This window comes from Microcaecilia unicolor, chromosome 4, assembly GCF_901765095.1.
Source record: "Microcaecilia unicolor chromosome 4, aMicUni1.1, whole genome shotgun sequence".
NCBI classification, from domain to species: domain Eukaryota; kingdom Metazoa; phylum Chordata; class Amphibia; order Gymnophiona; family Siphonopidae; genus Microcaecilia; species Microcaecilia unicolor.
In genome coordinates, this window is record NC_044034.1 from 32367950 (window position 1) to 32440038 (window position 72089).

Here is a 72089-nt window from a genome sequence, read left to right on the forward strand (position 1 = left end):
TGGTAGTCTCCTTGTTCTGTTACATTTGCTTCGATTTTGTTAGATCAAAAATGTTCAGGGTGGTGGGTCCCTCCTTGTGGAACATGCCCCACCCCCCTCCACACATACATTCTGACGCCTTGAGCACTCCTTAGAGAACTTTAGAGTTGGCCTTCAAACATTTCTTTTCCTGATGCTTTCCCATTACCCCTAGATTCTATATAGCGTGCCTAGAGATCCGTGCCCAAATCCAAGTGTATCCTGTAAAAACGCACACAACTTCATTGTCATAATAAGCCAATCAGTGTTGTTAACAGCACTTAAGCAATAATCAGTACTAATTGGCAATAAGTAGAATTTACACGCACAACTTGCTAAGCATATTCTGTAATGCACTGCGCCTAACTTCTAATGTAAAAAGAGGCAAAAAGGGGCATAGATATAGGCGGGGAAAAGGGTGTTTCAAGGGCATTCCGAAATTTACGCACTTAATTATAAAATATGGCTCAGTGAGCCTAAATCTATGCACCGAGATTTACTCCATGTTTCCATTGGTGTAAAGCGATGCGCATAGTTTTAGGTTCAAGTATATCAACTAAGCATATTCTATATATTGTGCCTAAATCTAGGTGCCACTTGGAAATGTTTTCCGCGTGGATTTTTCAGGTGCCATATATAGATTCACCCCTTAATGTTTTTGAGCATGTGGGATGTCGTGGTTGCATGGTGTGTGGTGCCTGATTTGCAGATGCTCTGTCATTCTATCTGTCCTGTCCTCAATCTGTAATTCCTTTCTACCTCTCCATCCCTCATAACTTTGCATTGCACAATTGGAAATCACTCTGAAAAAAATATTTTTTCTCTAACCCTTCAGGTTATCAATAGAAATCAAACCAAATAAAACATGGAAAAGAAAATAAGATGATACCTTTTTTATTGGACATAACTTAATACATTTCTTGATTAGCTTTCGAAGGTTGCCCTTCTTCCTCAGATCGGAAATAAGCAAATGTGCTAGCTGACAGTGTATATAAGTGAAAACATTCAAGCATTACTATGACAGTCTGACAGGGTGGGAGGAGGGGGGTGGGTAGGAAGTATGCATGGGGACATCAAAGCATATCATTGATATGTGGTATATATCATTCAGTGTAAAAAATGTAACGAAGGATGCTATATTGGAGAAACAGGCCAGATGCTTAAGACAAGATTCAATTTACATAGACATCCCACCCCTGTTGGTCAGCATTTTACAGGACCAGAACACTATACCAGTGACTTCACAGTGAGAACCCTGAAAGGTAACTTTAAAACCATACAAGAACGTAAGACCTTTGAAGTCAGAATGATTGAATATTTTAACACCCAACAGAAAGGACTTAACAAGGATCTGGGGTTCCTAGCCCATTATAAACCATAAAGCTGTATGTCTCTGTTGATCACCCTCCCCTCACCTATCCACACCCACCCTGTTAGAATATCAATGATATGCTTTGATGTCCCCATGCATACCTCCTACCCACCCCCATCCTCCCACCCTGTCAGACTGTCATAGTAATGCTTGAATGTTTTCACTTATATACACTGTCAGCTAGCACATTTGCTTATTTCCGATCTGAGGAAGAAGGGCAACCTTCGAAAGCTAATCAAGAAATGTATTAAGTTATGTCCAATAAAAAAGGTATCATCTTATTTTCTTTTCCATGTTTTATTTGGTTTGATTTCTATTGATAACCTTAAGAGTGGACTAACACGGCTACCACACTCCTCTACTTCTCTAACCCTGAAACCATTGACTACACCTCTGCCAACCCACGTCATGCCCAGATCCTACTCTTGTATTAAATGGTAAATGAGGTAATTTGACCACAATGGCTGCCATTTCAGCACAGGAGACCTTAGTGTGGTCTATGCTACCAGTGGCATAGCTACGTGGGGCCTGAGGGGGCCTGGGCCCCCTCAGATTTGGCCCTGGACCCCTCCCCCGGCATCACCAACCCTCCCCCATCGCCGTCGCCATTGCCGTCGAGTACCTGTGCTGGCGGGAGTCCCCAATCCCCGCCAGCCGAAGTTCTGTGTCTTCAGCCCGTCTCTGGGCCAGCGCGTTGCTGCAGACTGCAGCAGTTGATCTGATTCTGCAAGCGGGAAGCCGATTCTCTTTGCGTGGTATGAATCGTCCTGACGTCCTGCACGTGCAGGACGATTCATACCACGCAAAGAGAATCGGCTTCCCGCTTACAGAATCAGATCAGCTGCTGCAGCAGTCTGCAGCAACGCGCCAACCCAGAGACGGGCTGAAGAGTCTTCAGTGAAGACACAGAACTTCAGCTGGCGGGGATTGGGGTCCCCCGCCAGCACAGGTACTCGACGGCGATGGCGGCGGGGGAGGGTTGGCGACGCCAGGGGGGGGTCAAAAATGGCAGCGGGGGGGGGGGGTTCGGCGGGGGGGGGGATGTGCCCCCTCACCTTGGGCTCTGGCCCCCCCCTCCCGCCGAAGTCTGGCTACGCCCTGTGCAGTAAACGCTGTGTTAGTTGCTTAACATAGCTTAATAAATGGGTCCCTGTGTGTTACTACCCTGTTTCCCCGAAAGTAAGACATCCCCCGAAAATAAGACCTAGTAGAGGTTTTCCTGAATTGGTAGATATAAGGCCTCCCTCGAAAGTAAGACCTAGCAAATTTTTGTTTGAAAGCAGGGCCGCCGAGAGCCGGACAAGGCCACCCCCGGGCAGCCCCCCCACCCGAGGTCACCGGCCCCCCCCTCCACCCACCCTCCATCACTCCCGGAACTAACCTTAAACGCCTCCTTTCACCTTCGCAGCAAGTAGCAGCAGGGCAGACCTCTCCTTCCTTCCGTGCCCCACCCTCGCGAATGTTAAGTCAGGCGAGGGCGGGACACGGAAGGAAGGAGTGGCCTGCCCTGCTGCTGCTTGCTGCGAAGGTGAAAGGAGGCATTTAAGGTTAGTTCCGGGAGCGACGGAGGGCGGGCGGGCCAACCCCGATCCAACCCCGGCGGGCCAACCCCGATCCAACCCCGATGTTTCCCCAAAAAATAAGACAGCCCCTGAAAATAAGACCTAGCACATTTTTGGGGGCAAAAATTAATATAAGACAGTGTCTTATTTTCGGGGAAACACGGTAAGTAGCTGTTGTTTAAGACACGCTCAATAAGTTGCTAGATAGAACATTATATTATGACTGGGCCAGTCATGAAAACTTGAAATGTATTGCTATGAGGACAGTTGTAGATTACTCCATATGATGATTGGGAGTTTTCGTGACGTATTATTAGCGCTTTATACTGTGGTTTTTGTTTTTGTTTTTTTTTTGCATGATTGTAATGCTCCTTGAGCTGGTTCTTATACATGTAAAGGTGGAATTTAAAATTTAAATTTCAGGCTCAATATTCAGTCGGCAGTGATCAGCATTTTGCTGACTGCCACAGGCATATTAAACCCAGAAATTTAAAACTGGGTCATCTCCAGGCACGGGCACTGAATTTTCGAATGCATAGCTGGTTAAGTGGTGCGTTCGGCTCTTAACCGGCTATAGGTTACCACATAAAGATAGGACTAATTTTTATGCTCTCCTATTTATATGGTTAACCTGGCCGGTTAAGTGCTGAATATCAGCACTTAATCAGCCAAGTGCTCACTGCTTCCGGGGCACCCCTAAAATAGCCGGTTTTCAGTTTGGCACTAACCCCTGGATTCTATATGTGCCTAGAGATCCGCGTCCAAAGGGCAAACAAAGCACCAAGAGCCTTCAAAACCGGGACACAGTTCTTTTAATTCTAAAGCTTGAAAATCAGTCTTCACTTATATACCCAATACGGGCTGTGTTTCGGCGCACAACGCCTGCGTCAGGGGTCAACTGTGTGCTAATATAGAATGGATTTCATGTGCAGCAACAAAACTTGCTCCTATGCGTTTAACGATAGAATCACTCGGTACATTAATAACTAAATCGGTCCCTTCGTTGTTTGATTTCTTCATCAAAGAATAAAGGGACCGATTTAGTTCCTAGCGTGCCGGGTGATTCTCTCCTTAAGTGCATAGGAGGAATTTTACAGTTAAAATAACTCTGTCCCGTTTTTGAAGGCTCTTGGTGCTTTGGACTTTGGACCCTCTCTGTGTTGTTTTGTTAGAGATCCGTGTCGAAATCCATGGGGATTCTATAACACCATGTGTAACTTAATTGGCTTAAGAAGCTAATTACCGTTGATAACAGCACTTAATAAGCAATAATTTATTTATTTATTTATTTATTTTATTTGCTGCATTTGTATCTCACATTTTCCCCACCTATTTGCAGGCTCAACGTGGCTTACATTATGCCGCAATGGCGATCGCCATTAACGGAATGAGAAACACAGAGTAGTGCTGCTTAAAATATCAAATAAATTAGAAGTAAATAAGTAGATAATTCATATCAGGTGAGTGAGATCAAGGACAAGATATAACATTCAACAATAACAATGTAATTAAAGTGACCAGTTAAAATAATGAGATCTAATTGGCAATAATTAGAATTTACGTGCACAACTCGCTAAGCACATTGTAAGTCACATTGAGCCTAACCTCTAACACGTGCAGGCAAAAAGAGGCATGGTTATGGGGCAGGGAAATGTGCGTTTTGTGGACATTCTGAAATCTGCGCACATACTTATAGAATATGACCCTCTGCACCTAAATTACATGCCATGATTTACGCCACGTTTTAGGCACTGGGATATCAACTAAGCATATTCTATGTACCATGCCTAAATCTAGGCACCACTTAGTCTGAAATGTTTTCCGTGTGGATTTTTAAGCGTCACATTTAGAATCTGGCCCTAAACTGTTATTTTCAGCGGCACTTACTGGTTAAGGTCTCGCTTTCCTGCAGGGGATGGCTGGGTGGCGGGTGGCGCGCTTGCCGCGCAGCCATTTCGGGGGGGAACCCTTACCGCCACCCATTGAGGTGGCAGTGAGGGCTCCAGCGCTGGCCTGGCGGTAACCGGGCAGCGCGCAGCACTGCCTGATTGCTGTCGGGTACAGTCCGGCGCTACAGGAGTAAATACATTTTTGCAGCGCCGGAGGTGGCGATGCGGTAGGGGTGGGGGTGCCTCTGGGCTGCTGCGGTGGCCTGGCGGTGCTTCCATTATAGTGTTGGGCTTACTGTCACTTAGTAAAAGGAGCCCTAGATGTAAGAAAATGTACAAATGCCTATGACTAGATATGCTGATCTGTGCCCATATATTCAATAAATAATAATATTCTATAATAATGTAATCAAAATATAGAGGATAGAAGAGAAGGTATACAACCTTTAAAACAGGTTCTCCTATTATAAACCTAAGGCACAAACTTTGTACAAATGGCAAAAACGTTCAGCCTGCAGGAGGCAGTCCGCCTAAGTGCCACGATCAGCGCTGACCCCGAATACTCAATGCCGGGTCATTTCCGGTGACCGGCATTGGATATCTGGAGGGTTTTTTGGCTGGCTCAAAACTAAGCAGCTATGTCAACATCATTACTTTGTATTTGTTTACACCGGAGTCTGCAAACGCAGCTCCGGTACTATGTAAGCCACATTGAGCCTACAAATAGGTGGGAAAATGTGGGATACAAATGTAACAAATAAATAAGTAAATCACTTTGAATATATGACCCCTAAACTTTTAAATTAAAAAAGTTTCCTTCATTAGTTAATAACAACAATGTAATGAAACTCCTTCAAAGAATAATGTTTCAAGAACACACATCTAGGATTGCAAATGGACTAGGAATGATTTCCTTCTCAAGCGATCGCAGCTCCCTAAACTGAAGCGAAGAGGACGAATTCCCCTAGTCCACTTTGCGGTGCTCTTCTCTGTGGAAAATCATATAGACATGATAATTCTGTACCACACATGCTTCACAAATTCATCTCTTTTGGAAGACAGAGAAATTTCTCCAAATAAAAGACAGCATACCCCCAACCTCACCAAATTGAGGGAATGCAATTTGCATGAGTCTGGGGAATATAATCTTGTACAGATCTAAAGAGAGGTGTTCTTTCCTGACTATGGTGGGAAGGGATTTGGTCAACCAGGAGGAAAGAAAACTTTTCTATCATGATTCATGGTTTGCATTCCCTAAAGCTGTGAAGATTCAATTGTTTCTACATAATGAACATCCAAACCCTCTTGGAATTTTAAATACATGTTTTAAAATTTTGCAGTAAAATCTAGGAATATGTATAATACATAATTCTGTTGCAATGATGTACATTACTTACATACATTTTATAGTAATTTTATTATCTTTATATCAAGTGTTTTTCACTACAGGCTCACCTATGTAAAACATACTTACGTATGCAAATATATTCAAATATAAATGAGATTAATATACATGAATACAGTTTAACATGCGTGATACATAGCATAATTAGCCTTTCATAATCACTATAAACATGAGTTATGCTCATTAAACTTTTCCTGCTATTACACAGAAGAAGCTTGATTGCATAGAAGAAATCCAAGTTCTGAAAAGGGAAAATACAATCAATGTTCTGCAGGTGGTATGTGTTAGGCATAAAAACCATAGAAGGTTTCAGAAATAGACCAAATACATTAAGACCGTGTCCTTTTTAGAATAAATGATCAAGTGTAAACTACCACACACATATTTTACTATAGCCAGAAAAATGAGACACTTTCCTCCAGATTCTACATTTGGTGCCCAGAATTGCGCGTGCAAATTAATTAGCTAACACGCCAATTAACATCTATAATTCAGTGCTAGTTGGATATGTTGTGTCTTTTGGAAGGTATTGCAGTCCCCTCTGCTTCCTCTAGGTTTATTTCTCTCAGTGTTGCAGCCTTTTATACCTACTTTTATACCTACTCCTCACCGGCCTCCCACTCAGCCATCTAGCCCCCCTTCAGTCCATTCAGAACTGCCGCACGTCTTATCTTCCGCCTTAACCGATATACTCATATCAGCCCTCTCCTCAAGTCACTTCACTGGCTTCCGATCAGATACCGCTTACAGTTCAAGCTTCTCCTACTCACCTACAAATGCACTCGATCTGCAGCCCCTCCTTACCTCTCTACCCTCATCTCCCCTTACGTCCCTACCCGTAACCTCCGCTCTCAAGACAAATCCCTCCTTTCAGTACCCTTCTCCACCACCGCCAACTCTAGGCTTCGCCCTTTCTGCCTCGCCTCACCCCATGCTTGGAACAAACTCCCTGAGCCCATACGCCGGGCCCCCTCCCTACCCATCTTCAAATCATTGCTCAAAGCCCACCTCTTCAATGTCGCCTTAGGCACCTAATCACTACACCTCTTCTCAGGAAATCTCAACTACCCCAACTTGACATTTCGTCCTTTAGATTGTAAGCTCTTCTGAGCGGGGACCGTCCTTATTCGTTAATTTGTACAGCGCTGCGTAACCCTAGTAGCGCTCTAGAAATGTTAAGTAGTAGTAGTAGTATCCCGCGGGAGGCAGCTTTGAAGATTTATTGAGAATATTTTGATTCAGAGGCAACCCTCCCCCCTGGATTTCTTCAGCATTACTTTTAGAATTGGCGTCCTTAGTTATTGAAAAGAACTTTTTTTTTATTTAATGGTGTTTTCTACCAGCAAATTCATGGAGTAGCCATGGGGGTTACTTTAGCGCCATTTGTAACCACTGTTTATATGGCCCAGATTGAAGAACAGTATGTATATACTTCTTCATATTTTTCATCAATTAAAATGTGGAAACGTTATATGGGTGACGTGTTTATCATCTGGGATAGTACTAAAGAAGCTTTAGATGAATTATTCAGCTGACTGGGTTATTTGGATTTCCAGTAAGAGCTCTATAGGATATTTCCAACTAACATACAACAATGTGATCAAACTACAATATCCTTGAATTCTATCGATATTTTTAAAAAAAAATTTTAATCGAAGGAGAAAAAGCCTCAATTATAAGGGATTACTCCGTCGTTGGTGCACCAACATAAGGGAGGTCCCTCATATCATCATGGGCAAAAAACTCCTTACATAATATAAAGCTACTGCTCAAAATGTTTTCAAAAAATATATAATTGTAAACATACGGCTACTGCTCAATTGCGAATCTTGTGCACTTATCTTTTAAGTCTTTTGGACACCTTCCACGGCTCGACTTCGGCCTAAGTTTCGAATCCTTCCTCAGGGTCTGTGGTGTCTGACTCTAAAGATCTATCAAAGAAACATAAACATATATCAAAGTCGGGCCGTGGAAGGTGTCCAAAAGACTTAAAAGATAAGTGCACAAGATTCGCAATTGAGCAGTAGCCGTATGTTTACAATTATATATTTTTTGAAAACATTTTGAGCAGTAGCTTTATATTATGTAAGGAGTTTTTTGCCCATGATGATATGAGGGACCTCCCTTATGTTGGTGCACCAACGACGGAGTAATCCCTTATAACTGAAGCTTTTTCTCCTTCGATTAAAATTTTTTTAAAAAAATATCGATAGAATTCAAGGATATTGTAGTTGGGTTATTTGGATCCCAATCTAAAATTTTGTTTGACTTGTCATCAGAATTCTGTGAATTTTCTGGATATTCATATTGAGGTATGTAATGGTTCCATCTTCACTACACCACATCGGAAGAATACAGATCGTAATAATTATTTACATTTTAGTAACTTTCATCCTTATAGACTAAAATGTAATCTTCCTGTCATCAATGTTTACAATTACGAGGACTGTGTTCCTTGTTAGCAGAATTTAAACGTCAAGCAGATGTTTTAACAGCTAGATTTTTGGATTATCCCTTAGCTGTTATTTGAAAGGCTTATCTGAGAGCTCATTTTGCTCAATGTGAACTGCTTCTTAACTATAAAGAACAAGAGAAAGAAGAAACGTTAGTGTGTGTGCTTCCATATTCATCTTTAGCTGGGGCTATTGTGGGTTTTCATATTTCATTGGCATATTTTGCAAATAGAAGATGCCTTCAATGAGAAACCTATTATAGCGTTTCACCGATCCAAATTTATTGGCGTATTACTTTCTAAGAAATATCCTTATTTTTGTATCAGAACAAGTGTGTTCTCATGACACATGTGGACATTGCCAATGGTGTGATAGTTCTATGATTGGATCTGTATGGATTGATCCTCAATCTCAAAAATGTATTAAATCACATACAGCTTCAAATTGCTCTACTTCTGTGGTAGTGTACGTTATTCAATGCCCTTGTGATAGCATTTATGTGGGCAGGAGTAAGCGCCCCATCAAATTACGTTTGACAGAACATAAATCTAGGATTCTAACATGGAAAATTGAAGCTCCTTTGGTCCAACATTGGATACAAATGAATTACTGCATTACACATATATGTAGGAGAATTATTGATTATGTTACAGCTGGGTGGGTGGAAATTTAGAAAATTATCGTAATTATAGAGAACAATAATGGCTTTTTTTCTCTGGACTCAGGATTGAATCGAGGAATTGAATGGATGACAGTGGTCTAACTCTGATATTTGATTGGTGCTCGTTTTATCATGTGACCTTTGAAATTGTATATATAACTGTAAAAGAAATGCCACAGCCATCTTTGATGCACCGTTGGAATGCTCTTTAATTTCTCAGTGTATATATTATTGGATACTTGGAAACCTCGAAGAACTGTTTTTTTTTTTACTTTTTCTTTCTTTGTAGGAGACAGACCTTGGTACAGCCTAAGGGTGAAACATTAATTCATGTCAGTATGATGTGTCTCCTGAATGAATATTATTAAGAAAAAAGAGACAAAGAAGAATCTAAATAAAAATAAGTGATTTGATTGGGTATTCCTATTTATATCAAGGGATCAATGGCGATTACATATTCTCCCTAGTGTTATGGCTGTCTCTGCGAGAGGATTTAAATATGTGAGTCTGATGGATCCAATAATATTATATAGATCTTAATAAAACTATTGAAGACTGTTGTGGAGTCAGGTTCTCTATATGCTGGTTATTTTACCTCCCCCCAATTAATGACTTATTGTGCTAGATTGTATATCATTTGATATTCAGTGCTGGCACCCACATAGCTAAGTGGGCATGGCTAAGACTGCTTTTTCTACAGTCATATCTGCTTGCTTAACTATGTCGACACTGGCACTGAATAATTCCAGCACCTGCATAACTGCTGGCTCATCCCTGACTCTGCCCCTTAATGCCCCTGTACGGCCCAGTTTCAAAATGGTCAGTTAGTGCTAATATTCAGTGGCTGAACATTTGGCTGAAAGCTGGCCCTGAGCAGTTTAAGTGGGCATGAGTCTCTTCTGCACGCTTAAATTGCTTTGAATATCAACCCCAATGTGTTTATCCTTCGGTCCAGAAACAGTATGTTTAGTCTTGGAGAGGGAAGAAAACAAGTACTCTCAACTTGAGACTCATGATGGCTTAATTTATCTGAGCTCCACTGTGCTCCGCCATGGCTTCAAAGAGACTCCAAAGAGGCAAGGAATGCCCCTTTGGGCATGCCCCTTCAAGCACGTGCCTGCAGCCATGTGACATAAGCAATGCTCTTTTTTTATGTACCATTCCAATCGCTTTTTGATGACTTCACAGAGCACCAGCCTCTCAATTGCAGCACTCTCTGTCCTTGGTTGCACAGATGGAGTACTGCCAAGGTTCTTCTCACTTCAGACTTATGTATTCTCCTCTCATATGTCACAGACAATGTCCATTTTTTATGTAGAGTTCTGGCCCCTTCTTATGACATCATAGAGCACCAGTCTCTCAATTGTGGTATTCCCTGTCCTTAGTCATTTGAGGAATTACCACCAAGGTATGGTTCACATCAGGCTTAAATCTTTTCCTATCCAGGAATTGAATGTCTATTGATATTGGTGTAATATATAAACCTTCTTTGCAGGCAAAAGAAATAGATATTTAATTGAAGATATTCACAAAATTGCTAAGAAAGGGGAAGGGCTGACTCAGATGATTTCAGTTTGTTGGATGTTGATTGTTACATTCCAGCTGCGGAGGCATTTAGAAGCAGAGCGACCCCCAGATTCTTTACAGGTGAAGCACCTCTAGCAACTGTTGAAAGAATTCACAGGGAGGGAATGAAACTTGACCTGGTGCCTACTTCCTGTTCTGGGGCAGAGGGAGTAGGGAACCGGCGGAGCTGACTGCACCTGGGGGGGGGGGGTGCGCAACGGTGATCTGCCCCGGGTAGCAGATGACCAAGGAACATCACTGTAGTAGAGCTAACTGGGCACTGGCTTGAATATCAGCTAATGCCCTGGTTAACATCCAGGTGACCGTTGAGACCTGAATATTTAATGCCAGGAGGAGCACATTCCCCAGCATTGAATACCTGGGGTCAGTTCAACCCACAGGTTAAAAACATCATACTGTAACATGGGAAATGCCAATCCCTATGTCATTTTCAAAGGAAAGCAAAAGGAAATACCAATTCCTATGTCATTTTCAAAGGAAAGGAAAGGTGTTCTTGCCTCCAGGGCCGGTCTTAGGCCGAGGCGACCGCATAGGGCCTCGCGCTTAGTGGGACCCCGCGCGGCACACCTCAGTCAGCCTCCTCCCAGGCTTAGGCGCCCACACGACCCAGTTTCGATGCTCGTCCCAACTGCCCGCCCTCTTCTTGCCCCCAAGATCCCGTTCCTTTTTTTTCTTTTAAATTTACCTCCAGTCTGGCAGCACAGTGATAGCCAAAAACGATGGTTTATTAAGACCCTACACGGTCAAGAGGCCTTCTTCAGGGGTCTTCAAATTGGCAAACACAGATAATCCAATCAAAAGTGCTTATGTAATAAACCAATCTGGATGGAACTCAGGATAAGAGCTATAAAAAACTTCCTGAAAAGTTGTTCCTCCAGCCAGCAGCTGATTGCTTTTCTCCCTGCCAAAAACAAACGGAAAGATGTGGGCGAGCCCCCCCAAATCGAACGTACTCTGTCTCCACGCCCCCTGCGTGTAGGCGTGGACTGGAGGAGAAAGACGTGGGGTGGGGGCGGGGCTAGGGCGGGGCTAGGATGAGGCCCCACCAAATTGGTCTGCGTAGGGCCCCGCACTTGCTAAGACCGGCCCTGCTTGCCTCCATGACCTTACTTGAATATCAGAATCTGATCATCTGTAGTATGTTTCTTCCAGATTTCAGTGATCTCATGAAGGTGACTTACATATACCCTATCGCGGATGATGTGACATGAATGCTTAAAAAAAACTGATAATGTATTCAGAATGGGTTGCGATTCTAAATAGGGATTAAGCTTGGCACTCGCACAGCATCCACTTCTGTCACCCAATTCACCCACATACCTATCCAAAAAAAAACATTACAATACAGTACAATCTGTGGAATATATATTGGCCGCAGCTTTATTTAACTTCTTATAATCAGTATTTCAATAATTTTAAACAACGATTCATGTTTATACTTCCCCCACCCCCACCAGAGTGGTCATAACCCCCATCCCTAAAATCTTAAGGCTAATTGGTATTGACCTAACCTAATCCCCACTAAATGAAGTTCATTAACCTATATATATTGAAAGCGTGATTTGCAGTGTTGCCGTCCTGCCTTGGCTCAAAGTGGTATCACACTCAAACCTTTCCCCTGTTCAATCTTACATATCAATTCTTATAATTCTCCCTTTCAGTACACCTCCCCCACCCCTTTGGCCACTTGGTCAACTGTTCAACTACCCCAGTGCTGCGACAACCACTCACCCCCCCACCCCAAAATGCAGCCAAAACCAAACCACACACTGTCCCTGATCTCTGCCAACCACCCAAACAGGACGGAATGGGAGAGAAGAATTTTTCTTCCCACTCCAATGTCCCTCACTCTTCCGCTCCTAATCCTCCCACCCAACAACCCTATTGCCCGCCAAGATTTATTTCTCCTCCCTTTCAACTCCGAGCCAATCCTCTCCTTTTCACAGCTCCAGCTAACTTCTGTCTGCATGCCAACAATCATTCCTCCCAGGGCCAGTCAAACCCGGTAAGCAGGGTAAGTACCGCAGGGGGGCGCCTGCCTTTAAGGGTGCCGCAATACTGTGCCGCCCTTGGGGGTTTAAACCTTTTATTTACCTCCGTCCCAGCAGCCGCGTCATTTCAAAGCCTTGCTCGTCTCTAGCCTTCCCTCCCTTCGTGAATTTGTTCCCTCAGAGTCCCGCCTTCTGATGTCATTTCCTCTTTCCTCAAGGGCGGGACTCTGAGGGAACGAACTCACGAAGGGAGGGAAGACTAGACCCGGGCAAGGCTTTGAAATGACGTGGCCGCTGGGACGGAGGTAAATTAAAAAAGACTTAAACCATGCAGGGTGGCAGGAAGAAAAAGGGGGCTGTTGGGGGGAGAAGAGGGCGGAGATGCTAGACGGGGTGGGAGGCACCAACTGATAGTTTTCAGGGGGGCACCAGAGACCCTAGGACCGGCCCTGCTTTCCCCCAACTATCCCTCTGTTTCTTACTAGCATCATCCACTACCTTTCACTCATTACCCTCCCTTTCCCACCACTTTCCTACCCTGTGCCCTCCCTTTCGCACCATATTTAAAAAAAAAATTAATTTAATAACGTTAACCATGGTTGCTGCACCGCCAAGTTTATTAGCCCACCGCCTTAAAGGATATGGGTCCCCCCCCCCCCCCTTTTAGATGACTTCTAAGTGTTTCTGTGCTACATTTTGTAAAGCTAGGATGTGATTACATCTTTTGATTGCCAAATATTTTTTTTTTGTTTGAAACATTTTGTAGTCCATTATTTAGGTGAATAGAGATCATGTGGACATGATGTGATAGGATTACCTGCATCAAATCTATATAACCTCAGATGTACTGGATTTCCCACAGATTGAAGATAAGACATATTCATGGGATGCAGTAAATTCTGAGCTACTGTAGATGAGACGGCATCTTTTTAACTTGTCCCTCAGATTAATGAGAGAGTAGGGGGAAATGCAAAATAAATTTACTAATTCATCATCTAATACTTACACAAAGGAACATTAACTGCAATCAATACATAGCAGGAAAAAGAATGTCAAATTGGTCCCAATAATTAGAACAATTAAAGATGTTGTCTTAAAGGGAAAATAGAAAGGTTAACTAATTAAATTGTCTTAATGTGAGCAAATAATGAATAAAGCACCGCGGCTGTCCGTTGGGCTGGAACAAAGCACACACAATTACTGAGGAGGAAGATTTTCAGTTCAACGAATATTAAATGAAAATAAAAACAGAGATAAATGTGATATTAATGGAGGCAGTTAAATATAAACCTCTATATTCCTCGTCCTCCACCCTATATATAACCTTTGGGTGCATGACTAGGAACACAAACATATACTTATTTATTTAATATCGCAATTCCTCATGCAAGGAAGAAGAGGGTGGAAGAAACACTGTCAGGAACTCCAGGGAGAGAAAGCAGTAGAACCCAAGGAAGGGACAAAAAGACTTATTTTATTAATACAGCTTAATAAGGCATTTTATATTTGTTATAAGCAAAGCTTATAACATGTGCTACTGCAGTAACTATTTTCCAGGATATTGTGATGTGTGTTGAGAGGCTGACCAGACTCAGGTCTACTATAATGGCAAAGTTTCAGTTATGGGATAATGCAACTTCATTTAAAAATGTCAGTGTTTCCAAGGTGTCCATAAGTGTGCATGTAGTTCATGTTGACGCAGGACAGACTGTTTACTTAGAAATCCATCATCAAGTGCAATCTAAGGCATTATTTAATAGTGTACTAAGCTCTACTCACACCTATATGCCTAGTGCCCCCCCCCCCCCCCATGTCAACTCTACCCCTCCCCCCAAAAAAGTCAGGTCTGGCTATGCCTCTGACTCAGCCCGGTCCTATCTTTTAAACTCCAAGGTATTGGCTTCACCCCCCCCCCCCCCCCCTTCCAGGCTCACTTCCTCCCAGGCAGGGTTGCCGGGTTGAAAAAAGGTTTCCCCACACAAACGAGCCCAAAACCCGACCAAAACCCACACAAAGTTAAACCCCGCCCCTGATGTAATCAACCCCATCCCCGACGTAGCACAGACGTCACTAACCCGCCCCAATGTAGCTGCCAACGTCACTAACCCCGCCCCTGACATCGTTGACCCAGCCTCTGCGGGGCTTCCATTGGACCAAATTGGACCAATAGAAGCCCCAGAAAACCGCCCAATCACCACAACGCAGCTTTTTAAAAGCCGCCCAATTTCCCGCAGCCCGTAGCCAGCAAAAATTGCCCGCAACGGGCCGCAGAAAGCCTCCCAATTGGGCGGGAAAACCGCAGACATGGCAACCTTGCTCCCAGGGCAGGATCCGTGCTCTTAAGGTGGCCCAGGCTAGTTAGAGAGGGATTTTTCTTAAGGGTGAGGGGCGTCACAGCCATTTTGTTAGCAGATCACACTTACCCTATTCTTAAATATTGTTTGCAAAGTAGGAATAGCTTGTGCTATTGATGACACAATGAAGAAAATGATTTTTTTTTAAATAGTGTTTCACTTGGATCAATGCATGAAATGACATATGGAGGGGCATAATTGAACGACAACGTCTATCTCCATGGGCGTTTATCTCCGAGAACGGGTCCGTGAAGGGGCGGACCGAACTGTATTTTGGGAAAAAATAGACGTCCATGTTTTATTCGACAATGTGTGAGCTGGGCGTTTTTGTTTTTCAGCGATAATGGAAAATGAAAGCGCCCAGCTCAAAAACAAATAAATGCAAGGCATTTGTTCGTGGGAGGGGCCAGGATTCGTAGTGCACTGGTCCCCCTCACATGCCAGGACACCAACCGGGCACCCTAGGGGGCACTTTTACAAAAACAAAAAAAAAGGTAAAAGAGCTCCCAGGTGCATAGCACCCTTCCCTTGTGTGTTGAGCCCCCCAAATCCCCCTCAAAACCCACTGCCCACAAGTCTACACCATTATTATAGCCCTAAGGGGTGAAGGGGGGCACCTACATGTGGGTACAGTGGGTTTGGGGGGGTTGGACGACTAAGCATTAAGCAGCACAATTGTAACAGGTGGGGGGGGGGATGGGCCTGGGTCCACCTGCCTGAAGTCCACTGCACCCCCTAACAACTGCTCCAGGGACCTGCATACTGCTGCCAGGGAGGTGGGTATGACATTTGAGGGTGAAAATAAAAAGTTGTGAAACATCATTTTTTTGTGGTGGGAGGGGGTTAGTGACCACTGGGGGAGTCAGGGGAGGTCATCCCCGATTCCCTCTGGGGGTAATCTGGTCATTTAGGGCACTTTTTGGGGCCTTATTCGTGAAAAAACAGGGTCCAGGAAAACGCATACTTTTTTACCATTATCGGCGAAAGGCGCCCATCTCTGTTCGGGTGATAACCAAGCCCCAGTCCCGCCTTTACCACGCCTCAGACACGCCCCTGTCAACTTTGTAAGGTTCCGCGATGGAGTGCAGTTGAAAACGTCCAAGTTCGGCTTGCGATTATACCGCGTTATTTGTTTTTGTGAGATAAACGTCCATCTCCCGATTTAGGTCGGAACTTGGGCGTTTTTCTCGTCGATTATAAGCAGGATGGTATGTCATTTAAATTTCCTATAGCATTTCAAACAACTGCATATCCCTACCGCTTGATAACAGTGATCATAATATGATCGGTTTTGATATTGGCATTGAAGGAAGTGAAACTAGGAAATCAAGTACGCTAGCGTTTAACTATAGAAAAGGTGATTACGACAAAATGAGAAAAATGGTGAAAAAAAGACTGAAAGGAGCAGCTCGCAGAGTAAAAAACTTGCATCAGGCGTGGATGCTGTTTAAAAACACCATCCTGGAGGTTCAGGACAAATATATTCCACGTATTAGAAAAAAGGGAAAAAAGACTAAACGTCAGCCGGCGTGGCTAAACAGTAAGATAAAGGAAATCATTAGAGCCAAAAAACAATCCTTCAGAAAGTGGAGAAGAGAACCAACTGAAAGTAACAGGATAGATCATAAGGAATGCCAAGCCAAATGCAAAGCGGAGATAAGGAGGGCAAAAAAGGACTTTGAGAAGAAATTAGCGTTGGAAGCAAAAATACATAGTAAAAATTTTTTTAGATACATTAAAAGCAGGAAACCGGCCAAAGAGTCGGTTGGGCCGCTGGACGAAAATGGTGTTAAAGGGGCGATCAAGGAGGACAAAGCCGTAGCGGAGAAATTAAATGAATTCTTTGCTTCGGTCTTCACCGAGGAGGATTTGGGGGGGACACCGGTGCCAGAAAGAATATTTGAAGCGGGGGAGTCGGAGAAACTAAACAAATTCTCTGTAACCTTGGAGGATGTAATGGGTCAGTTCAGCAAGCTGAAGAGTAGTAAATCACCGGGACCTGATGGTATTCATCCCAGAGTATTAATAGAACTAAAAAATGAACTTGCGGAGCTACTGTTAGAAATATGCAATCTGTCCCTAAAATCGAGTGTAGTACCGGAAGACTGGAGGGTAGCCAATGTTACTCCGATTTTTAAGAAGGGTTCCAGAGGAGATCCGGGAAATTATAGACCGGTGAGTCTGACGTCGGTGCCGGGCAAGATGGTGGAGGCTATTATTAAGAATAAAATTGCAGAGCATATACAAAAACATGGACTGATGAGACAAAGTCAGCACGGATTTAGTGAAGGGAAGTCTTGCCTCACCAATCTAATGCATTTTTTTGAGGGGGTAAGCAAACATGTGGACAATGGGGAGCCGGTTGATATTGTATATCTGGATTTTCAGAAGGCGTTTGACAAAGTGCCGCACGAAAGACTCCTGAAGAAATTGCAGAGTCATGGAATCGGAGGTAGGGTATTATTATGGATTAAGAACTGGTTGAAAGATAGGAAGCAGAGAGTAGGATTGCGTGGCCAGTATTCTCAGTGGAGGAGGGTAGTTAGTGGGGTCCCGCAGGGGTCTGTGCTGGGTCCGTTGCTTTTTAATGTATTTATAAATGACCTAGAGATGGGAATAACTAGTGAGGTAATTAAATTCGCCGATGACACAAAATTATTCAGGGTCGTCAAGTCGCAGGAGGAATGTGAACGATTACAGGAGGACCTTGCGAGACTGGGAGAATGGGCGTGCAAGTGGCAGATGAAGTTCAATGTTGACAAGTGCAAAGTGATGCATGTGGGTAAGAGGAACCCGAATTATAGCTACGTCTTGCAAGGTTCCGCGTTAGGAGTTACGGATCAAGAAAGGGATCTGGGTGTCGTCGTCGATGATACGCTGAAACCTTCTGCTCAGTGTGCTGCTGCGGCTAGGAAAGCGAATAGAATGTTGGGTGTTATTAGGAAGGGTATGGAGTCCAGGTGTGCGGATGTTATAATGCCGTTGTATCGCTCCATGGTGCGACCGCACCTGGAGTATTGTGTTCAGTACTGGTCTCCGTATCTCAAAAAAGATATAGTAGAATTGGAAAAGGTACAGCGAAGGGCGACGAAAATGATAGTGGGGATGGGACGACTTTCCTATGAAGAGAGGCTGAGAAGGCTAGGGCTTTTCAGCTTGGAGAAGAGACGGCTGAGGGGAGATATGATAGAAGTGTATAAAATAATGAGTGGAATGGATCGGGTGGATGTGAAGCGACTGTTCACGCTATCCAAAAATACTAGGACTAGAGGGCATGAGTTGAAGCTACAGTGTGGTAAATTTAAAATGAATCGGAGAAACTTTTTCTTCACCCAACATGTAATTAGACTCTGGAATTCGTTGCCGGAGAACGTGGTACGGGCGGTTAGCTTGACGGAGTTTAAAAAGGGGTTAGATAGATTCCTAAAGGACAAGTCCATAGACCGCTATTAAATGGACTTGGAAAAATTCCGCATTTTTAGGTATAACTTGTCTGGAATGTTTTTACGTTTGGGGAGCGTGCCAGGTGCCCTTGACCTGGATTGGCCACTGTCGGTGACAGGATGCTGGGCTAGATGGACCTTTGGTCTTTCCCAGTATGGCACTACTTATGTACTTATGTACTTATATCTCCACAGCAGCTTAGAGCATCATGCACAAAAAAATTCCACAAGGTGAACATCTTCAGCCATTCGCTCATGTGACTCAGAAGGCTTGCAGAAAATAGAGGTCATAAGATTTAGTTTACTCAGTGCCTAGGGGTGTCTAAAGAAAAAACACTAAACCTCAATGCATAACTTTTTTTCTTTTTTTGTTTTCTCCATTCAAGGATTTAAAAAAAAAAAAAACTTGAAGAGAAAACACAGTTTTTCTCGTTCGCTTTCCTAGCCATGCATGCACTGAATTATTAATAATGCAAATAGCTCCCTCGACTGCTGCCTTGATTTTAGAGGTTCTATATAATTATTAGAGAGCTCTTTCTAGGATTGGTCATGATCTTTAGTACCCGTCTCGGCTACTTCATAAGGCCAAATAGAGAAAGCTATCATTAGGAGTGAGTATTGCTAGCAACACTTATGCCAGCATGAGTATTATGACTGAAAAATGTTTATACCTTATAATTTAGCATTTTATAGACACACTGCTATTACTATGAGAGAAAAAATTGAATATATTTTAAGTACGGTTTTTTTTCAATATATTGTTTACACATATTGTTTACATATATGTAAATAATATATGTATTTTACATTTATGTAAACAATATATTTTACATATATGTAAACAATATATTTTCAACATATTGTTTACACATGTTTACATAAGATGTGTTTTGCTGAGATATTTTGGAAAACTAGGACACAGATGCTGAAAACGCCAGCGCTGTACTGAACAGCGCCGGAGAAATAGCACTGGAACAGCGCCCCCCAAAAAACTCCCTAACGCTCAATGCTGATTAGATGCAAATATAGGCATGCTCATAGCACTGAGCATAGGAATTTTGGCAGGAGGATAGTGTCTGGCATATGCACTCAAGATCTTAAGGGGCACGCCCAGATCGCCAGAGGGGAGGAGGGAAGGAGGAGGAAGAGGTGCCAGCACAAGAGAGCCAGAGTAAGTATTTTAAATATTGTAAAAACAAAAGTTTATCTCAAAGACTTAACCTGAATTACTTCGCTTTTGATATTACTTCACAGATTGAAATGCATGAAAAAGAAAATAACTTCATCATAGCCTTTGTCCTATCATAATCATGTCACCCAAAATCTGTCTGTAATACTAAATATTTATCTTTCATGTATTTCCATTATTCATGATATATTATAAGCCACATTGAGCCTGCAAAGAGGTGGGAAAATGTGGGATACAAATGCAATAAATAAATACATAAATGAATTTATTTATATTTTTTATCTCACCACCACCAGACTTTTTAAATAATAGTTAAATATAGTTAATGTCAGGGGTGTGCTGGTAAATTTTTAACAACGGGCTCTCTCTCAGGGCATAGCCAGCCCTGCAATTTGGGGAGGCCAGGGGTGGGCTGGTGGGACCAATGCATGCCTCTCTCTCCCACCCCTTGGTGTAGACACGCTAGGCACACCTATGTTGGCTGGGATGCTGAGCCCCACCAGCCAATAAATGGACTGTCACCACTCCTGGCTGCTTGTTTCTGGCTCTGAGCACATGCAGGGACTTCCTTGACATACAGGAGAAGTCCCAGCCTGCTGCTCAGAGCTGGAAACAAGGAGCGGAGAGCAGTAGCAGTCTATTTTCTTTATTGATAGGGCTCAGCATCCCCGCCAGCAAAATAAAAGAGAATTCAGGAGGGGGGCCAAGTCCTGGGGGGCTCTGCTTTAACAACCGACTCCCCAAATTCTTAAAAAAACGTAACAAATGGCTCTCGCGAGCCTGTGAGAGCCCACTGCAGCACACCACTGGTTAACATGAACACCAAAATTCTGCACATCAGAAAGTATAACTTGTTTAAGCAAACCCCTCCCCCCCCCAAAAAAAACGGAACATTTTTTTTCTACCAGCTTACCCCAGACACCCTAATGCCAGATCTGAGCTGGCATAGGGTTTACAGCGGGAACAGTGCCCTTTTTGTCACACTGTCCTCTGAGCATTGGGAATCAGCTCATCAGCATGCATTTGCATGCTCATTGCGCTATAAGCCGTCAAGCTCATTGTTTCATACGCTCGTCGGCTCTCAGCTTTCTGGGCTAGCAAGTGCGGGTGGTAGTCTGGTGCAATAATGGCCTCTAGTGCCTGAATTTGCTTCTGAGCATCAGGGCCTAGGTGCTTTAAGGCAGGGGCGTAGCCAGACACCAAATTTTGGGTGGGCCTGGGCCCAAGATGGGTGGGCAGAAGTACTCCGCAAGTGATTTGGTCTCTCCCTCTCTCGCCTGCATGCCATATGGTCTATCAAACATCACCCCCTCCACTGCATACCTTTTAAATAGCAGATTTTCACCAACAGCAAGAAGCAACTAATACACACTGCTCATGTTGGCCCCACAGCCTTCCCTCTGATATAACTTCCTGTCTTCGCATAGGCGGGAATACATCAGAGGGAAGGCTGTGGGGCTGGTGCGAGCAGTATGTATCAGTCGCTGCTCACTGCAGGCAAAGATCTGGTATTTACAAGGTATGCAGGAGGGACAGTTGTTGGGAGTTTTCGGCTGGTGGGTCTTGGGGAATCCCTGCCAGCCACATCATAGATGTGCTGCTACTGGTTGGGCCTGAGCCCAAAATCGGTGGGCCTGGGCCCACCCGAGCCCACCCTTGGCTACGCCACTGCTTTAAGTAGTGAATTTTATATATGGCACCAAAAAATGCGCTATTCTACAAGCTGCATTTAAAGTTAAGTACAGTTATAAAATAGTGTTTACGCCTGGGACTCACGAATAATGCGCCTAAATTGGGTGCATATCCCCCTTTTTCTATAACAATGCGTATAAATGCTAGGATCGCCCCCGTTCTGCACATGACCGACCCATTTCTGCTCCGCTGTTTTGTACTCGTGTAAAATTTAGGCTTGGCTACACGTGTAAATTCCAATTAAATCTAATTAGTACCAATAATTGCTTGTTAAAAAGGCATTTATAGACACTAATTACTTCATTATTCAATAAAATTAGGCATGGAAATTGAGCGCACACCCAAATTTGTACATGCAATGTTTGGCACCTCATATAATTAGGGGGTTAATGTACACAATACAAACCACAGTTTAAAGATGTGCAGGTTTCAGCTGGCGTAAATTCTGGCGCTCAGCTTTAGGCACTGGAATCGAGCGCCCTTTCTAGAATAGCGCTTGAGTGCCCTTATGACATAGCACTTGTCACCAATTTTTTTCAGTACCGATTTCTGAGCGTCACTTATACAATTCCCTCAAGTATATCTAAGCAGTTCACAATAAAAGTTTGGGGGAGGAGAGAAGATGGACAAACACCATTTGTCTGCTCTTGGTCCGTCAGCTATATGGTAAGCCATATTGTAGAAAATCTTTAGCATCATATCTATGTTAGTCGAATGTTCGAATGCATGCTTATTAGGTGTATTGTAAAGGGTTAAAAAAATAATAAAAAGTTAAAAGTGGCCTCTTTCAGGGGCTTACCTGGCCTCCGGGGTGGTCCTGGAGGTCGTCTGGCCATCCGGGCTGCTCCAGGGTCCAAAGGTCTCTCTGGGGGCTGTTTTTTTTGGGGCCTGTCTTTTTGAGACCCTATTCGGATCTGGTGGTTTTCGGGCCATTTTTTGGCCCATTTGACTGACTTTTCATTGGTGGCCAGTGTTTTCCAGCTGGCCCAGTCTTTCTCTGACATTTTTGGGTCCTGTTTTGGAACCAGAGCAAGCCCAGGGGTGGCAGGCACGAGTGGCGCGCCGCCGTGAATGAGAGAGAGAGAGGGCAGTGATGAAAGTGGCCAGCTCTGGGCCTGGTCCCCGCGCATGTGCGCTGGATCCGGCAGATTCGGCGCATGCGCGGATTAGGCCCAGGAGCTCCGCTAGGCCGCAAAGTGAAGCTGGGGCCTCGATTTTTGAGGTTCCCCGGTGGACTTCCGCGGCCTACCACAACGAAATGTCGGTGGCGCCAGGGGTCTACAGGGACCCCAAAGATGTAAATGGACCCTAGGGTGGACGTCCAGGGGATAAGGTAAGAGGTCCTTGGGCCTTACATTAACTTAATTTAGCTTTATTTTTTAGCTTTTTGTAACGTTATTTTTTGGGCCTTCCTTGTATACTTTAAAATTTTAATTTTTATGGTCAGGGGGTCCAGAGGTCTAGCCCCCTTAAGGTGGGCTAGACCCTTAAAAAAAATTAATATGTATTGTTAGTAGTTTTGGGGGAAATGTTGGGTGTGGAGCGCCTTGCGCTGCTTCGGTTGCATATTTTTGAATTCCAATGACGGCGTATGTGAGCACATATTTTAACAGGTGTGGAAATTTTGGTTAAGTTTTGTTGAACTTTAATGGTGGTTTTGAGTCAAAATAGAGTGAAATGACATGGACTGGAATCTGTAAAATGTGATCTGGACAATACTATATTTTTTTATTTTAATATTGTGTAATTTACACTGTGTTTTGCATTGAAATCCATTTTTACCATTAATTTCAACGGAAAAAGTGGGTTTCAAAATGGAGTCTGTCACCATGTTCTTAACTGAAAGTTTAGCAACATTCTGAGGGAAGCTGCTTGATTGGTGGTTGCAGGGCAGGTGATCAAGCCGGGACTTCGTTGCCCTAGGTAGGGAGCTTTTCTTCAGTAGGCAGAGGAGCCCAGGACTGTGATGTGGCAGGCTGTGTACTGTGGAGCTGTGATGCTTGAGAGAGAGTGGCTAAATTATTCTGAAATTTGGGTGAATAGGGACCAGTAGTGAGTTGATATTAAAAAGTAAGTGCCTGTGAAAGTATTTGTTTAATTTAATTTAGAATAAATTTGCTTTAATTGTCATGAAAAGATACTGAGGGGATTGCGAGAGTGTGAATACTGATGTGGGATTGGGAATAAAGGAAATAAATTTAGTTCACAATTAATTATTTTTTTATTTGTCTATAATTAATTGGCCACAGTGAAATCCCTGACCCAGAGTAAGGAATATTTGGTAAAATAGTCAAGGGAGATGGGGTATTTTTCCTATTCAGTTTTATTAAAGATAGGAAACAAGCCGGAAAGACACACTTTGAACCGAGTCCAGAAGATAAACTTGGGGCCCCCACGCAAACAAGCTTTAAAGAAATGGACGCAGACAAGTGACTATAACATCATCTGTACACCTGAAAAAAACTATACCTATGATCAGAACACTGATAGTATTGAAAGAATAAGTATGTACTTACCTGAACTGGTTAAAGATCTTGGAAGTTAATTATCTGAAAGATATGAGAGTAACCACAAAGAATCAATTCTTTTGGAAAAGGAGAAAAAGAATAATTAAAACTTGACAACTTAAAAAATGTTAAATGTTTAGAAAATAGACACTTATCTGATTTACATCCGTATTTTTGAGTAAGTGGTGTGTTGAAGAGTCAGACTGTCTTGAAGAGAGATTTGTTTGGTTCTGTTAGTTAAAAAATAGAAAACTTGACTTGTTATTAGTAAGCATTCTATTTCTAGTTCATTGCACTTCAACTATAGCACTTTTCACTGCATTTTATATAGTTATCGAATTGATTGGTGCAATAAAGCTATTCACTGAAACTTTGTGCTTTGCATATTAATTGAAGCTGTAAGGGTCCAGGAAAAAATTGTTCACCACATTAAACATTTTTTTTTTCTGTGTCACCCCTCAGTGGTTGGATAAACGGGGAACCAACTGTGACTTGAAAAATCATTTTCATAGTAATTACATCTTACCGCCACTGGGGGCGCTGCAGTATCATTAGTATTATGCTAACCGTATATAATAAAACACACCTCCAACATTCTGAAGCTGACTGCATGGCTGAGGCATTCCTACTCTCTGGATCCATCTCCTGAATTGACATCACGTACTTCCGGGTTCGTCACAAGCAGAAGTGACCAACCACACGAGGTTTCTCAGCTTCAGAATGTTGGAGGTGCATTCTATTAAATAGGATTGGTCAGTTCCTTGAAGCACAGCCAGAGCTCAGCGTCCTACACAGTAACGCTCAGGCACCAGAGAGAGAGGGGGGGCCTGACACCAGAGAGGGGGGAGGTATCTCTGTCACACACACACTCTCTCTCTCTCACAGTCAATGTCTTTCTCTCACTCTCACACACTCTCTCTCACACACTCTATGTCTCACACTGTATCACATTCACTCTCTATGTGTCACAGTCACTCACACACTCTCTTTCTTATACACTCAGTCTCACAGAGAGTCTGTGTCTCACATACACTCTCTCTCGCACACACTGTATCTGTGTGAAACACACTCTCACACTGTGTCTCAAATACGGACTTGCACACACTCTCATTCTCACACACACACTCTCTCACAGACACACTCGCACCCAGGCTCACTCTCTCTCTCACACACACAGTCACTCTCACATACAATCTCTCAAACATACACACTCTGAGGAAAACCTTGCTAGCGCCTGTTTCATTTATGTCAGAAACGGGCCTTTTTTCCTAGTTGTATTATATCTCTGATATTTGAATTCCAGTGCTGTTAAATGTGTATATGTTTGATACTGTTTCACAGCAGTTCTATTATTAGGTTTCAGTTTATTGTTTTCAAGTTTGCCTGATTTATTATATTTATGTTTATTTTTGGTTATTTTACTATTGTTATGCTGTAAACAAAATTGTAAGTTTTATGTTACTGTACCTGCTGTACACCACCTTGGGTGAATCTCTCCATAAAGACGGTTAATAAATCCAAATAAATAAAATAAAATTAAAATGCTGACATACAAACAAATGGCAAGATAAAGGGAAAAAGAAAACCAGAAAGCAGTAAATCAGTCATCAATTTAAATAATTACAAGCGAAAAACAAACAAACAGAACACACACATATATATGTGTATTTATTTAATTTAAACATTTGAGGAAACAAAGGGCACAAGGGGCCTAATGAGAACAGGCACAAACATAAATGCTGAGACTGGTCATAGTCTGTGTCCAACACGGGAATTAAAAAGTTAATCCTGGGAAAAAAGTCCAAGTAGAGTGGAGGAGTGGCCTAGTGGTTAGGGTGGTGGACTTTGGTCCTGGGGAACTGAGTTCAATTCCCGGCACAAGCAGCCCTTTGTGACTCTGGGCAAGTCACTTAACCCTCCATTGCCCCATGTAAGCCACATTGAGCCTGCCATGAGTGGGAAAGCATGGGGTACAAATGTAACTGAAATAAAATGTTTTAAGAGCCATTCTAAATTTGTCCAGTGACGTCTCCATTACTGATTGGAGTGACCCAGAGGCTAATTTTCAAAGCACTTAGACTTACAAAGTTACATAGGAACCTATGGAACTTTGTAAGTCTAAGTGCTTTGAAAATGAGCCCCCCAGTCTCCTAGGAAGGAGTGATATTGGATCTGATACTTATGAATGCAGAGAGTAGGGAGAAGCTAGCGGCGAGCCTGTAGTGCCTTTATTTTCATTGACATTGCTGCCACGGAGTGTATGGAGGTAAGCTCCGCCCCCTTTAGCCTCCCCAAACAGTTGGGCTACCGACCGTCTTTGTGAATGAGGGAAGTATTTCTAGTGTAGGTGGTCACCAGACATTATGGTTTAATATAGTGGTCTAATAGTTAGTTCAGCAAGCTTTGATTCCCACTTCAGCTCCTTGTGACCATGGGCAAGTCACTTAGGGGGTCTTTTACTAAAGCTTAGCTTAATTATCTGCAGCAGGGCCCGTTTTATTCCTATGGACCCTGCTGCAGATAACTTGAGCTAATCTTTACTAAAAGACCCCCTTAACTCTCCATCGCCTCAGGTGTAAAAAACGAGATTGTAAGCCCTCTAGGGACAGAGAAATTCCTTTCTTATAATGTGTGATTGTTCTCTGCCTTGAACTTGTTGGCTGCACGGATTATAAATGTCAGAATTAAATATAAATATAAATAAACAAAAAAAGATCCAGAAATCACATAAATCTTAGACCCCAGTTTATAGAATAAAGACCATATTCTATATATGGTGTTAAAAAAACGTTAGTGTTATTCTATAAACGGTGCTCAAAGTTAGGTGCCATTTATAGAACAGTGCTTAGTGCCAGGACCTGGACCTAACTTTAGTCACGAGGACTTGCACCAACTAAACCCTTGTGGAGCTACGAGTAAAATTTATGCGTGGATCTAGGTGCATAAATATGTGCACGTAAGTTTTAATGTATCACAATTAGCACTAATAATTGATTATTAGGGTCCAATTATCAGCGCCAATGTGCTCATTATTCAATTAAATTGCATGTGCAAATCGGGTGCATGCCCACATTTGTACACATAAGGGCCCTTTTACCAAGCTGCGGGAAAAACGGCCCTGCATTGGTGGCAGGGGCTGTTTTTCCTGCGTGCCAAGGCCCTTTTTACCACAGCGGGTAAAAGACCCCAGGCACATATGGCCATGTGGTAAGAGAACTCTTACCACATGGCCATGCAGCAGGGAGCCCTTACTGCCACCCTTCAGGTGGCAATAAGGGCTCCCACGCTAACTTGGCGGTAACCGGGCAGTACGCGGTGATGCCTTATTACCGCCGGGTTACCTCCACGCAAGCCATTTCCATGGTTTTTCTTTTTTTCCCCCCGGAAATGGTGCATGCTCGGGGCAGAACTACCGCCGGAGGCCGCGTTGGGCCGGTGATAGTCCTGAAAAAGCGAGCGGTAAGCCCGCGCTGGGCTTACCACTGCTCTGTAAAAGGGCCCCACAATTCTGAGCATCATATATAGAATTTGAGGGCGTATGCCCCTATATTTCTCAGCTTGTTTTATTCTGGATTCTAAAAGAGGAGAGATAAAAAGGAATTAACAGGAGAGGACAAGGATTTGGAATTACAGGTGCCTAAAGACCTCTTGGATAGTCCAGGAGCCCAGCACAAATCCAGAGGCAACCCAAAGTCTAAAGAAAAGGGTGTCTCAGGAGAATATGGAAACAGGATTCAGAATCAAAACCAGAGAAGAAACCAGTCTTCGCAAAAAAAACAACAGTTATCAAAAACAGTGAAGATGACGCAAAAAAGAAAAAAAATAGAAAGAAAGAAAAAATGAGAAAAAGAAAAAAAAAAGAAAAAACAACAAAAAAAACAAGCAGATAAAAAGTAAAATCAAAAACAGACGACACAAAAATAATGATAAAGCTATGAATTTATTAAGGTGATATGACTCGACACAGCTGTGTTTCGGCCCAACTGGCCTGCGTCAGGAGTCTGTTACACCATGTGTCTGTTCTCTGGTTGTATCAATATTTCTATGAAGAGTGTTCTGTCAAACGCTACCTTATTCTAATCGCTCTACCTTAAAAAAGGCTGTGTGCGCAATCTGGCAACAATCGCTATAGAGAACTGTAGCTAAAAACTCTCACTGGAGTAGCTGCAAATCAGTTGCAAATCAGTTTGCCAGTGAATGTGAAGCTGATTTGCAGCTACTCGAGTGAGACGTTTTTAGCTACAGTTCTTCTAAGCGATTGTTGCCAGATTGCGCACACAGCCTTTTTTAAGGTAGAGCGATTAGAATAAGGTAGCGTTTGACAGAACACTCTTCGTAGAAATATTGATACAACCAGAGAACAGATACATGGTGTAACAGACTCCTGGCGCAGGCCAGTTGGGCCGAAACACAGCTGTGTCGAGTCATATCACCTTAATAAATTCATAGCTTTATCATTATTTTTGTGTCGTCTGTTTTTGATTTTACTTTTTATCTGCTTGTTTTTTTTGTTTTTTGTTTTTGTTTTTCTCATTTTTTTCTTTCTTTCTATTTTCTTTTTTGCGTCATCTTCGCTGTTTTTGATAACAGGATTCAGAATTCATATTCTTCTTTTGTGCATGTATACTATTACCATTTGCACCGTTCTGCCTCTCCTGTGCTGTTGCTGTTCCTGTGTGAGGGAGTAACATAAATTATGTATTTATTTACGTCTATATTTGTTGACATGATTTTTTGTTTGTATGTCTCTTTTCAAAAGAGTATTCTGTTTTCATATGTTCAAGGACATATGAATTGGTTTGCGATCAGTTATATTGCTGAAAGTGTTCTATGACTGAGTCAGGGAAAGCTTTCCCTTTTCCCCCTAACCCTCTCCAACAAAAAGAAAATCTCATTCTACCTTTTGCTATTACATTCTCTATCCATCTATTGGCTGCCCTGTTCACCTTTTCTAAGCTTGCAAGTTTCTTCTCTGAATGCACTTAATCATTTTCAAATTTTCTTTTGGTGGATTCAATACCCCAATAGCTATTACTTTGCAATGCACACACCACAACCCCAATTTTCCATTCATTGGATTTGTTTTTTCATTTTTTGAAAAAAAAATACCCTTTCATTACATATCTATTCATCTCTTTGTCAAATGAAATGTAGCCTTATTTCAGTCTGGCATAAAACAAGCAGAAGGGTTGCAGAAAGGCAGCTCACCTTGCACATAAGACTAAATATCTTGCCATTAATATGCATAATAATACCCCAAAATATAAACTCTGTGTTTATTTTTCCTTTCTGTCAGAGTAAGAAGTTGAATTAGCACAAATTTAGAACTTGTGAACTATATCATCAAAGCTTCAGCTTTATCTGCGTCCGTTTGTTTATATCCCAAAGCAGTGTTGGAGTTGTATTACCTGATCCTGCCCATTGAAATCAGTGCTTCAAGTTCCAGAATGCACCAAGATTGGGTGGTCAGGAATCCAGGACTGTCCCAAAATCTCTACTCTGGAACTGGGAAACTTGGCATCTCTGTGTATATGCTGTACATTGATAATTCGATTAACGTAAAAGACAGTCTTTTAAAGCCTGGAATAAACGTCCTGAGCCCCTACGTCTTGCCCCATCCTTGGCCACCTTTAAATCTAGACTGAAAGCCCACCTCTTTAACATTGCTTTTGACTTGTAACCACTCACCTCCACCTACCCTCCTCTCCTCCTTCCCGATCACATTAATTGATTTGATTTGCTTACTTTATTTATTTTTGTCTATTAGATTGTAAGCTCTTTGAGCAGGGACTGTCTTTCTTCTATGTTTGTGCAGCGCTGCGTATGCCTTGTAGCGCTATAGAAATGCTAAATAGTAGTAGTAGTAGTAGTAATTTTACAGAATTATGATAGGGCTTTTCACGGTAATTGAATTATGAGTATACTGAAGCATGAATGGTTGTAAAAAAATACATAAATGTGCCATAGTTATTGTTGCAACTTTAGTAACTAGTGCTCTTTCACTTGTTTCAGGCTTGTGCTAATTCAGCCCCTTGTTTATATAAGTTACTATGGTGTAAATTCACTACAGGTCACCTACAGTTAGATACTATGATGCTGCATGCTAAGCGAAAATTCTATATTGACAATTACACATATAACCCTGGATTCTATACAGCATGCCTAACATTCCACGCCAAAATCCAGGCATATTCTATAACAACACGCATAACTTAATTGGCTTAACAAGTCAATCAGTGTAGTTAACAACACTTAACAAGCAATAATGAACACTAATTGGCAATAATTAGAATTTACATGACAAATTGCTAAGCATATTCTGTAACGTAGAGCGCCTAAATTCTAATGCATGCAGGCAAAAATGGGCATGGTTGTAGGTGGAGAAATAGGCATTTAATGGGCACTCCAAAATTTACACGTACTGTTTTATAGAATATGGCCCTCTGCAACTAAATCTATGTGCCGGGATTTACGCCAATTTGTCCAGAATTCTGCAGCTTGACTTATTTTCTGTCAGAATCGTTATGCCCACACTAGCCCACTTCTCAAGTCACTTCACTGGCTCCCTGTCCGCTTCCGTATACAGTTCAAACTTCTCTTACTGACCTTTAAATGCATCTACTCTATGACCCCTCATTACCTCTCCTCTCTCATTTCTCTCTACATTCCTCCCCGTGAACTCCGCTCTCTGAGCAAGTCTTTCTTGTCGTCCCCCTTCTCCTCCACCGCTAACTCCAGACTTCGCTCCTTTTATCTTGCTGCACCTTATGCCTGGAACCGCCTTCCCGAGCCCATACGTCTAGCTCCATCTCTACCTGTTTTTAAATCTATGCTGAAGGCTCACCTTTTCACTGCTGCCTTTGGCTCCTAGCCACTACCCATTTGTCCTCCTCCCTGTTCCTCTTTACCCTGTAATTCCCTTGCCCGTAATGTCTTGTTTGTCTGTTTTACCTAGATTGTAAGCTCTTTGAGCAGGGACTGTCTCTCTATGTCAATTGTTCAGCGCTGCGTGCGTCTGGTAGCGCTATATAAATGCTAATAGTAGTAGTAGTAGGTATGTAGATTTAGGTGCTAGGATATCAACTAAGCATATTCTATACACCATGCCTAAATCTAGGCACCACTTATAGAATATGTTTAGGTGAAAATGTTTTCCGCACGGATTTTTCATGCACCATATACAGTATAGAATCTGACTATTATAGACTACAGCCAAAGTAGAACTAAATAGTGGAAAGCAGAAACTGTGTTCCCGCACTTAATTATATTACCAACAGCTAATGTTCAACTGAGAAGAATATCAGAAGCACTAGGCTTCAGTCGTCACTTTATGTTTGGACGACTGTTCGCATTAATTAAACTAAGTTCCAACTTTGATCACTTTATACATAAACAAAATATGTTTTTTCAGGTAGGTTGTTTGACTGAATTTCTATATAGATGGCTGTATGACAAGTTTAAAAGACTGAAGAAGTGGTGACTTGGGCCTGAGGCCTGAAATGGGATGGTCCATAACAGATCTAACAGCCCACAACAAAGTCCAAGCCTAGTGCTTCTGATATTCCTCTCAGTTGAACGTTAGCTGTTGGTGATATAACTAAGCCTACGCTTTTTATTGAGAACAGCTGGGAATACAATTTCTGTTTTCTACTATTTAGTTCTACTTTAGCTATTATATCTGAAAATTGCTATTTTGTTACCCTCTTCAATTGATGTTAAAATGATATGTAGGAAATTTCAGACAGATTGCGAAACAAGCTAAGTCATTTATGCCACCATTTAGCCTTGTTCTGTGATGTATATCAGTTGCAGCAGTAGGAATATAAGAACGAGATTGTCTGAACGTAATAGCAGAATCACTACGAAGACCATGACAGCCCAACTGGTAGAGCATTGGATTCAATATGGTCACACTACTCAGGGTATAAAGTGGACTATTATATATCACGTTTCTAATCTTTATCAGGGCAATAGAGATCAAGCCCTAAATTATCCTGAGCAATGGAGGATTTTTACATTGGAAACTGTTTTTCTGGGTGGTCTTAACAATATGATTGAATGGCAATTGTTATGATGGGTGTGTTTGAATTGATGACGTGTAGTGACGTAAATTTATGAGATCTTAAAATAATGCTGCTATCATTTTGTTTCATTAACGAATGTTAACATAACAATTATGCTTTAATGAGAGGCAAGATGGAGTTCCTCACATCCTGATGCAGATCTGTTGAAATATGATCATACTGACAATTGATTTAACCCTTTGTTTTTAAAGAACTGCTATGCAAGTTAAGTACTGATTTTTTCAAGAGAGTTTGGAAGACATGAAAAGTGGTTCACAAATTACACTATGTACTTTGCACATATTAACAGAGGACCAATGATGAAAGGGAACCTATAATCTAGCTATATGAAAGAAAAGTAAGTTAGGCTCATTTGTTTCACTTTTAAAAGAATTGTTAAATTGAATGTATTATGTACTGAGGCAGCATTTCCGTAATTAAGGATCACCTAGTTGTTGGTATCAGTCTGCATGAGAACAAAACTAAAGTGTTGTGGTTTAATAATTCTGACCATGAGATTCCTCTTATAATCTCTCTGAATAACGACAAATATCTTACTGTGGATCACTTGCCTAAAATGCTCGGTGTGATTTTGGACTCTTCCCCTTTTTATGAAATCCAAGTTAATAGTTTATTTAAAAGGCCATCTTTTAAGCTTAAATGTCCTTAACTTGTTTGGCCCTATTTCTCTGTGGATCATTTTGCTCTTTAAGTGCAAAATTTAGTCATGTCAAAATGAGATTATCGCAAGTCATTATTTGTTGATATCTCTCAACCATATTAATGGGAACAATTCAACTCATACAAAATGCTGCTGCTAAACTGATTTGAGGCTCTAGGAAATTTGAAAGATTACTCTGTGACTGATGAAACTACACTGACTTCCACCATCTGTCGCATGTCGGTCAACCAGTCTCCAATCCAGGGTCCAAGTTCAGCCCTCTCAGCTTAACCATGAGTCTTCCGAGAGGGACCATATTACAGGCTTTGCTGAAATCCAAGTAGATTACATCTAGCACGTGTCCTTTATCCAGTTCTTTGGTCACCCAAAGAAATCAATCAGATTCATTTGTCAGGATTTTCCTTTGGTAAAGCCACGTTGACTCAAATTCTGTAAAACGTTGGTTCTAGAAAGTTAACCATCCTTTTTCATCAGCAGAAACACCATTATTTTTCATAACACCAACGTGAGGCTTACTAGCCTGTCGTTTCCTACTTCTTCCCTGTCCCTGCTTTTGTGAAGAGGGACCAATCTTATTTTTCAAATTTGTGTTTTGGATTGTTTGATAGATTGTAAACTGCTCTCTTTCCTGTGTGTGCCACTTTCTTAATAGATTTCTTGTCCTCTATCTAACCTATATTAAAAAAAAAAAAACCAAACAAACAGAAAACCTTTCTTTCCTCTGACTTGGAGATGAACTGATTTCTATAAGGTCTATATTTCTGTCCTCTGATTCTATAACTGTACTTTTGCCTTGTGCTTTATTTTATGCTGGATTGATTGTTTAATAAGTGTACTGTACTTCCAAATTTGTGGCTTTTTTGTTATTGAATCTTCTTACTGCAGAGTTGATTAAGACCGAATTTGGCTCCAGTGTACCTGGAGCTTAGTTAGTCTGTTTTTTAGGGGAGGGGCTGCTTCCTGACTTAGAACTTTTGAAAAGTAGTGCAAGTCTAAAGCTAAGCTATTTTTGACACTTTACCCCCCTTTACGTTCATATCTGCCCCAGGAAGCCATACATTCATATCAAGAATGTCTGTTTCACTCTCAGCATCTATCCTTGACCATTGTGACTGAGGACAATTCCACCTCCTTCTATGTGCTCCACCCTCTCTCCCAGAGCCAGAAAATCACTTTCATATATCAGGGGGGAGGGGACATAGCAATATCATTTGTGCCCAGTATGGATGAGCAGCTTTGTATAATAGTCTATGAGTTTGGGCAATCTCTCTATATAGTCTGTGATTCTGACACCATGGGCATCATGTCTAGTCCTCAGATGGATTACCTCCGAGCCCCTTAGAAGGGAGTGACAAACTACTACAACCCTTCAATTTCCAAACACAATGATTGCTGATCACACAGCTTTGGGGTTTACAAATTTTGCATCCTTGACAGTCTAGGATTTATTTTCTGTCTTGTGGTTCCAGAGCTACATACCAGTTCTTTAGCTTGTGCGAAGGTGGAGTCAGGTGGTTGATTTTTCTGTCTGGTTAAAATTAGTTTGTTAAAATGGGTAACATCCTAAAACTATACTTCAGCTCCACGAGATACTGTTATAGGGATATTTTTTTTTTCCATTGATGTATGTGTGTTAACCTTTTCACACTTTAACATGCATTATTTGGATGTGTGCTAACTCCTGAGCCCCTACGTCTTGCCCCATCCTTGGCCACCTTTAAATCTAGACTGAAAGCCCACCTCTTTAACATTGCTTTTGACTCGTAACCACTTGTAACCACTCGCCTCCACCTACCCTCCTCTCTTCCTTCCCGTTCACATTAATTGATTTGATTTGCTTACTTTATTTATTTTTTGTCTATTAGATTGTAAGCTCTTTGAACAGGGACTGTCTTTCTTCTATGTTTGTGCAGCGCTGCGTATGCCTTGTAGCACTATAGAAATGCTAAATAGTAGTAGTAGTAGTAATCTCAAGAAGTATCAACATTCCATGTAGAACCCCAAAGAATTGCAAGATTCTGGAATCCTAAAGAGTGACAAGATTCCATGCAAGATTCGTAACCACTTGTAACCACTCGCCTCCACCTACCCTCCTCTCCTCCTTCCTGTACACATTAATTGATTTGATTTGCTTACTTTATTTATTTTTTGTCTATTAGATTGTAAGCTCTTTGAGCAGGGACTGTCTTTCTTCTATGTTTGTGCAGCGCTGCGTACGCCTTGTAGCGCTATAGAAATGCTAAATAGTAGTAGTAGTCCTATTTTGCATATTAAAAAAAAAATCTCATTACCTCATTGCATTGTGTTAAAGCTCTTGGAAGCTGGTTTCTGTTTGCTGAAAGTACTGCTAATATATTTGCTTTACAGGATTTTTTTTTTACCTGTGATCATGTCTGCAAAAGCATTAGTGCACCTCAGTTCTTTGACTCTTTCATGTTACAAAAGCAAACAAATAAAAATTAAAAAGAAAAAAAACCTGAAAAGTTTTGTAGAAAGTAAACTACAAAAAGGTAAGAAAGAAAGAAAGAAAGACAAGAGAAGATTACAACTGTGATTCTAAATCATCGTTGGGCAAATGTTAAAATATCCTGTTTGCGCATATGACCTACCTTTTACTCATGGAGATGAAAACACTTTGTTTCAGAGAGAGAGAGAGAGACAGAGAGAGATTTAGCATTATAACACCTATGATTAATAAGATGGATGAATGTAATAGCTGCTTGTTCATTTGAGGCATCCTGCTTTCAGTGGTTTAATGGATCATATGGCCATTACCGAACCATTTTATACCAAAAATAATCACATCACGTGATCCATTTACAGAAAAACATTCTGGAATCAACTGTTTCCTTGGTAGTTAGTACTGAAAAGATGTCTATATGAAGATTTATAACTGATTATTCAACCGTGGCTATTTTAAATGCATTAGCAAGTATCCATTTGACTGTGCTACAGTATATTTCAGTTCTGGTGATGTGTCATTTCAGGGCTCACATACATATTTCCTATGAAGAGGTAATGTGATCAGATTCAAAATGTGGAAAAAATGGCCTTGTGGGGGAGTAATTAACATGGAGTAGAAAAGTAGTCTAATGGTTAGTGCAGTGGCCGGGGGAACTGGGTACGGTTTCCACTGTAGCTCCTTGTAACTCTAGGAAAGTCACTTAATCCTCTGTTCTGCCCCCATATTCATAGTACCAGGGTTCATTGTTATATATATTTTGTATGAGTATTATTTGAATTCAATTGCATTGTCTGTGTAATAGATAGCACACATGTATTAGGGTGGCTTTCCCTATAGTTGCAGTTTCCTGTTTTTGACTCCTTGTGAACTTTCCCTATTGGCTCTTAGTTCTGAGCTAGGGCCAGGCTTCCCTTTCCCTCTCTCTCTCTCTCTCTCTCTCTCTCTCTCTGTCCCTGGGGGCTGTAAAATAGAGCCTCAGTCTTCTTACCACACCATTGTAATCAGCAGCGGATCCCTCCTTAGTCTACTGTGATTCCATCAAAATTCTTCATCAGTTGGTTCCCAATATACCCACGCTTTCACCTTTGAGTATTACAGCTTTTCCTCTCAGCTGAGCTGAGGTTCTGGCCATCTCCTTGCCTCTGAGGTGGCTGGACACAGACTCTGTTTTGTAGAAGGCAACAATTCTTTCCAAGCAACTGACCTGTAAGTTGATTTTCTTATATATGTACAAAAGTATTGCCAATGCAGGTCACAAATACCTGGCAAGATCCCAAAAAAGTACAAAACATTCTATACTGCTTATCCCAGAAATAGTGAATTTTCCCCAAGTCCATTTAATAATGGTCTATGGACTTTTCCTTTAGGAAGTCGTCCAAACCTTTTTAAAATTCCACTAATCTAACCGCCTTTACCACATTCTCTGGCAACGAATTCCAGAGTTTAATTACACGTTGAGTGAAGAAATATTTTCTCCGATTCATTTTAAATTTACTACATTGTAGCTTCATCGCATGCCCCCTAGTCCTAGTATTTTGGGAAAGCGTGAACAGACGCTTCACATCTACCCGTTCAACTCCACTCAATATTTTTTAGACCTCTATCATATCTCCCCTCAGCCGCCCTTTTTCCAAGCTGAAGAGCCCTAGCCACTTTAGCCTTTCCTCATAGGGAAGTCGCCCTATCCCCTTTATCATTTTCGTCGCCCTTCTCTGCACATTTTCTAATTCCACTATATCTTTTTTGAGATGCGGCGACCAGAATTGAGCACAATATTCAAGGTGCAGTCGCACCATGGAGCGATACAAAGGCATTATAACATCCTCATTTTTGTTTCCCATTCCTTTCCTAATAATACCTAATATTCTATTTGCTTTCTTAGCCACAGCAGCACACTGAGCAAAAGGTTTAAACGTATGGTTGAATTGAGAGTCTACTGTTAAAGTGTTTGCTTGGGAATGGTTTAGCTGGCTGTTGAAGCTTTGTGACCTCATGTTTTCTAGAACAGCACACCCTCCATTTCCCCAGGTACAAAATAAGTATCCTATATAATAAAAAAGCACCTGCAACGTTCTGAAGCTGACTCCGTGAAAGTGAAGCCTTAAAGCATTCGTGCTCCTGCCGCATCCATCTCCTGTATTGACGTCACATACTTCCGGGTTCGTCACAAACAGCAGTGACCAATCACTGGAAGGGAACACTGCAGAGCTGCCAAGCCACGGAATGCGACATCACACGCATAAGGGTGTCATCGTCCCTCCCTTCCAGTTCCAGGCCCCCTCCCTCCGAATTTTAAAAGTCATCTTCACTTACCAAGTCGGGCTTACTGCAGCCGGCAGCAGCGGTAAAAGGCGTGCAGGCTCAGCCCTTCTCTCTCTCTCAGCTCTGGTCCCGCCCTTGTGGAAACAGGAAATGAGGGCGGGACCAGAGCTGAGAGAGAGAGAGAAGGGCCAAGCCTGCACGCCTTTTACCACCGCTGATGGCCGCCATAACCCCGACTTCGTAAGTGAAGATGACTTCTAAAATTCGGAGGGAGGGGTGTTGGATCTGGAAGGGAGGGAGGGACGGAGGAAGGGACTTTACACATGGGCATTCTGATGTGAATTCCTCCAATATGATGCACACATTCCCATGTAGATTCTCCAGCCCCAACCTGCCTGTGGGAAATTCTGCCATCTTTGAATTTCTCCATTTCTCTTGCAGAATATAGAAAAATGTCCAACATGCCACACAAGTATGATGATTTTACTCCTCTCAGCAAGATCAATACTGGATAATATTTATTCTGTACACTGGCTGCCTTGTCCACCTGCTGTCTGCCAGAACACACAGTCCAGGTAACTAGTTTATTGCTTCTGCTTTTAAATCTCAAATGCCTTTTTACAAAATAATGTCTTTGACAAGTTTTACAGTTTTTGTCCCAGAATTAGAAAGTGTGGAATTTTATTGCCTTTATAAGGGTCCCTGTATGGGGAGACAGCTCACACAACTAATGTATTACTTGGGACCAAGGCCAGGAACAGTATAGACTGGTAGGCCATAGCAGTGGTATCCAAACCTGGTCCTGGAAGCACCCCAGTCAGTCAGATTTTCAGGATATCCAAAATGAATATTCATGAGAGAGATTTGCATGCACTGCCTCCGCTGCATTCAAATCACTTTTATAACTATTCATTGTGAGTTTCCTGAAATCCTGATGGGCTGGGGTGCCTCTGGGACCATAGGCATGTACTCCATATATGTTGCACTCTCCACACAGCCAATGACCCAGGCCACTACTGTATTGATGTTTGAACCAATTTGTTTACTCAAAAATCTTTTATTAGCAAATAACTGAGGTGATCACACTAGCAGAGACAGTTCATAGACAGAGTAAGCAAGGAGTTCCAGCTACCTTCCAGCTCCATTTGGATCCTTACTTAGACCCCATGGCGGTTACGCAGCTGCCTACTTAGATGACAATAGTCATCTACAGTAAATATTGGAGGTCCCATCTCATCCAAGTAGAAGCACTACTGGATCATCTGCAGACCGCTGGGTTATGAGCAAATCCCAAAAAGTGTTTCTTGAGAGGCCAAGAAGTCCAGTATCTGGGGTACTTGGTCAGTAGAAAATAAGTGGGACCACAGATTAAGAGGCAATCACCAAATGAAGAAGCAAGTATGAGCTTTCCTCAAGATTGTGGGATATGCATAAAGGAATCCTGTGCAGTAGGAATGGATCCTCAGAAGCTTAGCCAAAATCGGGTGGCGGAGCAGGTGGGGGAAGAGAGGTTGGTGGTTGGGAGACGAGGATAGTGGAGGGCAGACTTATACGGTCTGTGCCAGAGCCGGTGATGGGAGGCGGGACTGGTGGTTGGGAGGCGGGGAATACTGCTGGGCAGACTTGTACGGTCTGTGCCCTGAAAAAGGCTGCTACAAATCAAGGTAAGGTATACACATATGAGTTTATCTTGTTGGGCAGACTGGATGGACCATGTAGGTCTTTTTCTGCCATCATCTACTATGTTACTATGTTATTGTGGGTTATTACTGCTGGTTTATCCCCGAGTTTGCTGAAAAAGCAGAACCCCCGAGAAAGTACACTGGACTGAAGAGTTGGATGTGGCCTTCCAAACCCTGATTTTAACCGGCCCTTTATAGTACAGACTGATGTGTCAGAGGTGGGGCTGGGAACCGTTCTGGCCCAGGAAGTGGATGGGGAATACCAACCAGTGGCATACATGAACCGGAAGCTGTTCCCGAGAAAGAAGAACTACGCAGTGATTGAGGAGGCTCTCATGGTCAAGTGGGCCCTAGAGACATTCTAGCACTATCTGTTGGGTCAAAACGTCCTGCTGGTCATTGACCATCAACCCCTGCAGTGGACAGCTCGACTTAAGGATTCAAATGCCCAGGTAATACAATGGTTCCTCAGTCTGCAACCTTTCAACAATCAGGTAAAATATCAGGTGGGCCAAGAGCAGTGGTGTGCTGGAGCAGGCTCTCACAGGCTCGCAAGAGCCGGTTGTTAAGTTTCTAAGAATTTTGGGAGCCGGTTGTTAAAGCAGGGCCCTCCATGGCTTCTTTAACATCTGGCTCCCAAAATGTGGGCTTGGGCCCCCTGCTGAATTCTCTTTTACTTTGCTGGTGGGGTTGCTGAGCCCTGCCAGCCAAGTAAATAGACTACTGCTGCTCCCCGCTCCTTGTTTCCAGCTCTGGGCAGCAGGCTGGGACTTCTCGAGCATATGAGAGAAGTTCCAGCATGCTGCTCAGAGCAAGACGTTGGGAGTGGTGGCAGTCCATTTATTGGCTGCCAGCAAAGGTATGCCTAGCGTGCCCGCACAAAGGGAGGGAGAAGAGAGAGGCAAGTGTTGCTCCTCCCTCCCCCCCGGCCACCCCTGGCCCTTCCAACTGCAGAGCTGGCTACGTCCGGAGAAAGAGCCTGTTGTTAAAAATTTACCAGCACACCCCTGGCCAAGAGCATGCTAATGCGGACTTTTGTCCCAGGAGGTGGACCCTGAACTGGCAGGTGCTCAACCGGGTCCGGATGAGCTGAGGAGGAGGGCATGTGAGGGGGGTTTATAGAACACTGCCCCTCACCCTTAAGAAAATGAAGTGGAGTGGAGTGGAGGAGTAGCCTAGTGGTTAGTGCAGTGGACTTTTGATCCTGGGGAACTGCATTTGATTCCTACTGCTGCTCCTTGAGAATCTGGGCAAGTCACTTAACCCTCCATTGCTCCAGGTACAAATAAGTACCTGTATATACTATGTAAACTGCTTTGAAAGTAGTTTAAAAAAAAAAAAAACACAGAAAGGCAGTATATCATGTCCCATTTCTTTTCCCTTTAACTAACCTGGGCACCTTAAGAGCACTGGTCCCGCCCAGGAGGAAGTGAGTCAGGAGGGGTGGAGCCCATACCTGGAAGTTTAAAATATAGGGCCAGGCTCAGGGAGTGGAGATTTGAATTCCCACTATATGCCGCCGAAGCTCTGGTTCCATAATCGCAAGCTGGCTGAGGTAAGCCATTGCTACTACTGGACTGAATATTGCAAGCTTTTTCTTTGAAGGCTGGCTAAAGCCAGACGTGGACCTCTAAGAGAAACCCAGAACTATAGGCTGTGTTTGGGGCGTGGCAACCCCAGCAGTTAGGCCTGCTGATAGGGGCCCTTTTAATAACTGTGTTTCCTGAACCATAGAGGTTTAGCCATACTATCCAATCAAAACTTTTCACCGGCAATCTTCCGACACAAATCAGGAGATCGCCGGCGATTTCGCAAAAGCGGCTAAAAGCGTATAATCAAAAGCTGGCGTTTTAACAGCATCACCGCTTTCCCGTCGCCTCACAGGCTAAAGTTCAAGGGGGCGTGTCGCCGGCGAAGCGAAGGCGGGGCATGGGCGTGGCTACCAGATGGCTGGCTTTCGGTGATAATGGAAAAAAAAGCGGTGTTAAGCGGTATTTGGCCGAGTTTACTTGGTCCTTTTATTTTCACGACTAAGTCTCAAAAAGGTGCCCCAACTGACCAGATGACCACCGGACGGAATGGGGGATGACCTCCTCTTACTCCCCCAGTGGTCACCAACCCCCTCCCATACTACAAAAGTTAAAATAAAAACCTTTTTTGCCAGCCTGTGTGCCAGCCTCAAATCCCGTACCCACCTCTATGACAGCAGAATGTGTTGTATCATCTGACAGCCTTTCCGTGATTGCGATGTGGCTCTCGGGTGAGTGTGACACCTTTTCTGTTAGGTGCCCTGCAGAGTCACATCAGCAATGCATTGTGGTGGGTGTAGGGTACTGGGCTATACTCCCATGGTGCTTTTCCCCTCTGCTAACTGGGTCAGAGTGTGCCCTGTTTTGTTTCCGATAGTCCATGAGGTAGTGGCCATTTTTGTAAGCCAGTTTTAGATCCCTTTCATGTGTTACCCACGTTAGAAAATGTTATTACCTTGAATGTTGCTGAAAGAGGGCATTGTACAGCATTCTGCCAGCTCTGAACTACTGCTAATCTCAGTATCAGGGAGACTCTTTGCCAGTAGGGCACAACCTCTGATCTGCAGTTAACTGTGAGTAAACGTGCTTATTCCAATAAAGCACTTTTTCAAAGACATTAGTCTTCAGGTGTCAACTGCTGTGTCAAGGTTATACAGCAGCAACAAGTCCTAGAGGCCTGAGTATGTGCAGGTCCCTGGAGCACTTTTAGTGGGTGCACATTTGTGGGTAGGGGGTTTTGGGGGGGGGGGGGGGCTCAGCACCCACAGTAAGGGAGCTATGCATGTGGGAGCTGTTTCTGAAGTCCACTACACTGACCCCTAGGGTGCCCAGTTGGTGTCCTGGCATGTAAGTGCACTACAAATGCTGGCTCCTCCTATGACCTAATGCCTTAGATGTCGCCGGGTTGGAGATGGCCGACATTTTTTTTCCATTATCGCTGAAAAACAAAACCGGCCATCTCAAACCCAGCGACATCCAAGGCATTTGGCCGGTCTAAACCATATTATCGAAAAAAAAAGATGGCCGGCCATCTTTTTGATAATACGGTTCTGGCCACCTGTTGTGCCACCACCAAAATAGATCACCGGCGACATTCGATTATTCCCCTCTATGTCTCTGGCCCTGTGAAGGAACAGGCCTAGGGATTCCTTTAAATAAATACTTACTTTTGTGTTCATCCCTTTTGTCCAGCTATGCTATTTCAGTGGCCCACTCCCAACCCTTGGTCAGGGTGTTACATTAGCTAACAGGGAGATCTTATAGAAGTTCAGCTGTCACGTTCAAACATTCACATTCATAATAATTTTCCACTCCACTTTTTTCCCTTTCTCTTCTCTAAACTGAAATTGTTTTATATAAAGAGCTGTCCTTTTCCAGTAGTTCTCAAAGTATCAATTTCTATTCTCCTTTAGAGATTATCCAAAAGTATTTTTCTTTTTTGTTTGGTTTCACTATCTTCAGTATACTTAACTAAAACACAGCACACAAAATGCTTATTTAAAAAGGTTGTTTTCTCCCAGAACCATTTCAATACACTCATTTAATATTCATCGTTTCTAAAATTATCTTCTGTAAATAGACTTGTTTGTATTTTAAAGTTCTCACAGAATGAGTTTTATCTCATCTGTCTGTTGGTGTCTGTATGAGAACTTTACCTAGACAAGTTTTATTGTAAAATCCTTGTTTTTCAAAATTTATACTTCAACAGACTTTCTCATTTAAGATGAACCGATTCCTCATTTAAAACATTAAGCTCTATGGCTTTCTTTCACTCCAAAATTTATTTAACCCAGAAGTTGTACTTCTGTAACACAGATTTTTTTTTTCTTTTTCCTGAATTAACAGATATTAGATAATCTGTTGTTTAATTAGATCAACAATCTTCTCTCACTTTCTATCTCAAATAAAGAACAGTATTATTTCCTTACAAAACTACTTCGAAAATGTCTGCTCTCTTTCTATTTCTCACTTAAATGGAGCCATTTAATTAATACCAGTAAAATTCTATTAATCATAGTAATGTGGAGGGGCATTTTCGATATGACGTCTAAGTCCGACTTTGAACATTTTGCAAAAAAAAAACCATCCAAAATCTGACTAGGAAAGAAGGTCACAGACCAAGAAAGGGATCTAGGTGTCGTTGTTGATTATACGTTGAAACCTTCTGCTCAGTGTGCTGCTGCGGCTAAGAAAGCAAATAGAATATTAGGTATTATTAGGAAAGGAATGGAAAACAAAAATGAGGATGTTATAATGCCTTTGTATCGCTCCATGGTGCGACCGCACCTCGAATATTGTGTTCAATTCTGGTCGCCGCATCCTATAAGGAAAGGCTAAAGCAGCTAGGGCTCTTCAGCTTGGAGAAAAGGCGGTTGAGGAGAGATATGATAGAGGTCTATAAAATAATGAGTGGAGTGGAACAGGTAGATGTGAAGCGTCTGTTTACGCTTTCCAAAAATACTAGGACAAGGGGGCATGCAATGAAGCTACAATGTAGTAAATTTAAAACGAATTGGAGAAAATATTTCTTCACTCAACGTGTAATTAAACTCTGGAATTCGTTGCCACTATTTCTGGGATAAGCAGTATAAAATATTTTGTACATTTTTGGGATCTTGCCGGGTATCTGTGACCTGGATTGGCCACTGTTGGAAACAGGATGCTGGGCTCGATGGACCTTTGGTCTTTCCCAGTATGGCAATACTTATGTACATGTTTTTACCATGGTGGGTAAAAGGCCTTTTTTAAAAAATGGGGCAGTAAATGGCCATGTGCTAATATTACAATTAATGTGCAGCTATTTACTGCCTGAGCCCTTACCACCGCCTATTTAGAATGCAGTAAGGGTTCATGAGCTACTTGTGCGGTAATCAGGCAGTGCGCAGCAATGTGGCAATGCTGCGATTACCACTGTGAACGCCCCTATGGTACAAAAAATTTAAAACTTTATACTGCGTGAAACTGAACGCGCCAACTTTGGATCCACCGCTGGGCGTCCACACTACCTTGGCAGTAGGATCAATTTGTCACGTGCTACCCACGCTGTAGCCTTACCGCAGCTTAGTTAAAGGACGCCATAGCTTGTAAAATAGCCAGGAATATTAACTTTTAATTACTTAAAAATGATATTTCCAAACTTTGCTTTTGTTTTACACTTCACTAATTCAGGTCAGTAGCTACTGAACTTTGCTTTTATCTAAAAATTATAGCTTTGTTAACATTTAGGGATTTCATTTTTGACTCTGTTCTGTTTCCATTAATTTCAAGCTCCTGCATTATTTTAGTCACTTAGCAACCAAATAGCACACATTAGGGACCTTCTACAACATATATTATGGCTTTTAAAATGCCCCAAACACACAAAAATTGTATTTTTAAATTTTATGTTAGGAGCCAGTCTCTATGCTGGTCTTATTTAATTTACGGCATCATTTTGAATGGGCTTCGTTGGCATTGCCTCACGAGAACTGCTAGCACGGCATGATAAAAGAGGCCCTTGATATACATGCATGAAAAATCATGCCATTTTCAGCCTCAAAGAGCCCTTCTACTTCCCAGCAGTCACAAGGGCACCAAACATGGGCTTTCCTAAGTGTTCACGATCATGTTTAATACGAGTTGCATCAAAATTTGGCCTGCAATACCAACAGGCTTGTTTTTGAAAGAGAAAGACGCCCATATTTCGACCCAAATCGGGAGATGGGCGCCTTTCTCTCATGGGCGCCCAAATCGGTATAATCGAAAGCCGATTTTGGGCGCCACCAACTGCAGTCTGTCGCGGGAACGGACAAAGTTGACAGGGGCGTGTCGAAGGCGTGGTGAAGGCAGGACTGGGGCGTGTTTATCGGCCGAGGAGAGATGGGCACGCTCGGCCGATAATGGAAAAAAGAAGGGCGCCAGAAGCCAGAATTTGGGTCACTTTTTCTGGACCCTTTTTTTTCACGAACAAGTCCCCAAAAAGTGCCCCAACTGCCCAGATGACCACTGGAGGGAATCGGGGGTAACCTCCCCTGACTCCCCCAGTGGTCACTAACCCCATCCCACCAAAAAAAAAAAGAACTTTAAAAACTTTTTTTTCCAGCCTGTATGCCAGCCTCAAATGCCATACCCAGCTCCATCACAGCAGTATGCAGGTCCCTGGAGCAATTGTTAGTGAGTGCAATGAACTTCAGGCAGGTGGACCCAAGCCCACCCCCCCCCCCCCTACATGTTTCACTTCTGCTGGTAAATAGGAGCCCTCCAAACCACCCCCAAAACCCACTGTACCCACATCTAGGTGCCCCCCTTCAGCCATAAGTGCAATGGTAATGGTGTAGAGTTGTGGGGAGTGGGTTTTGGGGGGGATTTGGGGGGCTCAGCACCCAAGGTAAGGGAGCTATGGACTTGGGAGGTATTTTAATTTTTTTTTTTACTTTTTGCAAGTGCCCCCTAGGGTGCCCGGTTGGTGTCCTGGCATGTGAGGGGGACCAGTGCGCTACGAATCCTGGCCCCTCCCATGACCAAATGCCTTGGATTTGTTCGTTTTTGAGCTGGGCACCTTCGGTTTCCATTATCACTGAAAACCGATACTGCCCAGCTCAAATCTGCCCAAATCCGATGCTTTTGCCCGGCACCAACCGTATTATCGAAACAAAAGATGGACGCCCATCTTTTTCGAAAATACGGTCTGGCCTGCCCCTTCGTGGGCCCGTCCACGGAGATAGACACCCATGGAGATGGGTGTTCGCGTTTGATTATGCCCCTCCAAGGGGCCTTTCTTGGGTTCTAACCAGTCTGATTGGTATTTAAACTTTTTTTATATCACTGTCCAGGCTTAAATTTAGCTCCGGGAGCTTTCCTAGAGCTTGCTGGGCTTCCCCTATCTCTCCTATGCATACACACATGGCATGGCCACCAATGTCATTGCGCACCACATCATAGTGCATGCATGTGAGTGACATCACTAAGCCGGCAAGGCCACACCCCAAGACAGGACTACTCTTGCTTCTCTTTCCCAGGCTTCCTTCTCTCATCTGCGGCCTGGAACCAGTGGCGTAGCCAGACGGCCAATTTTGGGTGGGCCTGAGCCCAAAGTGGGTGGGCACAAAATTTTCTCTCTGTCTCAGCCCCCTTCCTCCCTGCACTCTCCTCATCTCCCCTGGCACCTCCCAATTCAAAATATAATTTAGCTCATAAAGATCCCCAAGCTCTGTCAGCTGAAAACTTCCTTCGAAGACAGCCACAAATCCCTTTTACCAAACTTGGCAGGCAGCAATAGCAACAATGCCTTGAGTCACCGATGCTGGCACCCCATGCATGCTTAGTTATCGGTGGCTCAAGGATGTTGCCGCCATCTGCCAAGCTTAGTAGAAGGGAGTTTTGGCTGCTTTTAGAGGAGGTCCTCAGCTGATGTAGGTTGGGGATCCCCACCAGCTACAGCAAGGGTCGGGACTAGTGTTAGACATGCTAGGGCCCAGACTCTCACCAGATACAGAACAAGGGATCACAAATTAGAAATAAAAATATGTAGACAAAAATTGAACTCGGAACCTCGGCATGTTACAGTGGAGAAATAAAATCAGAAATATATTTCTTTTTTTCTACTGAACACAATAAAATGATATCCGCTGTGCACATTTCTCAAGCTAACAAATTTCAGTTAATAAATTCAAAATAAAATGTCTTTCCTACCTTTGTTGATGGTCATTTTATTTTTCCATTATGTTGGTTCAAGTTTCTCTTTTCCACTTTCCTGTCTCTCTGTTAATTCTCCTTCAAGCAGCTGCTATTCATTTGTCTTTTCTCCACTCTCATTCCATTCCCTCACTACACTGACATATTGATGTTTGTTTCATTTTAGCTCTTTCCTATCTTCCTGCTCTCTGTCCACTCAAATTTCATCTTCTAATCCTTTTCCTTTTTACTTTTCAGATACCTGATTTCCATCTCCTTCTTTCACCCACTAGCTCTCCTATTCCCCATCTCACTCCTTCTCCAGCCTTCATCTTCAATCTACTCCCCGTAATCACTATCCATTGACCTTCCACATGGTTCCACCATCCCAGTGTCTGCCTCCTTCCAACCCTTCTAGCCCAGCATCTGCTCCCTTTTTCTCCTCTCTCCACTCTCTATCCCCTCCTAGCATCTTCCTGTCCTTTCTCTCTTTCCTCTTGCCCCTTCCCCCAGGGCCAGCATTTCTCCCCCTCTTCCATCCCACCCACATTCCAGCATTTCTCCCTCACTGTCTTCTACCCCTGGATCCTACATCTCCCTCCTTCTTCCCCCTCCTCTGCCCTCATGGTCAACATTGTTCCCTCTTTTCCTCTTCTCTCTCACCCTTGCATCCCAAGTCTAACATCTGTTTCCCCCTTGCAGCCTCTCTTCCACCACCATGAAACATTTCTCCTTCATCCCTCTCTCCCCTGTGCAGTACATTTTCCTCCCCTCCCTCCCAGGTCCAACATTTCTCCTTCTTTGTCATTCATCCCTCCTTCCCTCCCCACCCTAACCTACATCCAGCAATTATCCCTCTCTCTCCCCAATAATGATCCCATTTCTTCTACTCTCCCATGCATGTCTCCCTCTCCTACACCCCCCTGCATCTCTCCCTCCCCTCCCTAACAATTTCCCTCACTCCTACACCCCCTGTGTAGCATCTCTTTTCTTTCCCTCCCCTCCACTCCAACGCCCAAGCAGCCCAACAATTTTATCCTCGCCAACCCCCCCCCCCCCCCCTCCATGCAGCATCAGGAGCATCACGGCACCGCAGCACGTTTCAAAGGGTTGCTGGCAGCATGTAAGAGAGAATTGCTACAGTGTTGCTGATGACCCAGAAGCCTTCCCTCTGTTGCGCGGATTTCAGGTCAGACAGCCAGCAGCAGTGATTCTTACACGCTGCCAGCAACCCTTTGAACCGGCGCAGCAGAAGAAGGAAGGCAGCTTCGGTCGCTGCATTTTTTTTCTTCGATCGTCGCCAGCAGTGCTGCCATTCACACAGGCAGCTTCGCTCCCTTCTGCCGCGTCCATCCGGCCCATTCTGATGCACTTCCTGTGTACGTAGGGCCAGATGGACGCAGCAAAGGGGGGGCGGAGCTGCCTGTGTGAATGGCAGCGCTGGCGGGGAGGAGAACGAATTTCCGCGAGCGACGTGGGCGGGCGGGCCTGGACGGAAAGTGGGTGGGCCTGGGCCCACCCAGGCCCACCCGTGGCTACGCCCCTGCCTGGAACAGCCGCGATCATGCCGAACGTATGACCTCCATGGCGGGAAGCCACTGCTGTGGGACCCAAATTTAAAAGGGTTCTGGGGTCTGTCCCAGACCCCGGGAGTGTCCAAGTATATTAAATTATAAATTTAACCTGATGGTTACAAATAGTGCAGAATATTGCAAGGCTCAAAACTTTTGTCAGAGCCAAACTGTACTCGGATTACTTAATGGCCTAATATATCTGCTTTCTCTGCAGTATATCAAATCCAGGACCCTTTACTCCAACTTCTCCCTATTCCTTGTACTTCTGGGAATAGTATACAAGCAATTCATGTTTGCCTATTCCATTCCACTCATTATTTTATAACCTCTATCATTTCCCCAGTGGCGTAGGAAGGGGGGGCGGTGGGGCAGTCCGCCCCGGGTGCACGCTGCTGGGGAGGTGTTGGTTCCGCTGGTTTCCTGCTCTCTCTGCCCCGGAACAGGTTACTTCCTGTTCCAGGGCAGAGAGAGCAGGGAACCAGCGGAGCCGACGCATCTCCCAGCGATGTGCACTAGGGGCGGAACGGCCCTCCCACCCGTCCCCTTTCCTACGCCAGTGGTAAGAATGCGCTCCGGGGTGTGTGCGCCGAGGTGGGGGGGTGCACGCGCCGAGGGGGGGTGCACCGTGCTGCACCCAGGGGGGTGCGCAGCGGCGACCCGCCCCAGGTGTCAGCCACCCTCGCTACGGCACTGCATTTCCCCACTTCTCTAAGCTGAAAAGCCCAAACCTCTTTAGCCTTTCCTCATATCCCCTTCATCATTTTGGTTGCCCTCATCTGTACCTTTTCTAATTCAGCTATATCTTTTCTTGAGATGTATCTCTCCTTGTCTTTTCTAGCTAAACTTTGGATGTCCCTATTTAGTTCTTTCATAAGATCTCTGTCTTTCATCTTTTTTTTCCCTATTCTACACTGAAAACCCACCTTTTCACTGCTGCTTTTAGCTCCTAGCCACTACTCAATTGCCCTCCCCTTGTCCCTTCCTTCCTTCTCACCCATTACTTCCCTCACCCATAACTGTCTTGTCTGTCTGTGTTATTTAGATTGTAAGCTCTTTTGAGTAGAGACTGTCTCTTTGTGTCATTTGTTCAGCGCTGCGTGCATCTCAGCGCTGCGTGCGTCTGGTAGCGCTATACAAATGCTAATAATAATAATAATATTTCCACAATTTTCTCAAATAAACATTTAAACTTCTTTGACTTTCTAATCTTGACTAAATTCTTCTATGATTTGTCTTTAATGATATTCTTTATTTTTGTTTATTTCTCTCTATTAAATAAATGGAACATTGCAAATTGATTTTTGGCATTTTCCTTGAAGGGGTTGGTATGTTTTTAAGATCATATTGTGGTAACAGAATGGGTTTGTTGTTTTTTTTCAATTCAACTTGTTCTTTGCATTCAAGAATGACAATTCTATCAGTGGACAACTTCTTAAGAACATAAGAATTGCCTTACTGGTACAGACTGAAGGTCCATCAAGCCCAGTATCCCAGGCCTCCCCCTCTCATCAGTGACCCGGAACAGCCATGATCATGCTGAACGCATGACCTCCGTGGCAGGAAGCCACCGCCACTGGACTCAAATTTAAAAGGTGCCTGGGGTCTTGTAGGTATCTTGTAGGTGCTCAGATACCTCACAAGGAGAGTCTATCCTATAACAGCATCTGGGTGTCCAGATTTGGTTATCGAATGTTAGCATAACAATATATCAGGCCATAGAGCAGGTATAGCTGTAGGCACCTAAATTCATCAAGGACACATATAACATACAGTATTTTGTAAGTTATGCATTTAATGTCAGCCCACTCATGCCCCTCCATGCTCTGTCCACATGTACACATCCTTGCATTTGCATGATATTGCACTGACATGTGCCCGTATAGAATAGTGCATAGGGCACTGAGGCACATAAGTGGAGGAGTAGCCTAGTGGTTAGTGCAGCGGACTTTGATCCTGAGGAACTGAGTTCGATTCCCACTGCAGCTCCTTGTGACTCTGGGCAAGTCACTTAACCCTCCATTGCCCCAGGTACAAAATAAGTACCTGAATATATGTAAACCGCTTTGAATGTAGTTGCAAAAACCTCAGAAAGGCAGTATATCAAGTCCCGTTTCCCTTCCTATTTATAGAATCTGGGGGTAACAGCAAATTCTATAAAGGTTGCTAAGCGCTAAGCAACCATTATAGGTAGCGCTTACAGTGAATTCCTGTGCTCAGCTTTGGGTATGAGGAGCTAAGCTTACTTAAACCAGGTGTAAATCCTTGTACCCAACTGATGGCAGTTGAGCACAGAAATCCAAGTACTCTATAACATGGCACCTACTTTCTAGGAATGTCCCTGACTTGCCCATGGCCTATCCATGATAATGCCCCCTTTATAGTTCTATGATATAAAATTTAGGTGCCCATGTTATAGAATAGAGTGAAGGACAGAGCACACATAACTCATAATTAGTTCCAATTAAGTGGCAGTTAACCCAATAATTGATTGTTGGTGCCCCTAATTAACTAATAAATTTCCATGCACATCTGGGATCCATGCCCGAATTGGGCAGCCAATTTTAGATGACCATTCTTGAATCCAGGGGATAGCGTGTAACTGCAAGGGGTGTACACATAGACAGAGCACATGCACATTATATGCCATTGGCTTGATATAAGTGGGTGCACCTATATTTTGGCATGCCAGTCTGGGTTTATGCTAGTATTCTACAAAGGAATTCAGGTGCCTGATTGTTGTTACAAAATAGATGCTCCCCTGGTACCATTGGGGTGCCTACAAGAGTGTCAATTTATAGACTTGTCCCCTTATTAGCAATAGACACTCCTTTTTCACTTTTATACCTGATAACAATGTGCGTAAATTTGGGAACGCCCATGGCACACCCATTTCCCCAACCATAACCACACCCATTTTGAATTTAGGTGCAGTTCATTTTAGAATACGTTTAGCGAGTTGTGCTTGTAAATTCTAATTCTTACCAATTAGTGCTCATTATTGCTTAAATGCTGTTATCAATGCTGATTAGCTTGTTAAGCCAATTAAATTACATGCATTGTTACAGAATGCGCCTGGATTATGGCGCAAATCTCTAGGCGTGCTATATAGATCGGCATTAAACGTCAATGTTCAGCGGAGATATCAGCTATCTGACGTTGAATATTAGTGCTTGGCTGGTTAAGTATTATTTAACCAGCCGGTTAAATAGCGCCGAATATCAAACGGTAATTTTATAACTGCATTTGGGTGCCCAGATTCCATTATAGAATACTAGTTTTAATACGTCAGCATTTCTGCGCCAACATGCCCACTTATGTCACGTCTATAGCAGATGTAAACGTGTGCACCTAAGTGTGGCACTTTCATTTGGAGAGTTTTGTCAACTCTCCAAATCATCCAGTCATTCGCTAGATTTTTTTCAATAATTCTTCCAATTTTTTAAGCCTCGTTTGAAACAGGAAAGTTGAGTCTATTGATTTCTTTTACCATGATGTGATCATCCAGTGACTTGAGTTCCATTTTGATTTCTCCCACCACCTACATATGGCATCTATTTTCCTTTATAGAATATGCACTAATCAGGCACCCTGTAGGAGCTCATATATGGGGCAATTCTATACCATATGTGTTCACATTTATGTTTGCATTGGGGTGAATTCTATACATCATGCCTAAAAAATTGACACTGAAAAAACTGCTTAAGCACTATTCTCTAAGCCACACCTAAAGTTAGGCATGGTGTAGAATAATGCTTAAATTTTGGCACATCCATTTGCACCAATGAAAATGTGGTACACCTAAATTTACATGTGGAACCCCTTATTCTATAATTGTGCACATAACTGGAATCCACACACACGCTCTGCCCCAAGATGCCCATAAGCCTCCCATTTCTGTGCCCCCTTTTCTGGGATGCACTTAAAATTTAGGCATGGATCACACACAGGGGTGGAGAATGGTCAGGGCTTCCACTTATGTGCCTGGGACTAGATTCTATATATGGCGCCTGAAAAATCCACGCAGAAAAAAACACCTAAGCGTATTCTATAAAGTATGCCTAAATGTAGGCATACTTTACAGAATAATCCTAAATTTCAATGTAGTTTATAGAATGCTGAGTGCCCGTCCACACAACTAATTTTAGTTAGGGGCAGTTACGTCAAGTAAAACTTGGTGTAAATGGCGACACCTAAATTAGATGCGGATCTGGTGTAGTCGATAACAACGCATATAGATTTTAGAAATGCCCACGGTCATGCCCCCTTTCCAACTATGCGACTTAGAATTTACACTCATCTTCTTACAGAATACGCTTATACAGTTCTGCGTGTAAATATTAATTAATGCCAATTAGTGTCAATAATTTCCTAAGTGGCAATTATCAGCACTGATTGGCTTGTTCAACAATTAAGTTGTGCACGCAAATCCAGAATGACTGGATTTGCACTCGCAACTTAAGTTGCGCTATATAGAATCCAGGGGATTTGCATAATTTGCATCTATGAGATTCATTCCTTCTTTGGCTCTAGAAATGTACAGTTTTAGCATACACTAATTTTAAAAAAATTGCCTAATTGGCATGGAGGAATTTTCTTGTTTTTCAAGATTTTTATGAGGCCAGTCAACAATTCCAAAGGTGTAGGGACAGTGCAGGAACTGCTGGCTGATTAATGGCTTGTATCTTGTTCCATGCTGTTAAAGCCCTTTTCAATAGCAGTTCTAATCTCCTGCAACAGTCTTTGCTGATCTTTTCTCTTAGTGATTTGTCTTGGATTATTGTTCCTTCCTTTGCTCTCAAAGATTAATATCCGTCTCCTTGTTCAAGTTCCTTGATGTTATAGTCAGAGAGATATTTTCAGTTTTGCTCAATTTCCCTCTAAGGAAGGTTTACTTAGCACATTTTTGCAGGTCAGAAGTCAGCCTGATGCCATCTGAAAAGCTCTTCACCACTTGGATTTCTTCCAATAAGTACTGCTCATTGGAGTGGTAAAGCCTCAGGTAACCTGTGAACAGTACATGTGATGCTACCTCTGGATCTTTACCGTCTTTAGGGTTAAGGCTAAATCCATAGATTAGGGACTAATCAGTGGATCAAGTGTCATACAAACAAGAGTGTAAACAGGGAGTATCTCTGAAATGTGCCTTTCTGGATCTTGTTGTTAGAAATGACAAATTCCCATACTTCAGAATATGGTTGTCCGTTCACAGGACAAATCCCTCCTCTCATTACCCTTCTCCACCACTGCCAACTCCAGGCTCCGCTCATTCTGCCTCGCCTCACCCTATGCTTGGAACAACCTTCCCGAGCCCATACGCCAAGCCCCCTCCCTGCCCATCTTCAAGTCTTTGCTTAAAGCCCACCTCTTCAATGCTGCGTTCGGTACCTAACTCTTTCAGGAAATCCAGACTGTCCCAATTTGACCGCCCCTATCAGACTCACTGTTCATGTGTCCTTTAGATTGTAAGCTCTTTAAGCAGGGACTGTCCTTCTATGTTAAATTGTACAGCGCTGCGTAACCCTTGTAGTGCTTTAGAAATGTTAAGTAGTAGTAGTAGGTTTGCAACATTTACTTGGTGAACTTGATGTGCTCTTTGATCAATCCAGAGCAGGGACGTAGCCAGACCTCAACGGGAGGGTGGGGGCAGAGCCCAAGGTGGGGGGGGGGGCACATTTTGGCCTGCTGCCCTCCTGCTGCCACTTCCTCCCCCTCTGCGGCCGCTACCGCCGCCCTCATGTCACTGCCATTCCCCCCCTACCACCACTGTATAGGTTCCTTGGCTGGTGGTGGTCCCCAACCCCCGCCAGCTAAAGCGTTTGTCCCACGCTGGTCTCACATTGCCTGGCACCCTGTTCTGTTTTTAGTCACTGTGCACGCTTGTTTTAATGAAACTGAGCCATGTCAGGTGTGCATGTATAAAACCTGGAAGCCAAAGCAGTGAATACAACTTCAGCTTTACAAGGTCTTTAGATGAAACATTCAATGAACCAGCTGGACCTCATTTCAAGCTCTGGAATGTTTCTCTTACCCCAGATATTCTCTGAAGCAGCTTCATATCTTCTAACTTCAAGGATGGGGAGGTTAATACTTGAATTGCACAATAGACTAGTCTTTAATCAAGATTTATTCAGCCCTTGGTGTAAACACTGACTACCGTGGGCATTTCATACTCAAATATGCAGCGCCAGGCTGTCCCCAAATACTGGCACTGAATACTTGGGGATTGGAATTCTGCCAACACTTACCTGGCTACCAGAGATATTTAGACCAGTATGAGGATCTCTACTCAGAGAAAGATAAGACAGCCTTTTTGCTTTCCAAACTTTGGGCTGCTACCTGGTTGGCGGGCAGAAAATCACCACTAACCAGATTTCAACGCACAATCATTCTCATTAATTGGATTTGTCCTCCGCCTAGAAGTTAAAGGTTTAGCGGACTATAAATGCCAAAATTAAATTAAATTAACTCTTGGCTCCAACCAGACTTAACTCCTGGAGTTCTCCAGCACTAACCAGATAGTGCCAAGGTGGCCTGTGCAGATGGTCAGTGGCCCTAACTAGTTAAGTATCACTGAATATCAGAGCAGGACCAAGTCAGTGTGAATTAACCAGGTAGTTGCTGCTTCTACCTGGTTAACTCACACTGAATATCAATCTTGAAATTTCTTTGCAAAGAAAAATGATTCAATCATTTGAGAATAGATTAATATTTTGGTGGAAGAAAATATTTTTGGAAACCATTTCTGGAGAAGTTATTAAAAACTGCACTGTTTCCTGCTTAAATGTCATCTATGAAGCAATCATTAAACTTCTTTCTCAGTTGCAGCAGATGGAAACCATTGTTATCGCGAGGCTCTTTTTTCCTAGCAAGCCCAGCTGCAGAAAACCAACTGCAATGAAACAATTAACCTATTTCCAGGGTGATGAGAGCTCAGATTCGGTTTGTGACAGATATTCTTCAGTTTCTTGAGTGCTACAAAAATGAACTGTTACTTCTATAATGGGATAATAACCTCTGTCAATTAAAATTTGTTAGACCAATTCAGATTTACCCTGTATAAACTGCTGGAGGAAAAGGAAGATCAAAGAACATTATTACAAACTAAATCCACAAAAAGAAGCATGCAAGATATCTAGCATATGTACACCACCCCCCCACCAGGGCTGGTCAAACCCGGTAAGCGGGGTAAGCACTGCAGGGGGGCGCCTGCCTTCAAGGGCGCCGCTGCGGCGCTGCGCCGCCATACCGCGCCGCCCTTGGGGGTTTAAATCTTTTATTTACCTCCATCCCAGCGGCCGCGTCATTTCAAAGCCTTGCCCGTCTCTAGTCTTCCCTCCCTTCGTGAGTTTGTTCCCTCAGAGTCCTGCCTTCTGATGTCATTTCCTCTTTCCTCGAGGGCGGGACTCTGAGGGAACAAACTCACGAAGGGAGGGAAGACTAGAGACGGGCAAGGCTTTGAAATGACGCGGCCGCTGGGACGGAGGTAAATTTAAAAAAGACTTAAACCACGCAGGGTGGCAGGAAGAAAAAGGGGGATGTTGGGGGGAGAAGAGGGCAGAGACGCTAGATGGGGCGGGGTAGGGCAGGGGGGGGGAACCAACTGATAGTCTGCAGGGGGGCACCAGAGACCCTAGGACCGGCCCTGCCCCCCACCCCCCAATATTCAGGTCATGGAGATCAGCATTGAATGACAACACTGACCACCATGGGCAGAACAAGACCCGGATCTTCAGTGCCAGCACCTATTCAGGTATCGTACCAAATATCTGGTTGCTTGGTGGCAACTAAATGTTGTGGCTTTGGGAGATATACAGTGCCATATACATATGCATATATGCCATTATTCGAATCCAGTGGCGATCCTAGGTCAGCTGCCAACCGGGGCGGATTGCCGCTGTGCACCCCCCCCCCCCTGGGTGCAGCGGCGTCCATCCCCCCAGGGTGCAGCATGACACCCCCTCCCCGGCGCATCAACCCCCCCCCGGCACAATGACACCCCCCCTCCCTAGCGCATCAAGCCCCCCCGGGTGCAGCGGCGTCCGTCCCCTCAAGGTGCAGCACAACACTCTCCCCAGCACATCAACCCCCCCCCCCCCCGGCGCAATGACACCCCCTCTCCCCGGTGCATCAAGCCCCCCCCCCCCCCGGGTGCATTCTTGGCTGCTGAAGGGTGCGGAGAGCAGTCGCGTGCCTGTCAGCTCCACTGGCTCCCTGCTCCCTCTGCCCCGGAACAGGAAGTAGCCTGTTCTGAAGCAGAGGGAGCAGGGAACCAGTGGAGCCGACAGGCGCGCGGCTGCTCTCTGCACCCTCCAGCAGCGTGCACCCGGGGCACACCGACCCCACCGCCCCACCTTTGCTATGCCACTGTTCTAATCATCTGCACATGTAATAGGTGTATAAATACAAAGAGGGGCATTTTTGAAAGAAATGTCTAAATTAGAATTTGGATGTTTTACAAAGACTTCCAAATTCCAAATAGGAAAGAAGGTCATTTTCAAAAAAGAGTAGTGGATGCTTGGAATGCCCTCCCGCGGGAGGTGGTGGAAACGAAAACAGTAACGGAATTCAAACATGCGTGGGATAAACATAAAGGAATCCTGTTCAGAAGGAATGGATCCTAAGGAGCTTAGCCGAGATTGGGTGGCAGATCCGGTGGAGGGAGGCGGGGATTGTGCTGGGCAGACTTATAAGGTCTGTGCCAGAGCCGGTGGTGGGAGTCGGGACTGGAGGTTGGGAGGCAGGGATAGTGCTGGGCAGACTTATACGGTCTGTGCCAGAGCCGGTAGTGGGAGGCGGGGCTGGTGGTTGGGAGGCGGGGATAGTGCTGGGCAGACTTATACGGTCTGTGCCAGAACCGGTGGTGGGAGGCGGGGCTGGTGGTTGGGAGGCGGGGATAGTGCTGGGCAGACTTATACGGTCTGTGCCAGAACCGGTGGTGGGAGGCGGGGCTGGTGGTTGGGAGGCGGGGATAGTGCTGGGCAGACTTATACAGTCTGTGTTGTGCCCTGAAAAGGACAGGTACAAATTCAAGGTAAGGTATACACTTATGAGTTTGTCTTGGGCAGACTGGATGGACCGTGCAGGTCTTTTTCTGCCATCATCTACTATGTTACTATCTATCTTTTGTGTTTGAAAGTACTATTGACGTCCTGCGATTTGGGCGTCCTTTGTTTTGGTCCATTTTCAAACAAAAGACATCCAAATGCAAGCTGTCCAAAACAGAGGAGAAGGAGGAGGAGGAGTGGTTTCATGCTTAGTGCAACAGACCTTGATCCTGGCAACATGGGTTAAATTCCCACTGCTGCTCCTTGTGACCTTGAGCAAGACAAATGCACAAGGGACACTTTTTGATATGACATCTAAGTCTGAATTTGGACATTATTTGCAAAATGTCCAAAATCAGAACAGGAAAGGTCATTTTCTACAAAAAGAAAGTCTGTCTTTTCCTTTTGGAAGTGAGGTTTGGAAAAATGTTTTGTGATTTGGGGGAGTAAGGGGAGGTGATCCCCGAGTCTCTCCAGTGATCATCTGGTCATCTGGTCATTTGGGGCACCTCTTGCGCAGAGTAGAGTAGAGGAGTAGCCTAGTGGTTGGTGTAGCAGACCTTGATCTTTGGGGAGGTGGGTTCAATTCCCACTTCAGCTATTCATTATGAAAACAGGTTCCATTATTGCTGAAAGACGTCCATGACTTAGGAACACCCAAGTCCCGCCTTGAACATGCCCCTGGCATGCCCCCTTGAGATTTGGACGGACTTCAGAGAAAGACGTCCAAAAAAAGGTTTTGATAATACTGATTTTGGACATTTCTGTGAGATAAACATCCAAATGCTGACTTTTGTCACTTTTTGGACGTCTGTCTCTTTTGAAAATGAGCTTGATAGTAACGTAGTAGATGATGGTCCATTCAGTCTGCCCAACAAGATAAACTCATAGCATAAGGTATGATATGATACAACATGGACTCAATTCTGTAAATGGCCTCTAAATATGGGTGCCAAAAAATGCGCACTAAGCCCCAGATTCTAAATAGCGTGACTTATATTGTGCATGCAAATACGGTCATATTCTGTACTTGCACTTGCAACTTAGTTAACAAGCTAATCAGTGCTGATAATTGCCAATTAGCAAGGAATTACTGACACTATTTGACATTAATTAGAATTTACGTGCAGAAACTGTCTAAGTGTATTCTATAACGTTATGTGCTTAAATTCTAAGTTGCATAGTTGAAATGTGTGTGGCTATGGGCATGGAATGGGCGGGTCACAGACGTTTCTAGCATCTATGCATGTTGTTATAGAATACGCTCGATGCGTCTAATTTAGGCGTCAGGATTTACACCAAGTTTTATTTAAATTTAGTCATGCAGGCAGCATTTGGCATATTCTGTAAACTGCACTGAGTAAAATAGTAGATGACGGCAGAGAAAGACCTGTACGGTCCATCCAGTCTGCCCAACAAGATAAACTCATATGTGCTACTTTATGTGTATACCTGACCTTGACTTTGTATCTGATAGTCATCTAAAAATAACCAAGAGCCTGTAGAGAGTCTGCTAGTTACCCAATAACCAATCAAACAAAGTGACTTCTACTATACTTATAGTGTGGTGTCTAATTATGTTTTATAGGAGGAAAAGCCTCAAACACAGGCAAATACTCCTTTTGTTGAGCCCAACCTTAGGGAGCACTGCCTGATCATCACTGGCTGAAAAACCTCCTCTATCGCTGTAACCCTCAAATGTCTTTTAATAATAGTATTTTTATGATAAAAAATTTTTTATGAGGTTTACTTATCTTTTCTGCCCTTTGACAACTGTGCAGTCTTTTGTGCAGCCATTCAGTCTTCTTAACCCCGTCCACGGCCCGACTTCGGCCTAAGTTTCGCCTCCTGCATCAGGGTCCCTGGGATTGTCTCGACTGATATGTCTGTAAGGAAATATCATAATTACACCACTCGTTTTACTTATAGACCTCTTCCCCATGGTCAAAAAAACCTTTCTTACTTCGGATGTCCTGTTCTCTATCCTATGTTGTTAGGCAAAATGGCCGTAGTATTTATTCCATAGTGACGTCAGACGCGCTGAACTTGGAGGTAAATATGGGCGCTAATCTGGCGCTAATGTCCTCTAGCACCCATGTTTACTTTTGAGCATCGGGCAGGGGGGCCTGAGAAATTAGAGCGAGACAGAGACGGCTTCTATTTCTGTTAGATAAAGAGTTTTGATGAGGGCGCGCGTAGGCACCTATGCACATCCAACGTGCGTCAATTTGGAACTATCACCTGGCTACCGCGAGCCCCGGGCAGTAATTCCATTTTTTACACATGACATGCTGATGATTACCACCCGGTTAACATGCGAGACCTTACCGCTAAGTCAATGGGTGGCGGTAAGGTCTCAGGGCCAAAATGGACATGCACCAATTTTTATTTTGCCGCACATCCATCTTTGCCTCCCCCCCCCCCCCCCCCCCCACTCACACAACAAAGGCCTTTTTTGCAGGTGCACTGAAAAATTGACCTGCTCGCGTCCAATACACACGTCTATACCAGTGCAGGCTATTTTTCAGCACACCTTAGTAAAAGGATCCTTTAGAAAGAGGGGATTATAATTTTCAGGCCAAGGGAAAGTGACAGTTAAACACAATAACATAGTAGATGACGGCAGAAAAAGACCTGCACGGTCCATCCAGTCTGCCCAAGAAATGTGCCACTTTTTTGTGTATACCTTACCTTGATTTGTACCTGTCTTTTTCAGGGCACAGACCGTACAAGTCTGCCCAGCACTATCCCTGCCTCCCACCATCGGCTCTGGCACAGACCGTATAAGTCTGCCCAGCACTATCCCCGCCTCCCAACCACCAGCCCCGCCTCCCACTACCGGCTGTGTTATCCAATCTCGGCTAAGCTCCTGAGGATCCATTTCTTCAGAACAGGAAACATACGGCTAAGTTCTCCTTTATGGCTCATACAAAAGTTTGTTTCATCATAAATTAGGACACATACAGGCAGTGAGAGGTTGTAGGAAACAGGCTGCTACACAAATGTCAAAAATGAAACGTTCACACATTTATTTTGTTGTGAAATTCAACTTTTATAGTTAGCATTTATGTTCTAATCATGAAATTTGCTCTGCAGGCAGTTATTATCACATTTGTAATGAGAACTCAACCTGTTTAACGCATAATTTACGGCTCTCAAGACAAAAACACTACTCTATAGTGTTGGCTTTCCCCAAAACAACATTAGCAGGTGTAGGACTTCAAAGATTCAGAATGATGTGTGAGTATCATGGTCATTTGTGTCATTAAACCTGCCACAGGTTTGCTTTTTATCACTGACTTACTTATAACCAGGCATAGTTTATTACACCCCTAGATTACATTTGTGATCAACTGATCTTATTTTATGGCAGTTCTTGTCATAACTCAAATACTTAAGCACTGAAATTTGTCCAGATTGGTGGACTTCTTTCAGGGGCCCTTTTACAAAGGTGCACTGAAAAATGGCCTGCGGTAGTGTAGACGCGTGTTTTGGGCGCGCGCACAATCATTTTTCAGTGCAGCTGTAAAAAATGCCTTTTTTTAAATTTTTGCCGAAAATGGACATGCGGCAAAATTAAAATTGCCATGTGTCCATTTTGGGTCTGAGACCTTACCACTAGCCATTGACCTAGTGGTAAAGACTCATGCGGTAACCGGGTGGTAATGACCTATGTGCGTCAAATGCCACTTGGCGCATGTCCAATATGAGCATCCAAAAATAAAAATTATTTTTCGGCTGCACATATCAGACGTGCACCAAAAATGAAATTACCGCAAGTGCCACACGGTAGCCGGGCGGTAACTCCATTTTGGCATGCACTGGGCTCGCATAGACGCTTACGCAGCTTTAGTAAAAGGGCCTGTCAGTGCTTCAAAAACATTCCAAGCATGAAGATTACAAGAAAATCTCACACACTTACTTACAGATCCATGTTAATTCCCACTAGCCCTTGAAAACGGGCCTGTAGGGTTATTTTTTAGGATGGTGGGTTTCTGGCAGAAGCAAAGAAAGCTGTCCATGGTAGTACGTGACAGTTCTCCTTAACCTCTCAAAGAGAAAGCAATCACCCTAGTCTGATTCCATAACTAGCAAATTCAGCAGTATTTCTGTACTTTCACAAAATTAGCTATCTGTAAGATACATTTTCAACTTCCACCTGCCTTTTTTGAAATCTATTTTTATTGAAATATCACTAGTTAAATATATATATATAAAAAAGGGGGATAACAGTCGAGAAGATCTGAAAGAATGGAAGGCTGTTCATTCTTCACATGAAGTTGCAGTAATGGTTTCTATTCAGCCATCATATATGCTGCAGAAAGCTTTCAGACTATACAGTAGTTGTTAGATTGGCCAGAGGAACAGGCAAAAATGGATGCTCTCAATCCTTGAAAACCCTTTATCTAGTCCCTTTGTGAAATGTATTTGAGCTAAAGGATAGATTCAATAGCCTCCATTAGCAGTTTGCTCCATATAATCTAATATCTCACAAAACACTATTCTTATTACTTAGCTTTCGAAATCAAAGCACAGACTTTGAAAACTAGGGTGACAATTTTGCAAATTGGCACCCCCAGTGCAGTGCGGGGTGCATCCAGGACGTAAGGCGTCAGAAACAGATGATCACACAACGAAGGCGCTGGAGTCGACCAGCGCTGAAGAAGACTCTTTGGCTGGCAGGAATTGGGGACCCCCGCCAGCAAACAAGTTACCTGATGATGCGGCGGCGACGGGGCATGGCGGGGAGGGTGAAATGTAGAGGGGTCCAGGACGTAGTCTGTGGGGGCCTATGCCCCCGTGGCCCCACATAGCTATGCCCCTGCCCGGCAGTAATCGGGTAAAGCCGCGTGCTGCCTGGTTGCCTCCGGGTTAGGACGTCAGACTCAGAAACAGAACGAAGGAAGAAGAGGACCTCAGCTGGCAGGGGTTGGCACTTGCAGGACGTCAGACTTAGAAACAGAACGAAGGAAGAAGAGGACCTCGGCTGGCAGGGGTTGGCACTTGCAGGACGTCAGACTTAGAAACAGAACGAAGGAAGAAGAGGACCTTGGCTGGTGGGGGTTGGGGTCCCCCGCCAGCAAAGGTAGGCGACAGCGGCGGCGGGGGAGGGTTGGCGGTGGGAGGGGGGGCTGAGATGGTAGTCAGCAGGGGGGGGGTCAAAGTTGTTGGTGATGGTGGCAGTCGCGGCGGTGGGGGGGTCGGCTGCGCCGGGGGAGGCTAAAATGTGCCCCCTCACCTCAGACTCTGGACCCCCCTCCCGCCGAAGTCTGGCTATGCCCCTGGTTGAAATCAGTACCGACTAAGCTTATTCTACAATTGGTGTCTAGATTTAGGCGCCGATTATAGAATACGCTTAGTTGATATTTCAACACTGAAACCTACGTGTATCCATTTACACCAATGAAAATGTGACATAAATCCCAGTGTATAGATTTAGGCACACTGGGCCATGTTATATAACTAGGCGCATACATTTTGTAACATCCACAAAATGCCCAATTTCCCACCCATAACCACGCCCCTTTTTTGCCAGCACGCATAAGAAGTTTGGCGTTACAGAATACGCTTAGTGAGTTGTGCACCTAAATTCTAATCAGTGCCAATTAGTGCTCATTATTGCTTATTAAGTGCCGTTAAGCTTGTTAAATTACATGCATTGTTATAGAATCCACACCGATTTCAGCCCCGATCTCTAGGTGCGCTATATAGAATCCAGGGAAGAGCGGTATATTCTACTTCAATAATTTATCTAAGAGAGGAAGAAGAGATGTCACTGAAAAAGTTGCTAATGCAAACTATCTTTTTAAATTGTATTTCCCCATTTCCCAACTCAATCAACACGGGTCCAGAATAAATATTTTGTGCTAGCAACAACCGCATTTAATTGCCTACTCTGTTGACTCAGTCCCCAGGGAAATATACTTGAACGGGGGCATCTCTGCTCGTTTTGTATTTTCAATTATATGCCACAATGTAAATGTCACGTCAGATCATTTACGAAGATAAAGGCAAGGCAATTCTATAAAGCGATGGCCATTTTTGGTGCTAAAAAAGGTGTCTCTTTGGGGCATATTCTACAAATGAAAATAGGCCCCTTTTTTCAGGGTCGATATTCAGAGTGATTTAACTGGCCAGGAATGACTCCTGGCCGGTTAAATCACCTGCTCTGGGCAAACCACTTATTTTCAGCAACACTTATTTGGTTAGTTCTGCAGACACTGGTTAGTAATGAACTGAAAACTGGCTATTATCGGGATGTTCTTGGGGTGGAGACGGCAGTTGACCGGTTAAGTGCTGATATTCAGCAATTAACTGGCCAGGTTAATTGCAAAAATAGGATCCTATAAAAGTGAGTCCTCTCTTTATGTGGTGCCCCATAGGCGGTGAAGTGCTGAATATCGCACTTAAGGTTCCTTTTACTAAGCGGCGGTAAGCTCAACCCGGGCTTACCGCTTGCTATACAGGAAGTACCGCCGAGCTACCACAGCAGTCTGGTGGTACTTCCAACTCCTAGTGCGCTGTCTTTTCTGCGCTGCCAGGTTACCACTGGGTTAATGTGGGAGCCCTTAATGCCACTGCAATGGGTGGTGGTAAGGGCTCTCCCCCCCCCCCCCAAAATGGCTGCATGGCAAGTGCTTTACTTGCCGCATGGTTAAGGTTACCATATATCCAGATTTACCCGGACATGTCCTCTTTTTGAGGACATGTCCGGGCAACCGGGCGGGTTTTGCCAATCTGCCCGTTTGTCCAGAAATCCGGTTAAATGGACAGATTGCTAGCCTCCCCTCCCCTTACTTACTACTGCCCTGGTGGTCTAGTGACCTCTTCTGCCTTCGGGGCAGGAAAGAGCCCCCTCTTTCCTGCCCAGAGCGCTGCCCTGCATGCATCCTTCCTGTTTGTGATCTCGGCGCTGATTCAAAATGGCCGCCGAGAGTTGAAGTGACCTACCGAGATTTCAACTCTCGGTGGCCATTTTGAATCGGCGCCAAGATCACAAACGTGCTCGTTCGAGTTTCCTGGTTTGTGTTTTTAACTATTTCAGTTTGTCGTCGTACCATGGTATTGAGTTATGCATACATGCGGTTCTTGTTCATAAGGGAATCGGGGATGACCTCCCCTTACTCCCCCAGTGGTCACTAACACCCTCCCACCCTAAAAAAACTTTTTAAATATTTTTTGCCAGCCTCAAATGTCATACCCAGCTCCATCACAGCAGTATGCAGGTCCCTGGAGCAGTTTTAGTGGGTGCAGTGCACTTCAGGCAGGCAGACCCAGGCCCATCCCCCCTACCTGTTAAACTTGTGGTGGTAAATGTGAGCCCTTCAAAACCCACCCGAAACCCACTTTACCCACATGTAGGTGCCCCCCTTCACCTCTTAGGGCTATGGTAGTGGTGGACAGTTGTGGGGAGTGGGGTTTGGGGGGCTCAGCACACAAGGTAAGGGAGCTAAGCACCTGGGAGCAATTTGTGAAGTATACTGCAGTGCCTCCTAGGGTGCCCGGTTGGTGTCTTGGCATGTCATTGGGACCAGTGTGCACTACGAATGCTGGCTCCTCCCATGACCAAATGGCTTGGATTTGGTCGTTTCTGAGATGGACGTCCTCGGTTTCCATTATCGCCGAAAATCGGGGGCGACCATCTCTAAGGATGACCGTCTTTAAGGTAGACCTAAATTTCGCAATTTGGGCGTACTCGACCATATTATCGAAAGAAAAGATGGACGCGAATCTTGCTTCGATAATATGGGTTTCCCCACCCCTTTGCAGGGGCATCCTGCAAGGACGTCCTCAGGAAAACTTGGGCACCCCTTTCGATTATGCCCCTCCAAAGGTCCATCAAGCCCAGCATCCTGTTTCCAACAGTGGCCAATCCAGATCACAAATACCTGGCAAGATCCCCAAAAAGTACAAAACATTTTATACTGCTTATCCCAGAAATAGTGGATTTTCCCCATCCAATTTAATAATGGTCTATAGACTTTTCCTTTAGGAAGCCGTTCAAACCTTTTTTAAACTCTGCTAAGCTAACCGCCTTTACCACATTCTCTGGCAATGAATTCCAGAGTTTAATTACACGTTGAGTGAAGAAAATGTTTCTCTGATTCGTTTTAAATTTACTACTTTGTAGCTTCATCGCATGCCCCTAGTCCTAGTATTTTTGGAAAACGTAAACAGACGCTTCACATCTACCCGTTCCACTCCACTCATGTGGCCATTTCTGGGGGGAGCCCTTAGCACCACCTATTTAGAAGGTGGTAAGGGCTCCCACGCTAATGTGGCACTGCCCAATTACTACCAGGTAGGTCTCCAGCACCAAGAAAACATAATATCTATCTTGCTGGAAATGGCGCACAGTGGGGGCAGGACTTCCGCTGTCTCCTGCGGTGGACCAATGATAGTGCCAAAATGATACATGGGAAAGCAGCGGTATGGGTACTGCTGCTTTGGAAAATGGGCCCTATGTGTGGGTAGAGGTGTTTCAAGGGCAGAGAATGAGCGGAGACAAGGTGTGAGCACCAATGATAGCTAAAGCACAGGTTAGAGCTGCATGGTAGCTGACAGTGTGCGTTTACTTAATGCCACCTCAAGCAAGGCCAATTCAAAAACGATCCCAAATCACAAGTACTCTGGTAACTTAAGTCAATGTCCAAATACAAACCAGATACACAAAAGTATCCAAGGTCCGGTAAATTTTTCAACTCATCATCAAGAGTCCAACTCTGCAGGGTTTCGTCCAAAACTTCCTCAGGAACTCCACAATGCTCTACTTCCAAGAGAACAAGAATTTTTATCTCTTGGAAGTAGAGCAGAAATCATTGTGGAGTTCCTGAGGAAGTTTTGGACGAAACCCTGCAGAGTTGGACTCTTGATAATGAGTTGAAAAATTTACCGGACCTTGGATACTTTTGTGAAATACACATTTTCATAGAGAAGATAAAGCAGATTTTTATGAGCGACGTTAGTGCCTTTGTTGAAGACATCATGGCGATTCAGCGTTTCTAAGGAGAGACAACTGATGAAATACGATAAGTGTCTCCTTTTTCCTTGTGTATTACTCATGTGAAGAATGATTGGTATCCTGACTGTGGTTCAGTTTCTACGGAGGATTAGTGGAACAGTAGGTGTTGGTCTGATATTGACATTTCTTTTTTAAAAAAAAATTTTATTACTGTGATAGAAGACTTCACTCTCATATGATCAGAGCACTTTGAAGTGGATTGGTTAAGACACAATAAGCTCAAAAATTGTACAAAAAAAACCACGGAGGAGTTCAATGATTGAGATGCTCAACCACCCATAGAGACCGTAAGTTGAAAATAAGGTCACATTTGGGTGAGTTATTACTCTGAGAACCCTCCAAAACAAATATATATTATATTGTATACGTGAGAGTTGGCTTCCACAGTATTTAAATCTAATGTGAAATCACACCATCACCTACATTACGGTATCCACGTATTTACAGTACCTCAAGCATGGCAGCATGAAGCATGGTTTATTCATATATTCAGCATCTCTGGTCTTTTTAAGAGCTGTTCAACAAGAATAAGTTAGGCCTTTTGATATGTATACACCAAAAAACATAAAGGCAATCGATCCACAAGCTCCAAGATGGAAAAGATTAAAGCAGATCAGTAAGGTATATATGGACAATAATAAATTTACAAATAACCACAACATGACATGTTAAAATAGATATTAGATATTGCATTAAAGCTCAAAAAATAATAACAATAACAGTATTTATTATTGTTTTATTATTTACCCTATTTCAAGCTTGCTTTAAGTGTTTATTGATTTTGCACTATGTTTGTTTTTTAATTATTTAATTGTTTTAATATAATTTATTGTTTTGTAGCCCCTGAGGCAGCCCTTTTTCTGTGAAACAAAGCCAGTGCCGGGCGATACGAGGAGATCACTATTTGCATGAATAAAAGTCCATATATACATAAGTACATAAGTAATGCCATACTGGGAAAAGACCAAAGGTCCATTGAGCCCAGCATCCTGTCCCCGACAGTGGCCAATCCACGTCAAGGGCACCTGGCAAGCTTCCCAAACGTACAAACATTTTATACATGTTATTCCCGAAATTGTGGATTTTTCCCAAGTCCATTTAGTAGCGGTCTATGGACTTGTCCTTTAGGAAACTGTCCAACCCCTTTTTAAACTCTGCCAAGCTAACTGCCTTCACCACGTTCTCTGGCAACGAATTCCAGAGTTTAATTATGCGCTGGGTGAAGAAAAAATTTCTCCAATTTGTTTTAAATTTACTACACTGTAGTTTCATCGCATGCCCCCTAGGCCTAGTATTTTTGGAAAGCGTGAACAGACGCTTCACATCCACCTGTTCCGCTCCACTCATTATTTTATATGCCTCTATCATGTCTCCCCTCAGCCATCTCTTCTCCAAGCTGAAAAGCCCTAGCCTCCTTAGTCTTTCTTCGTAGAGAAGTCGTCCCAACCCCACTATCATTTTTGTTGCCCTTCGCTGCACCTTTTCCAGTTCTACTATATCTTTCTTGAGATGCGGCGACCTTACTGATCTGCTTTTAGCTTTTCCATACTGTACAGTGGGGGAAATAAGTATTTGATCCCTTGCTGATTTTGTAAGTTTGCCCACTGACAAAGACATGAGCAGCCCATAATTGAAGGGTAGGTTATTGGTAACAGTGAGAGATAGCACATCACAAATTAAATCCGGAAAATCACATTGTGGAAAGTATATGAATTTATTTGCATTCTGCAGAGGGAAATAAGTATTTGATCCCCCACCAACCAGTAAGAGATCTGGCCCCTACAGACCAGGTAGATGCTCCAAATCAACTCGTTACCTGCATGACAGACAGCTGTCGGCAATGGTCACCTGTATGAAAGACACCTGTCCACAGACTCAGTGAATCAGTCAGACTCTAACCTCTACAAAATGGCCAAGAGCAAGGAGCTGTCTAAGGATGTCAGGGACAAGATCATACACCTGCACAAGGCTGGAATGGGCTACAAAACCATCAGTAAGACGCTGGGCAAGAAGGAGACAACTGTTGGTGCCATAGTAAGAAAATGGAAGAAGTACAAAATGACTGTCAATCGACAAAGATCTGGGGCTCCACGCAAAATCTCACCTCGTGGGGTATCCTTGATCATGAGGAAGGTTAGAAATCAGCCTACAACTACAAGGGGGGAACTTGTCAATGATCTCAAGGCAGCTGGGACCACTGTCACCACGAAAACCATTGGTAACACATTACGACATAACGGATTGCAATCCTGCAGTGCCCGCAAGGTCCCCCTGCTCCGGAAGGCACATGTGACGGCCCGTCTGAAGTTTGCCAGTGAACACCTGGATGATGCCGAGAGTGATTGGGAGAAGGTGCTGTGGTCAGATGAGACAAAAATTGAGCTCTTTGGCATGAACTCAACTCGCCGTGTTTGGAGGAAGAGAAATGCTGCCTATGACCCAAAGAACACCGTCCCCACTGTCAAGCATGGAGGCGGAAATGTTATGTTTTGGGGGTGTTTCTCTGCTAAGGGCACAGGACTACTTCACCGCATCAATGGGAGAATGGATGGGGCCATGTACCGTACAATTCTGAGTGACAACCTCCTTCCCTCCGCCAGGGCCTTAAAAATGGGTCGTGGCTGGGTCTTCCAGCACGACAATGACCCAAAACATACAGCCAAGGCAACAAAGGAGTGGCTCAGGAAGAAGCACATTAAGGTCATGGAGTGGCCTAGCCAGTCACCAGACCTTAATCCCATTGAAAACTTATGGAGGGAGCTGAAGCTGCGAGTTGCCAAGCGACAGCCCAGAACTCTTAATGATTTAGAGATGATCTGCAAAGAGGAGTGGACCAAAATTCCTCCTGACATGTGTGCAAACCTCATCATCAACTACAGAAGACATATGACCGCTGTGCTTGCCAACAAGGGTTTTGCCACCAAGTATTAGGTCTTGTTTGCCAGAGGGATCAAATACTTATTTCCCTCTGCAGAATGCAAATAAATTCATATACTTTCCACAATGTGATTTTCCGGATTTAATTTGTGATGTGCTATCTCTCACTGTTACCAATAACCTACCCTTCAATTATGGGCTGCTCATGTCTTTGTCAGTGGGCAAACTTACAAAATCAGCAAGGGATCAAATACTTATTTCCCCCACTGTATGTATATATACACGGTATGGGGAAAAACTGCGATCTCTCACATCATTTCAAAATACTTTGCAACTGTTTAAACATTTAGGGCCCTGTTTACAAAGGCGTGCTAGCGGTTTTTAGCGCGTGCTAACCATATAGATGCTTATAATATTCCTATGGGTGTCTACACAGCACGTGCTAATTGTTAGTGCATACTAAAAACACTAACACACCTTTGTAAACAGGACCCTTAGTGTGACTTTTGAAAATACGTTAGTCCAGCCTTCATTAGGAAACTCCCTTAGCAAATGATTTGCACTTTATGCCTATAACTAGTAGAAAAGGCCCGTTTCAGGCAGAAAGGAAACGGGCGCTAGCAAGGTTCCCCCCTCCCCCAGTTCCAGACCCCTCCATCACTCCCCCCTCCCAGTTCGAGGCCCGTCCCTTCCGGTCAGAGTTCCAGATCCCACCTCCCTGCCTTCCTCCCTCCAATTTCCAGACCCCCCCTCGGAGTTCCCGACCTCTGGACCCCCCTGTCGCGACCCTCTCGAGCCCCCCTTCCCGCCAGCAAACCTCCCCAGCCACCGTCGCGTAGCTGTGCTGGCGGGGGACCCCAACCCCCGCCAGCCGAAGTCTCCTGTTGTCGGCCGGACGGCTTGAATGAGGACCCGCGGTGGAATCAGTTTGTGCTCGTGCGTCTGATGTCTGACGCTCGCACACAAACAGATTCCACGGCGTAACGCGTCGTGACGTCAGCTGAGGCTTCGGAGACCCAAAGTTACGGACACAGGCAGCCAGGTTTTAGAACGTTGGAGGTGAGAATTATTATATAGGAAATTCAATTGCAACTTTTCCTTTTTCGCTCAACCCCATTTTGCTAAAACTACTCTTAATGTTCACTTTCCTGAATGAAGTCATTTTGAAAACAGGGATCATGCAGTAACATCTGCAAATAATAGTAATACATTTTTAAATAACAGTACATCTGTTTGTGATTTATTTGGAAAAATGTTGGGGTCCTGAATTTTTTTGTTTCTGGACACCATATCCCTCGCTCTTTATATATAAATGGCATTTGTTAAATTGGTAGTCATGCTGGCAGTCATGCTTTCCAAAAGTGTGTATACAAATGTTTTTTAGTCTGGATGCCAACTATAAAATGTTTAATAACCTTTAAGTCTTGTAGCCCAGGGGAATAATTTCCTTCACGGCAGTTCAAAGGTTTAATTTCACAGTAAAGCTTTTGAAATATGATATTTCTTTTGTTCCAGAAAATTATTGCATATGTAGAGAGAGGAAAAGTGTAATGCCTTTTAATGATAAAAAGATATGGAACGCAACTTCCAAAAGGGAGGGGGGGGGGTAACTAAGCAGTGATGTCCCTCTTGTGAGCTGAGCCCTGTGAGTTTTAATTTGGAACAATCTTTAAGTAATCAGTTTAATGGACTCTTTGGGCTGTAAATGCTTCATGAGTTGTACTTAACAGACGTGAGTGACCATTTTTTTTTTTCGGCAGATAGAAATAATGGGATTATTTAAAAAGCTATCATTTTGTGAGATAGTCTGTGGAAGTTCTATCAAAAGTATAGTAAGTGTCAGACCTATAACTATAGTGTAGACCAAGGGATGCTTTCAGAAACTATAATCCTCCTTTCTATCACTAACACATTAAATGAACGGGTTAGACAATTGCTCTTTTGATACCTGAGTCATGGAATATTTCTGGAAAAGCATAGATCTAGCATAGCTGCTTAAGGATGCAACACTAAGGGCCCCTTTTACTAAGCCACGCAGGTGCCTACGAGCGCCAAAATGGATTTACCGCCCGACTACCACATGGCTCTTGTGGTAATTTCATTTTTGGCATGCATCCGCTATGCATGTCTGAAGAATAATTTTTATTTTCGGACGTGCGTAGCGGACACGCGCAGCAGGGGCATAGCCAGACAACAGATTTTGGGTGGGCTTAAGCAAGAAGTGGGTGGGCACCAAGTGTTCTCCCCCCTCCCCCACTACGACCAGAAAAATATCTCAGCTTCAAAGATAAATATATTTCCTGACATATCAAGGGAATCGCAGACTAGGAGGTGTGAACTCTTGGCTTTTAAGCCAAGAATCATTGCCCTAGGTGGGACCTTCCTAGAGCGATTCCTTTGTAAGTGTTTTATTTCCTGATTACTTATTTGTTGAACCCAGGAAATTATAAGAGTTTGTGGAGTTAAAAGAACAGATGAAGAACCCTCTGCAGCAACTTCCTTTAAGTTACCACTGTACCGGCTGCAATTACCGATTAACCTTCCTCCCTCAGAAAATATGAATTGTAAGATTAACCATTCCGTGTTTTTCTTATTTTCTTTGAGATAGTTTTCC